At 39.5% G+C, this 69937-nt stretch overlaps 1 protein-coding gene across 2 annotated transcripts; it reads left to right on the plus strand.

Annotated features, from left to right (window-relative positions):
• Positions 1-13762: 13762 nt before the first annotated feature.
• plrg1 (pleiotropic regulator 1) lies at positions 13763-59493 on the plus strand. 2 transcript variants are annotated; one of them, XM_051928168.1, is made up of 15 exons: positions 13763-13861; positions 14462-14568; positions 18150-18289; positions 19625-19678; positions 24011-24104; positions 24503-24593; positions 29447-29548; positions 30749-30841; positions 31339-31488; positions 36058-36159; positions 42614-42716; positions 47539-47647; positions 49902-50041; positions 53764-53957; positions 59231-59493. In XM_051928168.1, exons 1-15 carry the CDS (start codon positions 13853-13855, stop codon positions 59288-59290), a joined length of 1548 nt encoding a protein of 515 aa, XP_051784128.1. In that variant the 5' UTR covers positions 13763-13852; the 3' UTR covers positions 59291-59493. The 2 variants fall into 2 exon arrangements, with proteins under 2 accessions (XP_051784128.1, XP_028647202.2); XM_028791369.2 differs by lacking the exon at positions 13763-13861 and adding an exon at positions 13913-14133.
• The last annotated feature ends 10444 nt before the right edge of the window (positions 59494-69937 follow it).

The following is a 69937-nucleotide window of genomic DNA, read 5'->3' on the forward strand; positions in this document are numbered from 1 at the left end:
TTTTGTCATCATTTAACTCAGTTGGAATCCTCATTAATTTTACTGAATCAGCCCGCAATCTAGGAGTTATCTTTGACTCTAGCTTGTCATTTAAAGCTCATATTACAAAGTTGTCCAAAACAGGTTTCTTCCATCTTAAAAATGTTAGGAAGTAAGGCGTTTTCTAAATAAACAGGATTCTGAGAAATTAATTCATGATTTTATTTCTATTAGGATTGACTACTGCAATGCGGTGTTCACTGGATGTTCAAACTGTTCTCTATACAGCCTCCAGTTAATCCAAAGTTCCAAATATGAACACATAATTCCAGTTCTTAAATCCTTATACTGGCTCCCGGTTAAGTTTAGGGCAGATTTCAAAATCCTCCTTTTAACATATAAAGCATTAAATGGCTAATGTCAAGCTTACTAGTCTGAACTTATCATGACTACCAAACCTGAGCGCACATTAAGATCTCAAGATGCCGGTCTGCTTAGGATTCCAAGGATTAATAAAATAACAATGGGAGGTCAAGCTTTTAGTTACAGGGCCCCTAAACTGTGGACTGGTCTGACTGCTACTATAAGAGATGCCCCTACGGTCTCAGCTTTTAAATCCCGGCTGAAGACTCACTGCTTCAGTTTAGCATATCCTGACTAGAGCTGCTGATTAACTGTACAGACTGCATCTCTGTTGTTAGTCATTAGCACTAAAACATAAGTAACATGATAGTTATAATTTGTTACTAACCCTCACCCATTCTGTTTCTCTTCTCGGTACTCACATGTGGCATGGCCTACCTGCCAAGTTGTTTTGCCTGCCTAAGATAAAGTGATCCCTAATGGAGAATCGCAGGAATCATGGGAAAGAGGGGTCCTTTCGTCGGATTGGCTGGCCCATTGCTGTTTTAGCCATGGAATGGCCAAATGGGGGAGGCAGCTTGATGGATGAGGTTAAACAAATCCAAATCATATTATGTGATATCATCCATTCATTTGCCAACCTGCTGAATCTGAACACAGGGTCACGGGGGTCTGCTGGAGCCAATCCCAGCCAACACTGAGCACACACAAACACACCCACACACCAAGCACACACTAGGGCCAATTTAGAATCGCCAATCCACCTAACCTGCATGTCTTTGGACTGTGGGAGTAAACCGGAGTGCCTATGTGATATCATCTACTGTTAAATTCTGCTATGTACTTCTAAAATTTTTTATTTCTATACTGTATTGAGGATTTGTTCTGTTCTGTGTATTGTATTGTATTGACCCCCTTCTGTTTGACACCCACTGCACACCCATCCTACCTGGAAAGGGGTCTCTCTTTGAACTGCCTTTCCTGAGGTTTCTTCCATTTTTTCCCTACAAGGATTTTTTTTTGGGAGTTTTTCCTCATCTTCTTAGAGAGTCAAGGCTGGGGGGCTGTCAAGAGACAGGGCCTGTTAAAGCCCATTGTGGCACTTCTTGTGTAATATTGGGCTATACAAAAATAAAGTGTATTGTATTGTATTGTATTGTATGCGAGATTGGAGGAGGCAAGAAGATGTTTTAAAAAAAAAATTAGGTGTTGTATTTTCGAATGGGCGTATAAGTCGGTGTCTGATTTTATGATCGATTTTTCTTGTTTAAAGACCCAACTTATACAAGAGTATATACGGTAGTTTCCTTTAGGTGGGTTGGAAGAACACAGATAATAATAATAATGATAATTAATTACATTTATATAGCGCTTTTCTTAGTACTCAAAGTGCTATCCACACAAGGAGGAACTGGGAAGCGAACCCACCAATTTTCCACAGTCTCCTTACTGCAAAGCAGCAGCACTACCACTGCGCCACCTGTGAGTGTGGAGTGTGGATGGAGTGTGCATTGTTGAAAATCTGTATAGATAAGGGGGCCGAAACAGAGAAGAGGAGTCAGGGGAAGAACTTCTTGGTGCAGAAAGAATTCTCTGCAACTTAACATCAGCAACAACCAAGGAACTGCTTATTGACCTTCACCACACCAAAGAGTCACAGTGCATATGGCTTTTAGAAAGGACACATTCCTGCCAGCAGGTTTTAACCTCGTTTTAATGGATGCATTTATTCTAATTCTTACCTCTGCAAACTCACCTTTTTAATTGAATTAATAACCTAAATAATAATAATTAACCTAAACTAATTTAATTGATTTATTTCTTTATTTAGGAACTGTGCACTGCACTTTTTTTTCTTGAATTGCTGTAATAAAAGCACTGAACACTTTGCACCTTCCCCTTCCTTTGTGTAGTGTCCTCATTTGCCGAGCTCATCCCTCGGAAACGTTTTCGGCAGTGACGAGTTGAAGAGGCACCTGGTGGAGTCGACCCGCACCATCACAAGAATACATTTCAATAGACAGTGCGCTGCAAATGTTAACACTGAGTTCTACGTTGATTACTTGGATATCAGTCGATCTTAGATGGGTAGCACAGCTAATATTTTAATAAAATATTTCAGTTAATTATTTAACAATTTTTTTTTTTATTAATGAATTAAAAGCGTATATCCTACCAATCTTCATTGAAATTGTTCCAAGTAAACAGCAAATGACACAAGCCATTGCGCTCTCTCAGTTCTTCTCTGGGATTATAGCACTGCTGTAAGAGAGAAAAAAAAATGAATTAAATAAATATACACAAATATAGAAACTCACACACACTAAACCCATATATCACACAGCAACTCGGTGCAGCACAACCCCAAAATCATCTAAATCACGGCTCCATCTAGAAAAGCACAAGAAAGAATGAAGCCTGATGCAATGCTTGAACCTTTCAAAGACAACAAACAATGGCCTACCGCAGTCAAACTCAATTTGACGGAGGGCCAAAACAACACTCAGTATACAAAGTCAAAGTCAAAAGTCAAAGTGAACTAATGGAATTACCTTTTCACTGCATTGGAGAAATTTGGGTTTGGCCCGAATATTTGTGAATGGATCAAACTACTGTATACCAATCCAGAAGCTTCAGTTTGTATTAATAACATTTTCTCAGACTACTTTAAACTAGAACGTGGTACCAGACAAGGATGTCCCTTGTCGCCACTGTTGTTTGCAATCGCTATTGAACCACTGGCAGTTCACTGCCGAAATTCTTATCAGATAAAGGGGATTGTCAGAGAAGGACTGGAACAGAAAATTTCTCTATATGCAGATGATATGGTCTTATATATATCAGACGCAGAAAACACTGTCCCTGCTGTTTTAACAGCACTAACAGAATTTCAAAAGATATCTGGTCTTAGAATTAATCTGAATAAAAGTATACTCTTTCCAGTGAATTCACAAGCATATAATATTAGATTAGACACCCTACCTTTTACCATAGCAGATCAGTTTAAATACCTAGGGGTAAATATCACAAGTAAACATAAAGCTCTTTATCAACAAAATTTTGGCGTCTGTATGGAAAAAATTAAGCAAGACTTGCATAGATGGTCAACCCTTCATCTCACTCTAGCTGGAAGAATTAACATTGTTAAGATGAATATCCTTCCTAAACTTCTCTTTTTATTTCAAAACATTTCAATATATATCAATAAATCGTTTTTTAAACAGCTAGATTCAATAATATCCTCATTCATTTGGAACTCAAAACACCCACGTATCTGAAGAGCGACCCTACAAAGACCTCAGGCAGAAGGTGGCATGGCTTTACCTAATTTTCAGTTTTATTACTGGGCAGCAAACATACAAGCCATAAAAACCTGGACACAAATAAATGAACATACACAGGCTTGGTCCGCAATAGAAGTAAAATCCTGTAGTACTTCTTTATATTCCCTGCTCTGCTCTCCAATAAATGAAAGTTATCGCAAATATACTAATAACCCAATTGTGCTTTACTCACTCAGAATATGGAACCAAATTAGAAAGCATTTTAAGATGGAAAATCTTTTATCAATGGCACCTCTGCAAGAGAACCACCTCTTTCAACCTTCGCAAGTATATCCAGTTTTTAATACCTGGAAAAGTTTTGGGATTAAAATGCTCAGAGATCTTTATATAGACAACATATTTACATCTTTTGAACAATTACGTTCAAAATTCAACCTCCCAGCTACACATTTCTTTTACTATCTTCAAATTAGAAATTTTGTTAAACAGAAATTGCCCGATTTCCCCCACCTTGCACCCTCCACAATGCTGGAAAAAATACTGCTCAATTTCGAGGAAATAAACACTATTTCCGCAATATATAAAATCTGATTAGAGTCCCTACCTTTCAAAGATCCAAGAGGACATTGGGAAGAAGATCTCTTAATCAATATATCAGGAGTGGAAGGTAGCAAAGCAGAGAATTCACTCGAGTTCCATATGCGCAAAGCATAGAATTATTCAACTAAAAATTATATATCGAGCCCATCTGTCTTGCTTAAAACTGTCCAAAATGTTTCCAGGGCAGGATCCAACCTGCGAACGCTGCAACCAAGCTCCTGCCTCACTGGGTCACATGTTCTGGGCCTGCACCAAACTAACATCATTTTGGACAAAAATTTTTAAGTGCCTTTCAGACAGCCTTGGGGTCACAATCCCTCCTAACCCACTAACAGCTGTGTTTGGTGTTCTTCCAGATGGACTTGAATTGGAGAAGGACAAGCAAACGGTGATTGCATTCACTACACTTTTGGCACGCAGACTTATTTTGTTAAATTGGAAGAATCCTAATTCTCCTTTTATAAGTCAGTGGGAAACCGATGTTTTAAATTATTTGAAATTGGAAAAAATCAAATTCTCAGTTAGAGGATCTGTACAAAATTTTTTCAAAACCTGGCAGGATTTAATCAATATTATTTTAGAATAAGAGAAATAACTATTACCGCATTTAACTCCCTTCTCCATCTCTTATCTACATAGATATTTACTTCTCCCTTTCTTTTGTTTAATGTTGCCTTATGAAAAAGCCTTAAGCAATTTTCCTTTAGCTAAGCTCTCCTTCTCAGGGGTGGGGTTTGATTTGTCTTCAAATTTGTTGGGTTATAAATTGATCTGTTTGTATGGAATGATTACAATGAAAATTAATAAAATAAAAAATACAAAAGTCAAAGTGAACTTTATTGTCATCTCAACCATATACAAGTATACAGATAGACGAAATTGCGAAGCTCAGTGTCCACAGTGTAACAACATGACGTGCAAATAATAATTTAAAAATAGAATTAAAATTTAAATTAAAATTAAAACATAAACAAGGCAAGACATTGTGCAAAGACAAGACAAAGAAGTAGCAGCAATATAGATGTGTAAGATATGTATTATAATAAATAAATAATAAATAATAGATATAGATAATACCCTACGCAGACCAGAATATATCAGTAAGCAACTACTGCCACATTTCTGTTCACAAACAAAACACGCAGGTTAGCTCTCAGCTCATCACAACTGCATGTTCTGCCTCACATCTCTCTGCAGACTGCCTTCCCTATTCCCATAAGACTGTGTGTCTGAACTGAAGACAGGTTTCTGGACCAATGAAAGGAGTGGGAGAGGCAGACTTTCAATTCAAATGCAGAAAAAAATGGACAACCGAATATGCAACACATCTTAAGTAAGAATTCCTTATTTTATTTTTTCCTTGGATGTTTTTCATGTTGTGACCAGAATTGTTCAGTGTTGGGTTCTGTTCAATTTGAATCTTCGTTATGTCTTTTCTCTATGAAAACATGGCCATTACTACACCAGTACAAACTACATATAAAAAATATCATTTTTGGGTGGAGTATTCCTTTTAAAAACTGTCTGTCTTTCTTCTATCTCTGCAGCATATTCTGTATTCATTCATTCCAACATTTTCCAGTGGCAACGTGCAGTTCCTTTCTCAACCACAATATATGGGCTGGCATTCCGACCAGGTTGTGAACCGATTCCTTGTAAGGAAGGGAGGCCAGAATAATAGAAGGACCTGAGGAGTTCATCTTTTCGGAGTATATAGTTTACCCTGACATGCTAGAGGGCAGCACTCCTATGTTGCTGCTCACATATACCTGCCTGCAGTGCATGCTGGGAATCGTAGTCCCATGGAACAACCCTGCTGCATGCTATGGGTGCCGCTAGAGTGAACTACAGGGATGAAACATTCCTATCTTGTAGAATCTTTCTCCTCCTCTGGACTTTGGACTCAAACGCCAGGAGTACTTCCAGGGTCCGTCTTAAAAAGAAGTCCTCTGCCTCACCTCACGGAGTCTGAGTCGGAAGGCATAGGATAACTCTTGCGTGGAGGGAGAGGAGCAGAGGGGAAGAAGAGATAGAGGAAAAATTTACCACCCCTATGTATATTGTGCTGTGGGAAACATTCCTGAAGGTCCTTTAAAGATATCTGGGAGAAATTAAAACCATTGTATTTGAACCTTCTGGGGTTTGGGGTTCAGTGATGCCCCCTGTCTTCGACACGTGACATGACTAAGTTTTATTATAAAGGTGAACAGTTCAGATCAGTTAGCATAGACTTCTCTGACTCCCCTATTAATCCAAACAAAGACATTTGTCTCACTCTAATCTCTGCTCTTTGTTCCCAGTACCGATTCTTGATTATTTTTAAATCATTCCTTGTAGCTTCAAAAGTGCACTTTGTGTCCCACCTTATCACACATTTGGTGAAACTGGTGTGTATAGCCCACTCACAAATCATTCTTAAAGGACAAAGATTGCATTTCTTGCTTCAATGAAGGCGTGGTGCTCATGCACTGTCTCTGCTTTCATGCTTTTCGTGTTCATTTGTAACACGGTTTTAACAACAAAACACATTAAACTGAGTGTTAGAGCGATTTGCTAGCTATTTAAGTTATATTAAATGTTTGCCTATATATTAGTATATAGTCTATGGGAGGTTCTTATAACCCCCACAAGCTGAATTGAATTGGAATTTTCTAACGATTTCTTTGCTCTCTGACTATAGACTATATGGGCGGAGTGGTGGCTCTGAGGTTTGGGATCTGCACTGGCAATTGGAAGGTTGCTGGTTCAAACTCCAGAAGTGATTCCACTCCATTGGAAGACCCTTAACCTTCAATCCTGGTTATGACGTTAACTTGCATCCAGCCCCGCATGTAGGCCCTCCAATCTGTAGGAAACACTTGGGGGTTGGTGGCAGAATTGGCACTCCTGCCACTATGAAAAACCTCACGCCGTTCCATTCCATCTGAACTAGTGTGGTGCTGAGGTGTCGCCCATTGTTGCATGGGTCCTAATCTGGGATCCTGAGTTGGTTTGTCATGTGGTGGGAGCGGCAATGTGCTGTATCAGCGTCAGCTACCTAACCTTATTTATGACCACAGATTAGTCTCAGTTAGTGACCTGCCTTCCTGAGAGTAATGCATGGAGGGCACATGGTTTTAAACCGGGCCTTAACGCGCCCAATAGTATGTAACATAACGAACTCTATTGAACGTGCAGTGCCGTATGTTTGGAGCGTACTGACAGCGACATAAAGCATCTTTAAGTATTGAAACAACTGAAGTTTGACAAGAAAAGTTAAGTTTAGAGAAAACACATTTTTCCAAATTTTTTTGCCCTTTATTCTATGTGTGTAAAAAACTTTTTTCTTTATTCTTGTGTGGACTGTTGGCTTTCAATTTTCACTAAATCTTTTAAAATGAACTTCTGGACTGAGACATTTCTTTCAGCATGCGTTTGACCCGTGCTTGATACCAGGAGCTACACTGAGGGAAAAAATCACAGGACCCAGAAGGAAACCTACAAAGACACACGAAGAGGTAGGTGCCTTGTGAAAGTCTTCATCTTTAGTCCTCTAGTTATTTGTAAACAGGCATCGAGAAGGTGCAGGATTGTCAGCAATAGTATGAAGCTGACAGCGAATATGAATGGGGCACTGTGCAATGGCGGATCCTGTGCTCTGACCGCTAAAGGTCATAAGAATAGATAATTTCAGGGATTAATATAGCATATCAAATCAAATCAGCCATCACTGGTCAGAATCTAGCGAACAGGTGTCCAGGTAAACATTTGATGACATTTAATTCATGTTGTCATGACTATCGCTCCATAAAACTCATCACTATCACTTGTTCTAAAACTGTCTTTATGGCTTTTCACTCGCCATTGTATTTTTGGTTGAAGGCTCCACCCACTCATAAATATTTATGAGTTACCATACAGTTACCATAAAGTGTCAGAACACATAGCAATAGTCCTAATCTATCTACCTAGTCTATTAGGACTCAGGCGCCGCCGAGAGTGGCAGCCTTTTCAGCAGCTCTGTGTACAACTTTATTTTTCTACTTTTATTTTTCTCTTTTTTATTGTGTGAATTTCCCCTTGGGATTAATAAAGTATCTATCTATCTATCTATCTATCTATCTATCTATCTATCTATCTATCTATCTATCTATCTATCTATCTAATTTGTTACAGCGCTGATGTTATTTCATCCACTAGATGGCGGTAGAATTATTCTGTCCAGAGTGCAAGAGAAAATGAGAACGACTGGAAGAAAAGATGTAGAGAAACAATATATATATAGTGGGATACAGGCTGGACACAGACAAGCAGACATCGTTTTGTCACCCAACACACGTTTATTTACAGATATTTACAATGGTCAACACGCACAAACCCAGTGCCGCAGCACCAATCACCCCAAAATCCAGGCCCTTTCACAATGCCTTTCTCTTCTGGTCCGCCTCTACTCCTCTCCTCTGAGCTCTGTCCTCTTCCACCCGACTCCAGCCATCGAATGGAGGGAGGCGACCCCTTTTATGATCACCCGGATGTGCTCCAGGTGTCTTCTGATAAGCTTCCACCGGCACTCCCCAGTGTGGCGGAAGTACCGGCTATGCACCCGGAAGTACTCCGGGTGTCCCTGATCCTCTTCCCCCCCCAGCACTTCTGGGTGTGGCAGAAGTGCTGAGATCCAGGGCTCTGTAAACATCGGGGCACCCCCTGGCGGTGTCCACGGGCCCCTACAGGACTGAGCTTCAAAGCTCTGTGCCCGTGGTCCCCAAAGCCACCAGGGCGGTCGCCCCTTGTGGTCTGGAGGAGGCGTAAGCCCTCCTCCGGTCCTCTTAGGCGTCCCAGCTGAGTACCACCCCCAGCCACATGACACAATATATATATATATATATATATATATATATATATATATAGATATTTTCACAAACCTTTTCATAAATACCACGTGACAAGAACAAGGACAAAAAGGGTTGCAGAGTTCAAAATCAGTAAGTCATCAAACACTAAATCACCAAATTAAAGCACAAGAAATGTTTTAGAATCTGAGTAGTCAGATAAGGAATTGAACCCAGAATGACCTTTTAATCCTGATGAGTAATGACTGATAGGATCACGACCTCTGAAGCCACACCCCTCCCTGGACACACCCTGCAAATTTAGTGCAGCTGAACTAAAAACAAAATGGTTGTGGAAAACGGCCCAAGTGAACTTTAAAATGAAGCATTGAATCAACAACAACAACATTTATTTCTATAGCACGTTTTACAAGTTGAAGAAAGCAAAAAGAAAAATATAAAAATAAGATTAGGTAATGCTAAGTAACAAAGAATTAAGTAAGGTCTGATGGCAAGGAAGACAGAACAAACAAACAAAAAAAACTCCAAAGGGCTGGAGAAAAAAAAACAAATAAACAACAAAATCTGCAGGGGTTCCAAGGCCACGAGACCACCCAGCCCCCCACTGGGCATTGTACCTAACATCAATGATCTCAATCAGTCCTCACAGTGTTCAGGCTTCACGTATAAGAATTAGATGATGAGGGTCATGTGGACTTCTGGCCTTCAATCCATCAGTTTAAGGACTGCATGGTGCTTTGATCAGGTGGTGGGGGCGCAGAGCGGCACCACAGAAAACCAGAACAAGTAAGTTGTATACACAAGTAAGCCCGCGATTCGCTAGCGAATCAGAAATCCAAGAATGGCAATCAGTTTCTGTTCCGTCCGATATTTGGATGGATGACATATCATGGAGGGTGGGTGCGTCTGGGGAAATGTCATTTAATTCAATAAGCATATCTGTACTAAAGTGGTTTCGTTTTGTGGAGACGTGATTCTGTACAACCTGGCGTGCACGCTTTACCTCAGGTTTAGTCCACAGGTCATAGGCATGGTAAAGTTTCCATTTAATTGAATAACCCTATTTGAACTAAAGCGGTTTCTTTGTGTGGGCGCCTTTGTTCATTAAGTCTAGTTTACAGGTGGTGTTGTTTGGGCGCCACCCACTGACTCTGGGAATCCGCTGCGTTTTGGGAAGCCGCTGTGTTTGATCTCTACATGTTGTGTTGTTTGGGCACCATCTACTGACTCTGGGAAGCCGCCGCGTTTTGGGAAGCCGCTGCGTTTGACTCTGGGGCGGGCGCTACGACGCAGTACGCATGCGCCTCGGTGGCAGTATGCATGCGCCTCGGTGCGTCCGCCGTGCGTCCACCATGCATAAATTAACTGTGGTTTAGTAAGATAGATATATGTATTGTGAGAGATGGCCAGGATGCCCTCAATCTGCAAGCACAGGGGGAGACGGCATGAACAGGGCATTATCGCCCCCAGAACACTAGATGGCAGACACCCTGGTTTGCAGTAGTACCACGGATTCCCACAGGGCATCATGGGACTTGGAGTTTGCTGGCTCAGGTACCACAGATTCCCACAGGGCATCATGGGACTTGGAGTTTGCTGGCTCAGGTACCACAGATTCCCACAGGGCATCATGGGACTTGGAGTTTATTGGCTCAGGTACCATGGATTCCCACAGGGCATCATAGGACTTGGAGTTTGTTGGCTCAGCCCTGTTGGGTTCTGTGGGTGTCACCAGGAGGTATTATGAGGACTGGTGGGGGGGGGGGGCCCTACTTTGTGGGGCTCCAGCTTTACCCAGAAGTGCTCCCGGGTCAAGCCTTCAGGACAACAGAAGTACTTTCAAGGAATCACATAAAAGGAGCTGCCTGCTGCTACTCTGGGAGCCACAGTTGGGAGGAAGAGGATGACGCTTGCCTGAGGAGGAGTGGAGGTGAAGACAGAAGGAAAATGAAGAAGAAAAGTGCTGTATTGTGCTTCTGTACTGTGCTTGGTGCTGGTGTGAAACTGGGGGAGTGTTTCTCCCTGAATAAAAGCCTTGTGTGCTGCTGGACTTGTGCCTGTGTCTGTTGTGTCGGGTGGTTGGGGAGCAGGTGCGCCCTGGTAGTCACAGTATATACAGTATATACAGTATTAGGTTTTTAAATGCACTTTTATAACTGCTTCAGAGTCCTGAGTTTCAGTCTGAGCTTAGGCAAGGTCTGTGTGGCCTTAACATGTTCTCCATGTGTTGTAGATTTTCCCCCAACATAACAAAGACATTCTGTTAAGGTAAAAATTGACTTTTAATTGGCCAAGTGACACTCAGGGTGTGTTTGTACATGAGCTGACAGCAGTGCATAGCTAGGGGCAGGTGGAGAGGGCAGTCCGCCCTAGGTGGCACATTTTTGGGGGTGGCATTATTGGCCTAAAGGCTCAGTACAATTCGTGTGTAAGCAGCAGGGTTCGGAAAAATATCACTCGTGAATGAAAAAAGTAAAATTCTCTGATTTTTATCCACAAATGCTTTAAAAATAATTTTCAGACTGTTCTTCTGTGACGGCATCAGACATAGCGGCTGCAATTTATGAGGCAATAACAAAAATAAACATAAACATCACACAGATAATAATTTCTAGTAAGATAAACAACTAAACCTGCCTTGTGGTCTGTGTGGAGTTGAGTCTGTTGATTCTTTTAAAAAAACAACTAAAAACATTTCTTTTTAAACAAGCTTTTAATCCATGCTGAATAGTTCCAGTTTGTTTATTTATTGTTTTTATTGGTTTTGTTTTAACTGTTATATTTGTACTGTATTTGCTGTTCATCGCTCTGTGACCTTTTGTCTGTGAAGGGCGCTATATACAGTAAATAAACTACTACTACTAATTTACAATTTATAAATTTGTTTCATCATCAATCTAAAGGCATTGTTGCTCTGCGCAGAAAACATCCCCACCTATCACTTGTACACTACACCAGTTCTGGTTTTTGCAGCGTAATTATATTAAACTAATAATTAGAACACGTCTAATAAGTGCATCTCTACTATATTCTTGTCTAGTTGATGCTTATGAATAATTATATGTGAAAAATTATTGTTGTTTCCCTATATATGAATAAATCTATGCAAAATGTATCGAAATTTTACTCTATACGAAATTTTAATTTTCTATTTAAATAGGTTAACATATTCAGATATGTTGGAGTGCTTTAAATTGAAGCACCGGCCTGGCCCGAGCGGCACGAACTCGAGCTACGCCACTGGTTGACATAATGATTAGCTGGCACATTCGGCTGTATCAGTTCATGCTTTACAGCCAGTGTTGCCGAGATTGGCACAGGCACCCTTCGACTCTGAACTGGATTAGGTGGGTTTTAAAATGTTATGTTACATTTCAATCTAGACTGCTGAGTTATCTCCATTTCCAAAACTGAACTGAACAATGGCATTAGAAAATCTGTTTAAAAGGCTGGAAAAGAAAACAGAAGGCTTAGGCCTCTGACCAGAGCCATCTTAATGTATGGGCACAGGCTGGGGGCCTCAGGAGCCTAGGGGCCAATGATGTTCCTGATGCTTAAGTATGTTTCTGTTTCACTATAGAAACAGGGGCCCCAGTGCACTGCTTTGCCCTAGGGGGGTGGCATTCTATGATGCTGGTAAGATGGCCTTGCCTCTGGCTGCCTTTGTGGAGACTCTCAGTGCCCCATGCATTTTCGCTGCATTTTGGGAAGATACCTATTAGTACTAAACACCCCTTCCCGTTTCTGGAATTTATTGTAGTACTAGGGTGTTGTACCGTGTTAGCCATTATGAATGTAGAGAGAAGTCAAGCAAAATGGCAACTTTTATTGGCTAACTAAAAAGACTACAGTATGCAAGCTTTCGAGGCAACTCAGGGCTCTTCTTCAGATTAATTGGAATTTACCGGAAACACTACTTTCCTTTTTTTAACCACTTGACAGAAAGCTTGTAAAATGTGCAAAAGGCCTCAAAGATGACTGATGGATGCTCAGGGACCCCTTAGTTACTTTCCTGCAACACTTGGAAAATAAACTTATTTTGGATGCGCCTCTCATGCTTTTGTTGGGCAAGATAGAGGCATCTGATCTCATTGGCTGACCCCGTTATCCAAGGATTTGGTTACATTTCTTTTGTTTGGCAGTTAGAGCACAGGCAGGTGAAGTGACTTGCTCATGGTCTCACAGTGCCAGTACTGGGACTTAAGCCAACAACCTCAGGGTTTGAAGTCCAAAGCCTTAACGAATACGTCACACTACACATAAATAAAGAAGAGCGATTTCTTTCCATAACATGATTTGTACCCTGATCATTATCACAGAACGCCACCTAATAATCGTAGTCCCACCATTTGTCAGTCCTTCAAGTGATTAATCCAATCGCCGTAGCCTATAGCAATAGTATAACAATTAAAGCAGGAACAGCCCGTCGTAAAACGCTCGCACGCCTTGTTAGAAGGAAATCGGAGTACAAAAAGACTAGCAGTTAATTCATTGCATAGTTACGAGGTGCCTAACCATCTAAAATTAAGATCGCTGTGGAATTAACAGTGGACTAGGTTTCAGTACTTTACATATCATACTCACTCACACTAAACGGGCCGAATTGAGAAAACTACAAAGTAGCGCTGTCCCAACCCTCTCCATTGGATCATGGGAAATGAAGTACTAACTCATGCTTCTTTAATGCGCAAGCGCATTTTACGTACAACACAAAGCGACGGAAGTCGAAGTTAAAGTCGCGGCGCTCCACACATTCCGATATTTAGTTTTTGATTGTTGTATGGTTTTGGGTTTGTAATGGTTGAGGTAATGTGTAGCTATGTTTCAGTACTTTGCATATCACACTCGCCCAAGCTAAACAGACTTTGATCGAGTTGAAAAAGCTACAAAGTAGCGCTGTAGCAACCCTCCCCAGTGGATCATGGGAAATGAAGTACTAACCCATGTTTCTTTAATGCGCATGCGCATTTCTACGTCCAACACAAAGCGACGGAAGTGGAAGTTAAAGTCGCGGTGCTCCACACATTGCGATATTTACTTTTTGATTGTTGAATGGTTTTGGGTTTGCAATGGTTGAGGTAATGTGTAGTTTTTATTCTCATTAATATTAATTGATTTTCTGTGTTCAAGATGCCAGTTCTCGATCACGTGCTTCGGATATAAAATATTTTTCGTGCACGGTTGTAAAGTAAAGGAATAACTGTATATATGCAGTACTCGTGATTTAAATCTGTAGTTGCAGAAGATGTTGCAAATATTGTAACACGCAGAAAATTGTGTTTTTAAACGTGTATAATGTTGAATGGCCCATAATACCATAGTTAATAATCGTAACAGTACTTTTTAATTATTACTTTGTATTTAATTGCACTATTGTTTGTTTGCTGCCTTTACACAATTCCATAGGAGGTACAGAAGCATTCTGTGCACACCCTGGTGTTCAGGTCCCTGAAGAGGACTCATGACATGTTTGTGGCGGACCATGCCAAATCTATAGCCATGGACGACAAGAGGTAATATCATTGTTATTTTTTATTCATTTTTTTTTGGTTGTTCAGGAGCTGCTTAAAAGTAATTTAATAGGCAGCATTCCTTTGAAATCTACTAATTTTGGTTGACTGCATTGAGCATTAGTTTTCACCAAAATGACTAACGCAGGCGACTCAAACACTTACATGATCATGGGTGTCTTTTTCAGATTTTTTAACTTGGTAAAAAAAATCTCCCAATACTACTTAACATTAGAAAAATTATAAAATCTACATAACACGCGGCAATTCAGAAGTTGTACATGTCTTTTCTTATTTGTTTCCCTCCGTTAGCATTTGTAATCGCTGAACAAGCTCATCTGCTGTAGCGCGTTTAAACGCTTTCTCTTTTACTACATTACTATTTAATTATGTTCTTTTTCAAGTTTGTTAATTGGGAAAGGAAGACTTCAGCCCCCGAGTTAGATGAAGTACATAATACATTCAGTCATATGAAAAAGTTTGGGAACCCCTCTCAGCCTGCATAATAATTTACTTGCAACAAAAAAGATAACAGTGGTATGTCTTTCATTTCCTAGGAACATCTGAGTACTGGGGTGTTTTCCAAACAAATATTTTTAGTGAAGCAGTATTTAGTTGTATGAAATTAAATTAAATGTGAAAAACTGGCTGTGCATAAATGTGGGTCCCCTTGTCATTTTGCTGATTTGAATGCCTGTCACTGCTCATTGCTGATTACTTGTAACACCAAATTGCTTGGATGAGCTCATTAAGCCTTGAACTTCATAGACAGGTGTGTCCAGTCATGAGATATAAAGGTATTTTAAGGTGGTCAATTGCAGGTTGTGCTTCCCTTTGACTCTCCTCTGAAGAGTGACAGCATGGGATCCTTAAAGCAACTCTCAAAAGATCTGAAAACAAAGATTGTTGAGTCTCCTGGTTTAGGGGAAGGCTACAAAAAGCTATCTCAGAGGTTTAAACTGTCAGTTTCAACTGTAAGGAATGGAATCAGGAAATGTTAGGTCACAGGCACAGTTACTGTTAAACCTGGCAGGCCATGAAAAATACAGAAGTAGCATATGCACAGGATTGTGAGAATGGTTACAGATAACCCACAGATCACCTCCAAAGACCTGCAAGAACATCTTGCTGCAGATGATGTATCTGTACATCGTTCTACAATTCAGAACAATTTGCATAAAGCACATCTGTATGGCAGGTTGATGAGAAAGAAGCCCTTTCTGCACTCACACCACAAACAGTCGCTTTTTGTATGCAAATGCTCATTTAGACAAGCCAGATTCATTTTGAAACAAAGTGCTTTGGACTGATGAGATAAAAATTGAGTTATTTGGTCATAACAAAAAGCACTTTACATGGCGGAAGAAGAACCCCTCATTCCAATAAAAACACCTGCTACCTACTGTCAAATCTGGTGGAGGTTCCATCATGCTGTGTGGCTAGTTCAGGGACTGGGGCCCTTGTTAAAGTCGAGGGTCGGATGAATTCAACCCAATATCAACAAATTCTTCAGGATAATGTTCAAGCATCAGTCACAAAGTTGAAGTTACGCAGGGGTTGGATTTTCCAACAAGACAATGACCCAAAACACAGTTTGAAATCTACAAAGTCATTCATGCAGAGGGAGAAGTACAATGTTCTGGAATGGCCGTCACAGTCCCCTGACTTGAATATCATCGAAAGTCTATGGGATGATTTGAAGCAGGCTGTCCATGCTCGGCAGCCATCAAATTGAACTGAACTGAACTGGAGAGATTTTGTATGGATGAATGGTCAAAAATACCTCCATCCAGAATCGGACACTCCTCAAAGGCTATAGGAGGACAGCGTCTAGAGGCTGTTAGATTTGCAAAAGGAGGCTCAACTAAGTATTGATGTCATATCTCTGTTGGGGTGCCCACATTTATGCACCTGTCTAATTTTGTTATGATGCATGTTGCATATTTTCTGTTAATCCAATAAACTTAATGTCACTGCTGAAATACTACTGTGTCCATAAGGCATGTCATATATTAAAAGGAAGTTCAACCAATGATAAACAAAAATCCAAAGAATTAAGAGGGGTTCCCAAACTTTTTCATATGACTGTAACTGCAGCCATGTTGGTGAATTGTAATGTGTATATTTTAAGATCAATGAAATATTAAAGAAACAAATTGAGTGAGAAGTCAAGCAAAATGACCCCTTTTATTGGCTAACTAAAAATATTACAATATGCAAGCTTTCAAGGGAACTAAGGCCCCTTCTTCAGGTAAGATGTAATGAAGAAGAGGCCTGAGTTGCCTCGAAAGCTTGCATATTGTAATCTTTTTAGTTAGCCAATAAAAGATATCATTTTGCTTGACGTCACACTTCATTTATAAAGCCTAACATGGTACAACACCCTAGTACTAGAAACAAATTAATTAATGGATGGGGTAAAATGAAAATGGTGGGTGCTGATGAGGTTTGGGATGAAACCGTTGCTCTTCCAAAGAATTGTAATTAACCATGCATATAAGTAAACCTTTCTGGTTTACACAAGAAAACGCAGGTCACCTTTCAGGGGGAGGGTGTAGAAGTGGTGCAGAGCTACAAGTACCTGGGGGTCCCACAGGAACAGCATACTGGACTGATGTAACAACACAGTGGCGCTGTACTGAATGTCCCGAGGAGACTCGGGTCTTTTGATGTGTGCAGCGAGCTGCTGTAAATGTTCTGTCAGTCCATAGTAGCCAGTGTGGTGTGGTGTGATGTGCTGTGCTGTGCTGTGCTGCAGTCTCTTAGTGAAGCAGCTTGAGCTGAAAAGATGCACAATGCCTGAACAGACCTCTTAAGAAAGCCAGCTCCATCACAAGGTGAACCCTGAACACACTGGAAGCTATTTTGGAAAAGAAGTTGGTGGCAAAATTAGATGCCATCTTTAAAGCAAAATCTCCTCCAGGATGTGCTGACTTGGAGCACTTTTTAGTCACGGGCTCATTCCACCGAAGTGTGCTATGAAGCGCCTCTGGGGGTCTTTACTGCCCACTGCTATCAGGCAATTCAAAGCTTCTGCCTGACGTACTCGTTAAGTTCATTTTGAACTATCTGCACAATATACATTTATTTATCAATTGAGTAGCTGTATTATTTGTCCTGTGAGCCTGAATCTTTGTATTTTATTTTTTTTGAAAATTCTGTTGTTGTATGCATCTGAATTTCCGCACGGGATTGATAAGGTTGATCGAAAATCCCAGTGTAAAATAATGTGGAAGGAGACTGTCTTTTTCCATATTGATTAAATGTGTGTTTGTTTTTTTTTATGTATGAGATGTAAGCAATGGTGTCTGCTTTTTCTAGTTTATTTCACTCCAGCTGAGCAGTGTTACAATTTAAGAACTATGTGTGGAAAGACTGTTTGACTTTAAACCTGAAAACAAATGCCACTTTGATTTTAACATTTTTTAAATTTTATTTTTTTTTTATTTTTTTCATGTTTTTGTTATGTTCATTTTATTTTTTGACATAATATTCGGGGCTAATTTTAGTAATATGTGTGGTGTCATTGAGCCTGTTGTGACTTTTTACTTTAATAAACATTTGCTGAATATTTTCTATTGCAGCCACAAGCTCAAAATGGATGCAAAGCTCCGAGCTGATTATTTTGCAGTCCTTCATATGCCTGTTATTAAAGAGGGAAAAGATAAAGCTTTGCATAATGCGACCGATCCATACGGACATGACGGTTTCTCAACAAACCCTGGTATGTATTTACTTATTAAATACGAGGAACATTCAAAAAGTTTTCTCACTTTTTTTTAACTCCGTTTATTAGGAATTTCAGAAACAACTGACAACACTTTTCTACATCGCCTTCCTTTGCAATGTAGTTTTCCCAGTCACATGACACTCTCAGACACAACCAATTACTAACTCCTCCTGCCTTCACCGTTTCCAACAAAAATATAAAAGTGCGGAAACTTTTTGAACGTCCCTCGTATTGAAGAAGAGAATTAATGGAGATCAATGCTAATGCTTACAATGGTGATTTAAACATACCTTGAAAGAGTAATACGAAACCAGTCAGACCCAAATAGCTTATGTGCATGTTCAGCTGTTAGATCAGGGCTGCAGTGTTTGATTTTTTTTTTTTTTTTTTTTCCCCCACAAGTTATAAACATTATTAATTTTTCATGTAAAGAGAGGAAAGGATTCAGTGGATCAAGTGTGCTGGATTGAACCCTGCACCTTGTCATCGTCCATGTGGAGTCTGCATGTTCTCCCCAGTTTTAATAGCTTTACTCCAGGTACTTTGGCTGTACTCGGACAAACCCAAAGATATTAAAGTTAGGCTATTTAGCCATTCTAAATTGGCCCTGTTTATGGATGGAACCTGTAATGATGCGGTTCAGTGTGCTGAAACCAGGATCCAGCGATTCGCAGCCCCTGACCTTTTGCAAAGTCAAGGAACATGGGGCCACTTTCACCAAAGTCACCAGACCCATGGGGACTGAGACAATCCTCATAGCCAGCCCTGTCAGTGCCAGTGGCTGCATTGAAGTCACACTTGACCAGAGGTGTGTCACCCCGTGGGCATCCATCAACCACCGAGCGAAGCTGTGAATAAAAAGTCTCCCTCACCGAGACATCACTCACCGCGGTCGGTGTTAGTTACCATCTGTTTGTTAGATTGTCCAAAATAATACCAAGTTGAGATTTGCAGGCCCCTAAAGTCCTACTGTCCACAACATTGCTTAGTAATTTGGTTTTTTTTTATCTCCACCTGCCTGTGGTTCTTTGCTTGAAGAATAACTCTCAGTACGTTTGAGGTAAAGTCTGCCTTGAGCAAATTTCCAAACAGTGTCCCTGTGTTCTGGTTGCAGAATTTATTTTAAAGTAATAGCTGGGATCCATTGTCTTAATTCCTTTCATAATTTTTAACACTTAATCATGTTGTGTCATAATCTCTGTTTGCTTAAATTTAGAGGAACAGTTTGTGCCGTTGTGGTATTTTTAATACTCGTGTAATAAGTTAGCAGTTAAGTTCAATCATTCATACAAATTTTAATGCATTCTGTTGCTTATTTCTTTCTGCTAGGTCAAAACTCTGATTATGTTATAACTGGGACCCACCCCTATCCATCTGGACCAGGTATACCTTTTGCATTTTAAGAATCTATCATTATTTCTTAACAGTAGAGCTTGAATGTAGGCTGAAAAATATTTACATTCATTAAATAGAAGTGTCCCATGTTTTCTCATTTAGATTATTCAGCTCATTGTAAGTGTATTATTTTATGTCTTTTGAAGAGTTACAGAAGTAAGCAGAATGTGATAAATATGTTCAATATAATATAATTAAAGTAAAAAAAATCAAATTATAGAATAGCACACCTACTGTACCAGGAAATCATAATGACGGAAGAAAAAAAATAGGATCTGTTGCTATCTTTACATTTTATTATAATGAATATTATTTGAGTATTGGTGAATCTTTATCTGTGTTGATGGCAGCTTGTGTGCATTTTTGTCTACCTGATATTGATTCCTGACATATCAAAATCTGTTACTAGAGACACAGTTTTCTTTTTCATCAGAAGGCTCTCACTTCAGCATTAATAGGACTTTTAGCCAAAGTTGAAAACTTTACACATTTACACTTTCCTCCTGCATTTAACAACCAGTAAAGGAAATTGCACCAAAGATGCATCATGTGTTTTTTTTTTTTCTTTTTCTTTTTAAATCTGCCATATGAAATGTCTGATTGCAGAGAAGGACAAAAAAAACTTTCATATTCTTTTAATGACCTTATGTTAAGGTTGTCAAAATTCCAGGGGCCTCATGCATAACACCGTGCGTAGAATTTGCACTATAACATGACGTAAGCACAAAAAAATACAGATGCATAAATCTGTGCAAACACCAACTTCCACGTTCTTCCGCTCCATAAATCCCGGTTAGCATGAAAAGTAACGCATGTTCATGCGCCTGCTGTCCCGCCCCAACTCCTCCCAGAATTACGCCTCTTTGAATATGCAAATCAATATAAATAGCCCTTAAGCCCAACCTTCAATGAAAAGACAATGGCAAAAGTAGGAGGGAAAATAGAATTTCAGCGAATACCAAGTGGAGGCAAGGAAAAACTTACTATTTGTTGTTTTAAACAGTGATACAAACAACAAAAGGAAGTTGATCGAGTGACATAGCGCGTTGGAGAAACTCGAAAGCTCAAGTTCACAAAGTTGCACAGTGCCTGAAATAAAAAAAGAAGTGGTCAGATATCAAAGTCACCGTGAAAAGGCGAGTCGTAGCCCACTGTCTGAGTGTCATTTGAAAGCGTATTAGGGTACAGAGGAAAAAAAAAAGGCACACAGTGTGAAAAAAGCATGAAATGTCAACTTTAATGTTGAAATTTCCACTTTAATCACGTAGTTTATTTTGTCATTAAAGTAGAACATCATAAACTTCATCTTAAAATCGTTTAATTTACTAGTTTCTCAAATCCCATCGTAACTAAAGTAGCACGTTAAATGCTTTGTTTTGTATTTGATCTTCTATGTGCTCTACGTGCGTGAATCACTACGTGGTTCCGGGCTTTCATTTCCTCCAACAGGACACAGAATCCATTACATTTGTAATATTACAGCTCTCTGAATAATTAAAATACTGAGATGTATACGTGATATCATTTTCATGATGATAGGAGTTAAAGCATGTTATTAAACATGGGAACACGGTGGCGCAATGATTGTTCCTGTCTCACACAAGATGCTTGCTGCGCTGTACACGACCTTTGATGAAATACTTTATTGCAGCAGTACTGTCTCTTTCAAACGTAGTAACCTCCAATTCCTGTCCTTACTTTTCTTTCTCCAAATACCCAATCGCCACACAATCGGCTCTGTAATAGACGTTAAGCCATCTGTAAGCTTAGAACGCCGATTCTTCAAAACTTTTAAGGAACATTGAAATATCTTCGTAGTACATGTTTGTTTATTCTATCCATCTATCCTTCCAGTGTCGCGCCAGCCCAACAAGAATACAGCACAAGGCAGGAACAATCCCTGAATGGAGCGCCAGCTCCTCGCTAGCACTGCGACACCGTGTAGTTAAAGTTTTTATCTGTATAATGTAATAAACATATTTTGCTGCATTTCATCTCTAAAATGATATCGTCATCATATATAAATACGCGCTTTATAAAATGGCTCAGGTTGTGCAATATTATAACTGTATCGCAAGTTTACAGTGAGGTGATTGTACTTATAAGTACAAACAGTTCTATAAGGAGCACTTGATGGACTGATTGAGTGTATTTAGAGTTCTTGGGATGAAACTGTTTGTGAACGGTCCGTACAGGAAAGACTCTGAACTGCTCTCATTTGACAAATGCTTCAAAGCTGCTGTATACCAATAATTTTCTTTCCAATCAGCTGCTGTACAGCTGTGATTCACACTCAGATACAGTGATATAAATACTCCAAGTGGTGCAGTGAGAGTAATATGGAAAAAGATGATCCGATCCAGAAGGTGCAGTGAGAGTAACAACGCTAAAGCAGTTATGGTATTTGGAATAGTTTGGCCATTCTGTGGACCATTATATTGTTACAGATTAATTACAATCCGATGCATTAAACTAATAAACAATATGTGGTTAATTTCAGTGTATTTATAAAGCTGCGTCAGGGATGTGGATCTAAAAAAGAAAGATAAACCACACAGGAACAGTAGCACTGCTTTGACGCTGGGTGCCGCCAGCCTGAACTTGCGTACGCCAGGGTATGATACTGTGAAAATGTGCGTGGCTTTACGCCAAGTTTAAGTTATATAAATTGCGATTTGAACGTGGAAACGTTCTTGCACATCATTTTTGTGTGTACGCACTGTTTATACATGAGGCCGCAGGTTACTAACTGCTCATTTAGGCAGTGGAGATTATAGATTAACACATGCAGTTATCAATGAATTCCCAAGTGACAGGCTCTTTTTCATATGTACTGTAGGTGATAATTAAAATGTGTTACTTTAAAAAAAGTGCTCATTCATATTGATCACCAGAGGAGGACTATTTATAGACAAACAAGCACGTCTTTTTATTTTATTTTCAAGGCATTAGCAAATTTGTATACTCCTTTTTACTTCTCATATTTCGCCAACCTACAGACATTATGTTCAGAAGATGGGCAGATGTGTGTGTTAGGTTATTAAACTGCAATTTGACACTTTTTTTTATTTGTTTTGCTTTATGCAAGGTCGGTCAACTCTAATTTTTGATTTTTTTTTTTTAAAATGTACCAGTCATATGGGACTTATCATACAAACTATGATGTATAAACACACATTTTGTACAGGCAAAACAAGAGTAATGTTAATTATCAGTGCATACCTTCATTTGCTTCAAGGGGCACCTTCCTAATCTGGTAATTGAAGGATGTATGTAATTAATGTAGTTAATAATTGAACATATAGAATTCACAGCCTCCAAAGGCACCATGTTCAACCTACGACCAGGTCTTTGACAGTTGATAGTGGGGGAAAAAATGATCACCTTTGCCAGTTACCAAAATAACTTTGACCTATTTGTTAAATGCACTTGCATAGCTTACAACTCTGACTGATTTACTGTATCCGATGTAAGTTTTTGAGGTGTAGGAGTATATTGTAATTGTCTTGTCTGTGCTATGTGCATCTGGATGTGTTTGGGACATTCATCAATTAACTACAAATAGCAGTGAGATTGGTGATTTATGTGTTTTTGTTTTCAACTGAAACTTTTCAGCCTGCTTTCTGCCCTTATGCAGTTCATTGAATAAAGTGCTTTCCTTTTCCTATTCCTTTCCTACATATATCTAAGAAAATGCCTCTTTGTGGAGTTAGTTTTTGAATAGTTATATTACATTGTTTTTGTAGAAACCAGGTGGACTGCTTAAGTTAATTTGAAATTAAGCACTAAATTTAATGCTATAAAAATCATAGTCACTGCATTTTTTTTTCCTCAAGCACACAATGAAATGTATTTGTGTAGTTACAGTTGAAAGCCATCTCTGAGTTTCTAATGTAGTTACTTTAAAAGAGATGTGATATACATCAGTGATACCTGGAGTACTGGTAGGTCATAGAAGTTTGTTAAACATTTTTGCTTTTTGACACAGCGTTACAATTGTCGGCTTGTCCATATATGTTATTGACATTGACATTTGGCATAGCCCAACCAAAATTCTTTCCAATCAATCCAAAAGTACATCCTGGCCTCCATATTGCTGAAATAGAAACCTTTCTGATCAGTCTGTAGTTTGTTTTGTATCCAGGAAACTAGGGAGAAAAATCTATAAAGGCTATTTTTGAAGGTTCTGTCTCCAGGCTTTGCTTTAGCTATTTCTGCTTGTATAATTGTACGTGTGTGTGTGTGTGTGTGTTTTTTTTTTTTTGCACTTTTATACATTTGTTTTAAGTTTCTAAAACTGATTTCTGCCTTAATCTATAGGTATAGCGCTAACTGCTGAAACACAAATACAGAAGATGCCAAGTGACATTGGAGTTCAGTCTTTGGCACTTGCCCTTCCTCCTTCACAATCCAGGTATTGACAAAGCCTTATACTATGAAGTGGTGATTTCTTCTTTATCAGAAGTAATCATTATACATTCTGAGAAAAAGGTAATGAATATATTCCTTTTTCCACACAAACTAAAATGTAGGCAATCAAAATGTAAATTTGGATTAACGTGTCAAGTACAAAAATGAACAAAAAATCTGTCCTTGTTAATTTGGGTAAAACTTCGATATTTCCTTGAGTTATACTAACATGCTAAATGTATTAACTGTATTTAATAGTTTTCCTCACTTTTTGCTTCCACACATTTCACAGCACTTGTTGAACAAATAACAAATTTTTTCGGCTTAAATGTTTTAAACATGCAATATTTAAATTTGAAATACTTCTCTTATTTATTTATTTAAATTGTTTTTATATTATAGGCAAGAAGCAAGTCGTGTTGCACCTAGTGTGTCCGACATCCTTAGGCATGCAGGCAATGCAGAAAGATCCCAGCCACCTGGGCTGTCTATGGTAAGTGTTTTTTCCCCTCGTTGAACAGAATATTTTCTCTTGAGGTTTAAAGGGATCTGATCATTGCATCATTATATGCAAGTCAGCTCATCTTCTAATTTTCACTCAGATTCAAGTCAAACAGTTTTAAATGTCTTTTGTACCAGCACCCAAAACCCTAAACACAACTATGCACATGGAGTCTCAAGTTCAAATCGAGTGCATTTATTTACAGTAACGGGTGCCTTTTACAGGCTTCCTTCCCTTCAGGGTTGTAGCGGCTCTCGCACAACACAGTATAGCCTGATAATACAATCGGTCACTCCCTTTGCTCCTTCTGTTCTCCTCCACTTCTCACAGTGGAGTGTTATCTGTCTTCTATCTTGACTTTGATTCCCTGAGAGTGAGTGAAGGGCTCTTTTTTTTAACTCTGGATCTGGGAGTACTTCTGGTGCCTAATCCTATTGACTCCAGGAGGCATTTCTGGGTCAGGCTGGACATCAACGGTCTTTGTAGCATTATTATCTGAGAGCTCTCCCGGCTGCCCCCACTGATCCTGCATAATATTGTGTATATGTTCAATCTTTTGAAAAGTTATGTTAAGTTAGCTTATGTCAATTATTCATTTACCAGTATTATATTCCTTTGGTTTCTGTTCTATTTTTGTTAAAATGAACAAATGCATTACTATATATCTCCATGTCTTCTTCTTCTCCTTTCGGCTGCTTCCGTTAGGGGTCGTCACAGCGGATCATCTTCTTCCATATCTTTCTGTCCTTTGCATCTTGTTCTGTTACACCCAACACCTGCATGTCCTCTCTCACCACATTCATAAACCTTCTCTTAGGCCTTCCTGTTTTCCTCTTCCCTGGCAGCTCTGTCCTTAGCATCCTTCTCCCAGTATACGCAGCATCTCTCCTCTGCACATGTCCAAACCAACACACTCTTGCCTCTCTGACTTTGTCTCCCAACTGTCCAACCTGAGCTGACCCTCTAATGTCCTCATTTCTAATCCTGTCCATCCTCGTCACACCCAGTGCAAATCTTAGCATCTTTAACTCTGCTGCCTCCAGCTCTGTCTCCTGCTTTCTGGTCAGTGCCACCGTCTTCAGCCCATACAACATAGCTGGTCTCACTACCGTCCTGTAGACCTTCCCTTTCACTCTTGCTGATATCCGTCTGTTACAAATCACTCCTGACACTCTTCTCCACCCATTCTACCCTGCCTGCACTCTCTTCTTCACCTCTCTTCCACAATCCCCATTACTCTGTACTGTAGATCCCAAGTATTTAAACTCATCCACCTTCGCCAGCTCTACTTCTTGCATCCTCACCATTCCTCTGACCTCCCTCTCATTTACGCACATGTATTCTGTCTTGTTCCTATTGACCTTCATTCCTCTCCTTTCTAGAGCATATCTCCACCTCTCCAGGGTCTCCTCAACCTGCTCCCTACTCTCGCTACAGATCACAGTGTCATCAGCAAATACATAGTCCACAGGGACTCCTGTCTTATATCATCTGTCAACCTGTCCATCACCATTGCAAATAAGAAAGGGCTCAGAGCTGATCCTTGATGTAATCCCACCTCCAACTTGAATGCATCAATCACTCCTACTGCAGACCTCACCACTGTCACACTTCCCTCGTACATATCCTGTACAACTCTTACTTACTTCTCTGCCACTCCCAACTTCCTCATACAATACCACAACTCCTCTTGAGGGACCCTCTCATATGCTTTCTTCAGGTCCACAAAGACACAATGCAACTCCTTCTGGCCTTCTCTATACTTCTCCATCAACACCCTTAGAGCAAACATCGCATCTGTGGTGCTCTTTCTTGACATGAAACCATACTGCTGCTCACTATTCATCACCTCACTTCTTAACCTAGCTTCCACTACTCTTTCCCATAACTTCATGCTGTGGCTCATCAATTTTATCCCCCTGTAGTTACTACAGTCCTGCACATCCCCCTTATTCTTAAATATCGGCACCAGTACACTTCTTCCCCACTCCTCGGGCATCTTCTCACTTTCCAAGATTCCATTAAACAATCTGGTTAAAAACTCCACTGCCATCTCTCCTAAACACATCCATGCTTCCACAAGTATGTCATCTGGACCAATGGCTTTTCCATTCTTCATCCTCTTCATAGCTGTCCTTACTTCCTTGTTGCTAATCTGTTACACTTCCTGATTCACTATCTCTACATCATCTAACCTCTTCTCTGTCTCGTTCTCTTCATTCATAAGCTTCTCAAAGTACTCTTCTATCTGCTCAACACACTCTCCTCGCTTGTGAGTATGTTTCCATCTTTATCCTTTATTATCCTAACCTGCTGCACATCTTTCCCAGCTCGGTTCCTCTGTCTCGCCCACCAGTCCTTTTTTCCCTCCTTAGTGTCCAACCTCTCATATAACTAATCATATGCTTTTTCTTTAGCTTTCGCCACCTCTCTCTTCACCTTGCGCCTAATCTCCTTGTACTCTTGTCTACTTTCTGTATCTCTCTGACTATCCCACTTCTTCTTTGCCATCCTCTTCCTCTGTATACTCTCCTGTATTTCCTCATTCCACCATCAGGTTTCCTTTTTCTCCTTCCTCTTTCCAGATGTCACGCCATGCACCTTTTTGCTGTCACCCTTACTACATCTGCTGTAGTTTCCTAACTGTCTGGTAATTCTTCACTACCATCCAGTGCCTGTCTCACCTTCTCCCTAAACTCAACCTTGCAGTCTTCCTTTTTCAACTTCCACCATTTGATCCTTGGGTCTGCCCTCACTCTCTTCCTCTTCTTATTCTCCAACGCCACCCTACAGACCACCATCCTATGTTGCTTAACTACACTTTACTCTCCCACCACTTTGCAGTCTTCGATCTCCTTCAGATCAGCTCTTCTGCATAGGATGTAATCTACCTGTGTGCATCTTCCTCCACTCTTGTATGTAACCCTATGTTCCTCCCTCTTCTTAAAATACGTATTTACCACAGCCATGTCCATCCTTTTGGCAAAATCCACTATCCTCTGACCTTCTTCATTCCTCTCCTTGACACCTTACCTACTCATCACCTCCTTGTGTCCTCTGTTCCCTTCACCAACATGCCCATTGAAATCCGTTCCAATCACCACTTTCTGTCCCTTGGGTACACTGTTCATCACTTCATCCAACTCATTCCAGAAATCTTCTTTCTCATCCATTGCACACCCAACTTGCAGGGAATATGCACTAACAACATTCACCATCACACCTCCAATTTCCAGCTTCATAATCATTACTCTGTCTGACACTCTTTTCACTTCCAGAACACTCTTGACATACTGGTCCTTCAGAATAACCCCTACTCTATTTCTCCTCCTATCCACACTATGATAGAACAATTTGAGTCCACCTCCAATCCACCTGGCCTTACTCCCCTTCCATTTAGTCTCTTGCACCCACAATATATCAACCTTCCTTCTCTCCATCATATCGGCTAACTCTCTCCCCTTACCAGTCATACTGCCAACATTCAAAGTTCTTACCCTCAATTCCACTCTCTTTACCTTCCTCCTCTCCTCCTGCCTCCGGATACGTCTCGCCCCTCTTCTTCGGCCAACAGTAGCCCAATATCCACCAGCACCCCGTTGACTAACAGTACTGGTGGCGGCTGTTGTTAACCCGGGGCTCAACTGATCCGGTATGGAAATTTTGTATTGTTGTCTGCATAAATTTTAAACCGGATGCTCTTCCTGACATAACCCTCCCCATTTATCCAGGCTTGGGACCGGTACAAAGAAAGACACTGGTTTGTGCATCCCCTGTGGCTGGGTTACTATATATTTCTATGTAATTTATGATATCTCAAAGTCAAAATTGGTGTAGTGCTGCTTTCTTTTGATTTCTAAAACCAATTTTATCTGTCATTCAGAATGGATAGATAGTACTTTATTTGCCCCCAGAGGAAAATTTTTACTTTTTACAGAACACCTTTAAATAAATAAATTTTTTTTATGTATATACACCAGAATGATTAAAAAGAAAGAAAAATTTTTGACTTGATGGTCATAGTGAGGCATTATGCTGGCATATTGCTGTTGGTATAAAGGAGTATTGGTTAATTTATTAACGTTGTTAAATTCTTTTACTATATCTCTCCAGAAACTGAATACTGAAATGTTTGATTAAAGTATAACTAAGAATCCAGTCTATCCTTTTTAATTGCATCTCCATGTTGCCTGCATTTAGGAAGTGATAGATATACCACCAAAGTCTTAATGAATGAACGAATGTCTCTTTGTCATTCATCGTCTCTCTAAACCTTTATGATCCAAGGTCTTGAAGACCTATATGCTCACAAGGACACGTTAGTTTTGGGCCATATTTGAATGCTGAGGGAACATGTATAAACTTGGAATAAAAGTGAAAACTACACCCCAGCTGAAATTCAAGTTACAGCCCAAACACTGCACAGTGTCAAGACTGTCATATCCTGAACCTGCTATACACTTAATAGTTTCAAATGTCATTCAACTACTGGCCTCCTCTGTGTTTGCGTTCATGTTTATGAATCTTTAATTTTTATAGATTAAGGTAAGCATTCTGTGGCACACCTTGTTTTACAAGTCATATCAGAACTTGCATGATAAATCAATTTTCTTTGTCTTCCAAGTATTTTGCTTTCTAAAATCCACTAGGCTATAGGATAAGAAATAGACTAGTTGTAAGTTAAACTGCGTTATTCTGCCTCATTTATTACTTAATAACAAATTGTTTTCCTGCTTCTACTACTTTCCTTGTAATGCTTTCCCTATTGCAGATTGTTCAGTTGCTGCACTATTCTGTCTTTGTTGACACTTTTCTGATGTAAATTCTTATTTTTAAACCTTCAGTCGCTTTTGGAGGCAGGAGGCACAAAGAGTTCTTCCTTGATAGCTAAGAAGGCACCAACAATGCCAAAACCACAGTGGCATCCACCTTGGAAACTTTACAGGGTAAGTTTTGCTTTAAATTGGTAAGATGAAAGAATAGAAAAATATATATATTTTTTTGTCATCATTTTCTAACCCACTTAGTCCTGAACTGGGTTGCAATCTAGAATATGGCGCAAGGCAGGAACAAACCCTGGATAGGGTGCCAGTCTATCGCCGGTTGAACAGACAGACAGACGCACCAGGGCCCATCCACTTAACCTGCATGTCTTTGGACTGTGGGAGGGAACCCACACAGACACAGGGAGGTCCCGGGACATGAACCCTGGTCTCCTTACTGCGACGCAGCAGTGCCACCACTGCCTGGAATAGAATGCAGTATAAACATTTCAGTTAGCAATTCTGGCTGTTGGTTTTATAGGGTTTAATGTAACACAATATTTAGTAAACCGTGCACTTCTGAAATAGCAGATCAGGAAATTAACAAATTAATTTTAAATACATTTTAGGGGCTTTTGAAACTGTCTTTCGATTTATTTTGAATTCCAAATAAAAACAATAAAATTCTGATTTCCAAAAGTAAAAATGCCCAGGATATGGCAACACGCTATTTTTTAAAATTGTTTTAGCAGCTTGTTAAACGTTTAATTTTGCTACATGTGATTTTGCACTATTTTTTTTTTTTTGTTGTTGTTTCTGTGATTGTTGATGTAGCAAAGTTTAGAAATGTCTAGAAATCCATGTGGGTGTATAAAGTAAGAATCATTATCTTTTAATATTGTTCTGGTTTTATATTTATAATTATTATTAAAATTGAACACTGAGTTTGCCTCTCTAAAGTCCACATCATATCTTGTACTCTGATTATTTGGAAACATTATCTGAAACTATACTTTTTTTTTCTATTTCTTTAAACCATGGGATATTTGTTTGAATACTGATTTTAGGGCGAATGCATTATACCTTTGTTGAATTATAATGGTGATCACCACAGGGATCTGTAATTCACCATTATATTAAATAAAAAAGTGTTAAATTACTGAGAATACACCAGTTTGTTTTTTATTATCTTGTGTGACAGTTTGGCTTATTAGCATATTTTTTTTGTGCTTTTTTGTTTCTTTCTGATCTTTTTAACATTCCATTTGAATGCTTATCATTGCACATTACATTCCTATAAGAAATACTTAATACTAAAAAAATAGAAATTAGTTTCTGTTTAAAGTAATGATGCACAAGATGTCGGTGGTTTTCTTTCTGCAGGTAATTAGTGGCCATTTAGGATGGGTGAGATCGATTGCAGTGGAGCCTGGAAACCAGTGGTTTGTTACTGGGTCGGCTGATAGAACAATCAAGGTAAGTTAACAGTATTCTTAATGGTACTGTAGTTTTTAATGTTATACTTAATGTACAATTGAGTCAAGTCTTTGGCTTTTATTTTATAGGAGATGCTATGTTTATTTTTTGTAACAGAAGCCTTTGCAAAACCACTAAAACACTTCAGAAGGAATTATTTTCAGTCAATCTCAATAATGCCACAAATTATTGTTCATTTTACATTTGCTTTTGGAGACGTATGGAGAGCTCATGCCATATTAACTGTATTGCATTGTGTTTAATCATTTTGGGGGCAGGTAGTTTTTATGAAAAGAGAAAAAAAACCTCAGGGTCTGTAAACACATGATCACAGTTCAGGAAAGCGGATTTTACAATGTATGAAACATTTTAAAACACTTAATTACGTTCTATGACACATTCTAACCTGCCATAGTTAACTACGTAATAATTGTGCACTGTGATGCTGAAACAAAATTAAAAAAAAAAAAATTAATATATGTTTACTTTTTCTACAGATCTGGGACTTGGCAAGTGGCAAATTGAAATTATCTCTTACTGGGCACATTAGCACCGTGAGAGGGGTTGCTGTTAGTTCACGGAGTCCATACCTTTTCTCCTGTGGAGAAGATAAGCAGGTTAAATGCTGGGACCTGGAGTATAACAAGGTATAGATATCTATAATTATTTGTAATTATAACTTTTATTATAAAGATTCTTTCTTTTCAAATGTAATGAGCATATTATAATTTACAAAGAAATGCTTGACAGTGTTGTAACCAGTAGTTCTATCTGACATAACCTGTTTCAGTTACATGTGCATAGTATAGAATGGCAGAATGGGTGACAAGTGTATGTCATTTAAATAAAATAGCAAGGACACAAAATCAATTGAATTAAAATTGCAGTTTCAGTTTAATTGTGTGTTCTGAATCAAGAATATGGTCAATTCTGCAGTATGTGCATTCAGACTCTCAGTACTTTAAACTCTCCATGATATTACTAGAGGCCCTCTGAATAAGCATCTCATTTGCTGTAACCAGTAAAATCTATTGGATGATGATATACTTTATTAATCCCCAAGGGGAAATTGTCTTTTCACATGACCCTATGTGCCACATGACCTAAAGCACACAATGATAAGAGTATGTGAGTGTACGTTGAAGGAAGAGAGGGCAAGTAACTTTGCATGAAATTATAAATAAATGTTAGTCAAATGCCATTTTCTCATGAAGATGAAAGAAAAAAAAAATCTCAATACCAATGTGAACAATTAACTAAGGATACTGAAATAAGGCTTCTCTTCTGTTGTTGTGAAACTTTTTTGGGTTTATAGAAGATGAAAACGACAGGCAACAGCATGTACTGTGCCAGCAATGTTTCAGTAGCAGCACTACAAGGCAATAGCACACATGTATAAAACAACAAAGCTTCACCATAAAATACCATATCAGGAGGCCATGAAGTCTGTTGGAGGACTGAGTATTTTTTCCAAAAATATTCCGTATTCTGAAAAGCACACAATGCACTGGTTTCACACACAAATCAACATAAAACGTCTGTTGCTACGAGCTGTGGCTGTTGTTGGCACCTGTTCGGCATCTCTGGCAGCAGTGGCTGTGCAGGGGCGCCTTGATGGCCAGCAGGAATGCACGGCAGGTGGGCGACGGTGGCAGTCGCAGTGTGACACAATATGGTTTGTACCGCTTGTCATCATAAGTGGTGGTCCTAACCAGGCGAATGCTGCTGTAGGCATATCCGCTACACAAACGAGTTCAGCACCACAATTAGCTGGGGGCCGATAGGCTGATGCTGGTACCTCATTTCCGTTTTCCATCTCCAGATCGCTTGCATCAAACTCGGGAGTCTGAAAAGTCAGAGTCCGATTCAGAGTTAATATGTAAAATGTCCATGGAGTATTTTGCTTTGCACATTTGCTTTAGTCTCGCCTGATGTTGCTGCCATTTTAGAGGCTGTTTGCTCTTCTATACTCCTGCGTGTGCAGGGAATCGAGGTCAAATCAACAAAGCTATGTAACTTTCCTTCAAGCAAAGGGAGTTGAAACTAAAACATAAGGCCGAGTTTTGTCGCAGTTTACAGCCGATTATCTTCCTCTACCCCTGAATTTCGAAAAGATGTCAACAGAAGCCCTGAAAGAACTAAAGTCTCCGTTGCAACATACATGCCTTACAACTCTGCATAAGGGGCAGAATGTTTAATACCTGTTGGAACTTGACGGATACAGTGATGTATCACTCCCGTAAATACTGTATTAAATGAGAGTTTAAGAAATGATTGATGACCTTGGCAAGCATTACACAATAATAATTAATAATAATAATTCTTTGCTTTTATATAGCGCTTTTCTCACTACTCAAAGCGCTCAGCAGTTGCAGGTTAAGGGCCTTGCTGAAGGGCCCAACAGAGCAGAGTCCCTTTTGGCTATCCCATCTTGCAACTATATTTCAAAAGTTGAATTGCTCTGCCTGTTTGTCATGTTAAGCAAAAACTTAGGCAGACTTGAGACACACAGTATGTTGTGGCTATGACCAATTTATGGTGTTGCAGAACCAATGAACATTAACTCTTCAAGCACACAAACAATAATTTTATTAGTTCAGATATTACTCTGAGAAGTCATTGTCTGCTAATTTTAATTTTTCTCTGATAATTACACTTGTTAAATGGAAGCTCTTGCTTTATGGATTTTGCAAGAGGATAAGATGAGCGACATTCACTTTCTCAGTCACAGTTCATGAGAGAGACATGATTGGAGTAGTTTATATTTATTTATTTAGATATATAAAATATATATATATATATATATATATATATATATATATAAATAAACAAAACTTGGTTTTGTCATTAAAATGTTTGCTGTGTGACAATGTTCACAACCATTGAGTATTTTGAGTACAAATGTACACACCCTGTGTTTACCTTCAAATTAAAACATTTATATAAAGCGGTCTACAGGATTATTGTAATAGTTTTGACATGTTATCGTGCACAAATAAAACAGAAAATGTAGTCCATAAGTGTGCATATTGTTCTTTAAAAAAATAAAAAATAAAAAAAAAACTGAGGTGTCAAAGAAACAGAAGTTAGAATCATGATCACGATATTTTGGCTTAGAATGAAGATTCCCATTTAATTAACAGCCATGTACACCTAAAATATAGGGATTGAGTTGCTTCTAAATAAGGAACTCTTTGGGGACCAGCGTTCACATACACTTCAGGTTCACACATGGAGATGCCTGCATGGTTTCTACCAGTGTCAGATGAAGGGCAAATCACTTTAAAGAAAGAAAAATGACTTTGTCAATCAACCTCTTAGTAGTTGTCCACAAGAGTGCCACATTGAGCAACATACAGTTAGGTCCATAAATATTTGGACAGAGACAACTTTTTTCTAATTTTGGTTCTGTACATTACCACAATGAATTTTAAATGAAACAACTCCGATGCAGTTGAAGTGCAGACTTTCAGCTTTAATTCAGTGGGTTGAACAAAACGATTACATAAAAATGTGAGGCAACTAAAGCCTTTTTTTTATCACAATCCCTTCATTTCAGGGGCCCAAAAGTAATTGGACAATTGACTCAAAGGCTTTTTCATGGGCAGGTATGGGCAAGTCCGTCGTTATGTCATTATCAATTAAGCAGATAAAAAGGCCTGGAGTTGATTTGAGGTGTGGTGCTTGCATGTGGAAGATTTTGCTGTGAACAGACAACATGCGGTCAAAGGAGCTCTCCATGCAGGTGAAAGAAGCCATCCTTAAGCTACAAAAACAGAAAAAACCCATCTGAGAAATTGCTACAATATTACGAGTGGCAAAATCTACAGTTTGGTACATCCTGAGAAAGAAAGCAAGCACTGGTGAACTCAGCAACGCAGAAAGACCTGGACGTCCATGGAAGACAACAGTGGTGGATGATCGCAGAATCATTTCCATTGTGAAGAGAAACCCCTTCACAACAGCCAACCAAGTGAACAACACTCTCCAGGGGGTAGGTGTATCGATATCCAAGTCTACATAAAGAGAAGACTGCATGAAAGTAAATACAGAGGGTGCACTGCAAGGTGCAAGCCACTCATAAGCCTCAAGAATAGAAAGGCTAGATTGGACTTTGCTAAAGAACATCTAAAAAAGCCAGCACAGTTCTGGAAAAACATTCCTTGGACAGATGAAACCAAGATCAACCTCTACCAGAATGATGGCAAGAAAAAAGTATGGAGAAGGCGTGGAACCGCTCCTTATCCAAAGCATAGCACATCATCTGTAAAACACGGTGGAGGCGGTGTGATGGCTTGGGCGTGCATGGCTGCCAGTGGCACTGGGACAACTAGTGTTTATTGATGATGTGACACAGGACAGAAGCAGCCGAATGAATTCTGAGGTGTTCAGAGACATACTGTTTGCTCAGATCCACCTAAATGCAGTCAAATTGATTGGGCGGTGTTTCATGATACAGATGGACAATGACCCAAAACATACAGCCAAAGCAACCCAGGAGTTTATTAAAGCAAAGAAGTGGAAAATTCTTGAATGGCCAAGTCAGTCACCTGATCTTAACCCAACTGAGCAGGCATTTCACTTGTTGAAGACTAAACGTCAGACAGACAGGCCCACAAACAAACAGCAACTGAAAGCCGCTGCAGTAAAGGCCTGGCAGAGCATTAAAAAGTGAACATTTTATTTCCAGTTATTTCATTTGTCCAATTACTTTTGAGCCCCTGAAATGAAGGGATTGTGTTCAAAAAATGCTTTAGTTGCCTCACATTTTTATGCAATCGTTTTGTTCACCCCACTGAATTAAAGCTGAAAGTCTGCACTTCAAGTGCATCTGAGTTGTTTCATTTAAAATTCATTGTGGTAATGTACAGAACCAAAATTAGAAAAAAGTTGTCTCTGTCCAAGTATTTATGGACCTAACTGTATGCAGAAATCTATAAATTTGTCAGATAAATGACAATAGAGGTTAGAATAAGACATAATGTGTTTTGAAAGCTGGAGGTACAAAATTCTGCATTAAGGATGGATTCTGTGTTCTACAATGGTGGCAAAATTCATCAGTTGGGTTTGTAATTTAGTAAATAGCTTGGATTAATATAATACTTCTATTGTCTTTACCGAATTGTAAGATGTATGTGCTTGTAAGTTTTGTCACAGCCCTTATTTATAGACATGACTTTATTTGCTTTAAATTTCTATTTTTTTTTTTTTTTTAGGTTATTAGACATTACCACGGTCATCTCAGTGCCGTATATGATATTGATTTGCATCCAACAATTGATGTTTTAGTTACCTGCAGCAGAGACTCTACAGCTAGGGTGAGTTGGAAATTAATTCTTTGTCTAGGGCACTAAAGTTTGTTGTTCTTAGTCTTTAGTTGTTTTTTGTTGGTTTTTATCTTCTTTTTTTTCCTTTGATGTTTACATTTACATGCTTACATTGTTTACAAAAGTTTTGTTAGCATTTTAAAGGAGCCACTGCCACAGCTGACTCCTTTTCTGGCCTGCTGGTACCTTTTGCTTTCCACCGGTGTGTTCACCAGTGGGTCCTAGGATTACTGCTGTCAGAGGCACTAACAACCTTTTAGCCATAACTCCTTGCAAATGCTTCCACTACTAAGGACTCGAACAGGCTTTATTTGCAGTGTTCTCCCTACCGTCGCCTGGCTAATTTAGTTGAGCGCCCGGCTGTCATCTCGCATGACACTGTGAGATGACAGCTGCAGATCTACAGGCACAGGCAGATCTAATGTTCTGCAGAGATGGCAAGAGACGAGTAGGCATGCGGGCAAATATTTTAGAAGCAGGATTGCAAGTGGCAAGGGAGAGGTGCGGGACAGGATGTTGCCATTCACTCAATGCTGAACAAGCTAATAGCGGGGACGAGGCAGAGCGGAGTTCACAAGCAAAGAGTATGGGGAGGTGGGCTTTCAAGAGCGGGGTGTACATGGTAATAGCGGAGGCAGAGCAGCTTAATACAACAGCAAGGAGTATGGAGAGGTGGGCGGGTGAGAGTGGGCTGTACATGCTAATAGCGGGAGATAAGCAGCAGTTCACAAGCAAAGAGGATGTGGAGGTGGGTGGGCAAGAGGAGGACTGATAAAATAAAAAAAAGACTTGTGGAACCAGCCTGTCAGATATCAGAAAAAGGGCGTCAGGAAGTGACGTCTCTGTTCTCAGTGTCCGTGCAGTCTGTTTAGTGCTGCTAAGCGTACAGCTGCTCTCTTCTTGTTTGGTACATAGCAAACATATATATATATATATATATATATATATATATATATATATATATATATATATATATATATATATATATATATATATATATATATATAGGTGCTGGTCATAAAATTAGAATATCATGACAAAGTTGATTTCTTTCAGTAATTCCATTCAAAAAGTGAAACTTGTATATTAGATTGATTCATTACACACAGACTGATGTATTTCAAATGTTTATTTCTTTTAATGTTGATGATTATAACTGACAACTAATGAAAGTCCCAAATTCAGTATCTCGGAAAATTAGAATATTGTGAAAAGGTTCAATATTGAAGACACCTGGTGCCACACTCTAATCAGCTAATTAACTCAAAACACCTGCAAAAGCCTTTAAATGGTCTCTCAGTCGAGTTCTGTAGGCTACACAATCAGGGAAAGACTGCTGACTTGACAGTTGTCCAAAAGACGACCATTGACACCTTGTACAAGGAGGGCAAGACACAAAAGGTCATTGCTAAAGAGGCTGGCTGTTCACAGAGCTCTGTGTCCAAGCACATTAATAGAGAGGCGAAGGGAAGGACAAGATGTACAAGCAAGTGTACAAGCAATAGGGATAACCGCACCCTGGAGAGGATTGTGAAACAAAACCCATTCAAAAATGTGGGGGAGATTCACAAAGAGTGGACTGCAGCTGGAGTCGGTGCTTCAAGAACCACCACACACAGACGTATGCAAGACATGGGTTTCAGCTGTCGCATTCCTTGTGTCAAGCCACTCTTGAACAAGAGACAGCGTCAGAAGCGTCTCGCCTTTGGACTTCTGCTGAGTGGTCCAAAGTTATGTTCTCTGATGAAAAGTAAATTTTGCATTTCCTTTGGAAATCAAGGTCCCAAAGTCTGGAGGAAGAGAGGAGAGGCACAGAATCCATGTTGCGTGAGGTCCAGTGTAAAGTTTCCACAGTCAGTGATGGTTTGGGGTGCCATGTCATCTGCTGGTGTTGGTCCATTGTGTTTTCTGAGGTCCAAGGTCAACGCAGCCGTCTACCAGGAAGTTTTAGAGCACTTCATGCTTCCTGCTGCTGACGAACTTTATGGAGATGCAGATTTCATTTTCCAACAGGACCTGGCACCTGCACACAGTGCCAAAGCTACCAGTACCTGGTTTAAGGACCATGGTATCCCTGTTCTTGATTGGCCAGCAAACTCGCCTGACCTTAACCCCATAGAAAATCTTTGGGGTATTGTGAAGAGGAAAATGCAATACGCCAGACCCAAAAATTCAGAGGAGCTGAAGGCCACTATCAGAGCAACATGGGCTCTCATAACACCTGAGCAGTGTCACAGACTGATCGACTCCATGCCACGCCGTATTGCTGCAGTAATCCAGGCCAAAGGAGCCCCAACTAAATATTAAGTGCTCTACATGCTCATACTTTTCATGTTCATACCTTTCAGTTGGCCAACATTTCTAAAAATCCTTTTTTTGCATTGGTCTTAATTGATATTCTAATTTTCCGAGATACTGAATTTGGGACTTTCATTAGTTGTTAGTTATAATCGTCAACATTAAAAGAAATAAAAATTTGAAATACATCAGTCTGTGTGTAATGAATGAATCTAATATACAAGTTTCACTTTTTGAATGGAATTACTGAAATAAATCAACTTTGTCATGATATTCTAATTTTATGACCAGCACCTGTATATATACACAGTTGTTTATGCATTAGGTGTGTTCTGTGTGCAAAAATCCTTGTAGAACTCACTGTGGTTCCTGTTAAAGTGACCCCATCTGCCATTTTTATATTTGCTCATATTTGGACCTGCATCCATATTGGAAAAAGTGTGCAGAAACCCTTGCAGCACACACTGTGTCCTGAGCAAAAGTTTTGTCCCTGAATTGCTGAGGGTTTTGTTAAAGTGACCCATCTGCCATTCCATTTTTTGTTCATATCTTGCCCTTCCGTAGTGCAAGTGTGCATTGAATATCCAACAGGCTCTCACTTTCCCACTCAAAAGTCTTATTCATACTTATTCATAGGTACTTTTAATTGTTTCCAAACGTTTTACCAACATGAGCAAAAAAAGAGTTCAGAAAACAACACTGCTCAGTTATTTCAGAAAAGAGACGCCACAAACTAATGAAGGTGCGGCGTCAACTCCTGATGTGGCAATTTCAGACAAAGATATTGCAGAGACCTGGGGCCTCATGTATAAACGGTGCATACGCACAAAAATGTTGTGTACACCTGTTTCCACGATCACATTGCAATTTATAAAAACTAAACCTGGCATAAAGCCACGCACATTTTCACGCTAGCTCAATCCCTTGCGTACGCAAGTTTTCCACTTGGTTTTGCAAACTGGCTGCACCCAGCATCAAAGCAGTGTTACTGTTCCTGTGTGGTTTCCCTTTAGTTTTTAGATTCACATCCCTGACGCGGCTTTATCAAATGCACTGAAATTAACCGCATATCGTTTATTAGTTTAAGGCATCTGATTGTAATCAACCCATAACCATATAATGGTGCACTGAATGGCCAAACGTTTCTAAATACCATCACTGCTTTAGTGTTGTTGTTCCCAGTGCACCACTGAGTACTTAACCCACTATATCTGAGTGTGGAATCACAGCTGTACAGCAGCTGATTGGATTATCGGGATACAACATCAAGCAGAAACTGCCTCAGCCATGCGTGCAATCTATTTGAACTGTTCCCAAACGGCAGATGCTTCAGAGCCTTTTCTGTAGGGACCTCACGGTCCAGAAACAGTTTCATCCCAAGTGCTCTAAATGCACTCAATCAGTCCATCAAGTGCTCCTGGTAGAACTGTTTGTATTTATAAGTACAATCACCTCACTGTAAATTTGCACTATAGTTATAATATAAAGCACGTGTCTACATTTGATGATGACTGGCTTCTCGATCTAAAGTCGATTTAGATTTCCAAGCGCTATCTTTTGGAGCTCTTGATATCATTTTTAAGATGAAATGCAATAAAACATGTTTATTACAATATACAGATAAGTTTTAAACTTGTGAGGACACTGTGGCGCAGCATTAGCAGCGATCTGGTGCCCTGTTCATGGATTGTTCCTGCCTTGCGCTGTATGCTTGCTGGGATCGGTGTGACCCTGGATGGATAGATGGATGGAATAATTAAACATGTACTACTAAGATATTTCAATGTTTCATAAAAGTTTTGAAGAATCCACATTCTGAGTGTACAGATGGCTTAATGTCTATAACAGAGCTGATCGTGTGGCGATTGGTTACTTGGAAAAAAAAAAGAAAGGAAGGACAGGAATTGGAGTTCAGTATGTTTGAAAGAGACAGTACAGTGATCCCTCGCTATATCGCGCTTTGCGGCTTCACTGTATCGCGGATTTTATATGTAAGCATATTTAAATATATATCACGGATTTTTTGCTGGTTCACGGATTTCTGCGGACAATGGGTCTTTTAATTTCTGGTACATGCTTCCTCAGTTGGTTTGCCCAGTTGATTTCATACAAGGGATGCTATTGGCAGAGGGCTGAGAAGCTACCCAACTTACTTTTCTCTCTCTCGCGCTGACTTTCTCTGATCCTGACGTAGGGGGTGTGAGCAGGGGGGCTGTTCGCACACCTAGACGATACGGACGCTCGTCTAAAAATGCTGAAAGATTATCTTCACGTTGCTACCTTCTGTGCAGCTGCTTCGTGAAGCGACATGCTGCACGGTGCTTCATATACTTAACAGCTCGAAGGGCACGTATTGATTTTTGACTGTTTGTTTTTCTCTGTCTCTCTCTCTCTCTCTCTCTCTCTCTCTCTCTCTCCCTGCTCCTGACGGAGGGGGTGTGAGCTGCCGCCTTCAACAGCTTTGTGCCGTGCGGTGCTTCGCATACTTAAAAGCCAAACAGCCCTATTGATTTGTTTGCTTTCCTCTCTCTTTCTGACAGTCTGTGCTCCTGATGCGCACTCCTTTGAAGAGGAAGATATGTTTGCATTCTTTTAATTGTGAGACAGAACTGTCATCTCTGTCTTGTCATGGAGCAGAGTTTAAACTTTTGAAAAAGAGACAAATGTTTGTTTGCAGTGTTTGAATAACGTTCCTGTCTCTCTACAACCTCCTGTGTTGCTGCGCAAATCTGTGACCCAAGCATGACAATATAAAAATAACCATATAAACATATGGTTTCTACTTTGCGGATTTTCTTATTTCGCGGGTGGCTCTGGAACGCAACCCCCACGATGGATGAGGGATTACTGTATTGCTGCAGTAAATTATTTCATTGAAGATCACACACAGCACAGCAAGCATCTTGTAGGAGGCAGGAACAATCTCTAGACAGGGCGCCAGCTCATCGCTACCACTGTGCCACCGTGTCCCCATGTTTAATACATGCTTTAATTCCTTTCATTATGAAAATGATATCAAGTATACATCTTAATATTTAAATTGTTCAGGGAGCTGTAATTTCATGAATGTAATGTATTCTGTGTCCTGTCGGCAAAAGAGAAAGCCCGTTTAAGAAGCATGTAGTGATTCACACACACAGAGTACATAAAAGAACACAGAAAGAAGCATTTAATGTGCTACTTTAGTTACGATGGAATCTGAGAAACTAGTAAGTTAAACAATTTTAAGATGAAGTTTATGACTTTCTACTTTGACAAAATGAAGTACATGATTAAAGTGGAAATTTCAAGACTAAAATTGACATTTGGACAATCTTGAGTGTCCCTATTTTGTTTTTCTTTTCTCTGTACCCTAATATGCTTCCATATGACGCTCAGACGGTGGGCTATGACTCGCCTTTTCATGGTGACTTTGATATCTGACCACTGCTTATTTATTTCGGACACTAAGCGACTTTCTGAACTTGAACTTTTGAGTTTCGCTGCCACTCTGTTACTCGATCAACTTCCTTTTGTTGTTTATATCACTGCTTAAACCAACGAATAGTACGTTTTTCTTTGCCTCCACTTGGTATTCGCTGAAATTCTTCTATTTTCCCCCGTGCTTTTGCCATTGTCTTTTCACAGAACGCTGATCTTAAGGGCTATTTATATTGATTTGTATATTCAAAGAGCCGTAATTCTGGGAGGAGTTGGGGAGTGGCAGCAGGCGTGTGCACGTGCGTTACTTTTCATGCTAACCGGGATTTATGTAGTGGAAGAACGTGGAAGTTGGCGTATGCACAGATTTATCCATCTAGTTTTTTTTTTTTTTTTTGTGCATACGCAGATTTCCGCTTTTGTCCATACGCCACGTTTTAGTGTGAATTCTACGCACGCTGTTATGCATGAGGCCCCATGGAGATACAGAGACCACTCTTGAGGTTTAGTTGAGAGGTTTAGTTCCAGAGCCTATGCAGTACTTAGAGGCGTCTCTGCCACATGTCAATCTCATTACCCACAAGACAAGTTACCTTTCCACCTCACAAGAGCATCTTTCCCATGCCAAGATCTAGTATGATTGGTCCATCTCAGTTTGGCCTCTTACTTGACTGTCATATATTTAATTACATAAAAAAAAATGTTCTCTCTTTTGCTCATACTGCAGGTTTGGGATGTCAGAACTAAAGCAAACGTTCATACGCTGTCAGGACATACCAACACAGTGGCAACTGTCAGGTGCCAGTCAGCAGAGCCTCAGATTATTACAGGTAAAGGATTGTGTAATATTGTGAATAGAATTTTCGGCCCTTTTGTGTTAGGTGTTGGGACATTAGTGTTGAGTTTTGTAACTTAATGTAGATATTAAATAATTGTTTACATTACTACAAATCTTATCAGTAGTTAATTTTATGTATTTATGCTAAACTTTAAGAACAGTGTAAAAATTCTTCAAATTATCTGACCTACCTAAATTAAATAATGCACTCTGGTAAATCTGGATCTTTAGGTAAATTCACAATTTTTTAAAAAATGTGCAGTGGCAACAGTTTTTGATTTGAAATGACAAAGTTGCATTTTTTGTGAATAATTTCAAAACAGTTGTGATATCAGCAGCACACTATACAGTATATAATAAAACTCTCTGGAACCGAGCAGTAGAGAATTACAAATCACAAGTTTTTAATTGAGACCTGCTGGCCATGAGATAACACGCTTATCCCACAAAACCGCTTATACTGCAATTCAGGCTTCAGAATTCAGCATTCCCGTGACACACAATTTTCATGAAAGAAATGTACTGTGTGTTTACTGGTACTTATTATTAAACATCTATAAATCAAAATGCTGAAAAGTAAATTCACATCAGTGTGCAAATATATAAGATACATGGTTTTTGTTATTAACATAAAATATTAGTACTGCAGTAATGTAAGATACTGTATGTTGCATATTAGTTAGCACATGCAAGTAAACATTTTGCTGTACATGTGACACTAATGGCCTTGTAATATAAAGTTACTGCAGTGTGAAGCCATCTAAATTTAAATTTGCCTTTCTGACTTAATAGCAAACATTGCTCCTACAAATGTCCATCCTTTTATTTTCTTCTTGACTGCCTTACTGACTCACTAGCTGTGGGTTCTGACTAAATGTTCAAAGAACTTACAATGTTATTTCCTTTTACGAAAAATGAGAATGTCAATGTTGTGCATAAAGCTGAAACCTCTCCACTGTGAGAATATCCCCTGCAGTTGAAGACACTCGCTCATTCAGTGTGTTTACACGCATAAACGTAATTGAGTTAAGGTGAATAACCCAGTTAAGGCAAACACCTGGTTTCTTAATTTGTGTTTTATATGCACGAGTAATGTTCTAGACTTTTCCTTTGTCAAATTGCTCCATTGTCATTAAACTGTGTAAAATAAGAGTTAAATGTCAACATCGTGACATCACCGTGAATTAGAAAATAAGGATGGCGTCTGTGATCATTTTCTTGTGTTTTATGAATATGTTTAGTCAAATTGACTCTTTAATTATTGGTTTCTGTGACCAGATTGCTTGCAGCAAACTCTTTCCTGCTTGACTATGCAAATGAACCCTGTAAAGGACCCCCAGTGTGCTTCTTGGCTTGCATCCCTTTGATTAAGTGTTTGTCACCCATTCTCTTCTGTTTTTTCTTGCTGTTTTTCTCTATTGCCTCATATCCTTTTTTTCTTTAAGACCTCTCTGTGGTTCCATTTACACCCCCTAAATGCAAGTTATCTTGTTGGGGTACCCTTCCAGCCAAATGAATTATTGCCTCCTGCTGGGAGGCCCCTGAGCATGTTACTGTAGACAACTGACTGTTCTTATACAATTCAATACATCAGGAGTTGTCTGTAGGACGGATTAATGGTGCTTCCAGCAGTGCAATTAGTACTTGGTCTACTGCTGCTCATTTGTGTAAATCTTTTGTAACACCTTGATCTTGTTTTTCTGTCAACTATTACTGCTTTTCATTTACTTTTTTCAGTTGTGGTACGATTGTTTAACTTTCCTCTTCAATGGCGGTTGGATTCTCTCAGAATTTTTTACCCCTTGGCACAGACTGGGTTGGAAAGGGTGTGACAGGGAGCTTTGGGTTCCTTTGTTATGTGTGATTAGTTTATATCCTGTTATTTTGTATTTATTTTTGGGATTCATGTATTTTTTATTAAATAAATACACTGAAAAGATGTATATTGTATTTGAGGAAAGCCAGAACATGTTTTCAGTGTTGCCTAAACACTGTTCTCACCAGTTTCTCTATCTCATGTCGACTAAATTGACGGGTGGAGTCACTGCATCCTCAGTCAGCATTAAGCAACAGGGTGGCCAGCCCGGACACTTTTCTTGCATCTTTGACAAGTGAGCACAATGTGCGAAGTCAATCTACCATCTTCTTGATGAGACTGATGCATGTTTGCCTTCATTCTAAAATAGTACATTCTTATATGACAGTGTTAACTGGTCGCCTTCTTTTCACTTATTCTTGTAGGAACAATAGGAGCACCCAGTATCCTACCTAATTTAAACTTAGTAGCTTTGCCCTACAGGTAAATGTGAGCTGACACTGCAGATCCATTTTAATATGATCCAGCTAAATTACAGTATCTCACAAAAGTGAGTACACCCCTCACATTTTTGTAAATATTGTATTATTTTCATGGGACAATACTGAAGATATGACACTTTGATACAATGTAAAGTAGTCCGTGTACAGCTTGTATAACAGTGTAAATTTGCTGTCCTCTCAAAATAACTCAACACACAGCCATTAATGTCTAAACCGCTGGCAACAAAAGTGAGTACACCCCTAAGTGAAAAATGTCCAAATTGTGCCCAAAGTGTCAATATTTTGTGTTGCCACCATTATTTTCCAGCACTGCTTTAACTCTCTTAGGCATGGAGTTCACTAGAGTTTCACAGGTTGCCACTGGAATCCTCTTCCACTCCTCCATGACGACATCACGGAGCTGGTGGATGTTAGAGACCTTGTGCTTCTCCACCTTCCGTTTGAGGATGCCTCACAGATGCTCAATAGGGTTTAGGTTTGGAGACATGCTTGGGCATTCCACCATCTTTACACTCAAGTTTCTTTAGCAAGGCAGTGGTCGTCTTGGAGGTGTGTTTTTGGGGTCGTTATCATGTTGGCCCAGTTTCTGAAGGGAGGGGAGCATGCTCTGCTTCAGTATGTCACAGTACATGTTGGCATTCATGGTTCCCTGAATGAACTGTAGCTCCCCTGTGCCAGCAGCACTCATGCAGCCCCCAACCATGGCACTCCCACCACCAGGCTTGACTGTAGGCAAGACTTTTCTTTGTACTCCAACTGGTTGCCGCCACACACGCTTGAAACAATCTGAACCAAATAAGTTTATCTTGGTCTCATCAGACCACAGGACCTGGTTCCAGTAATCCATGTCCTTAGTCTGCTTGTCTTCAGCAAACTGTTTGCGGGCTTTCTTGTGCATCATCTTTAGAAGAGGCTTCCTTCTGGGACGACAGCCAATTTGATGCAGTGTGCAGCATATGGTCTGAGAACTGATAGGCTGACCCTCCACCGGTTCAACCTCTGCAGCAAAGCTGGCAGCACTCATACATCTATTTTCAAAAGGCAACCTCTGGATATGACGCTGAACACGTGCACTCAACTTCTTTGGTCGACAATGGCGAGGCCTGTTCTGAGTGGAACCTGTCCTGTTAAACCGCTGTATGGTCTTGGCCACCATGCTGCAGCTCAGTTTCACGGTGTTGGCAATCTTCTTATAGCTGAGGCTATCTTTATGTAGAGCAACAATTCTTTTTTTCAGATCCTCAGAGAGTTCTTTGCCATGAGGTGCCATGTTGAACTTCCAGTGACCAGTGTGAGAGCGATAACACCAAATTTAACACACCTGAGACCTTGTAACACTAACGAGTCACATGACAATGGGGAGGGAAAATGGCTAATTGGGCACAATTTGGACATTTTTCACTTAGGGGTGTACTCACTTTTGTTGCCAGCGGTTTAGACATTAATGGCTGTGTGTTGAGTTATTTTGAGGGAACAGCAAATTTACACTGTTATACAAGCTGTACACAGACTACTTTACGTTGTATCAAAGTGTCATATCTTCAGTGTTGTCCCATGACAAGATATAATAAAATATTTACAAAAATGTGAGGGGTGTACTCACTTTTGTGAGATACTGTATATATAGAAGTACATGTTAAGGTTTTGTGGAAACTAACAGTCGACATGGACCTTTTTATGATGTGTGTTGAAGCGGACTTTTGAAGTTGACACTCAATTCTAGTAACATTTCTATGGTGCTAGAATTGTTTTTCTTTTTTGTTTAATTCATCCATCCATCCATCCATCCATTTTCCAACCCGCTGAATCCAAACGCAGGGTCACGGGGGTCTGCTGGAGCCAATCCCAGCCAACACAGGGCACAAGGCAGGGAACCAATCCCGGGCAGGGTGCCAACCCACCGCAGGACACACACAAGCACACCCACACACCAAGCACACACTAGGGCCAATTTAGAATCACCAATCCACCTAACCTGCATGTCTTTGGACTGTGGGAGGAAACCCACGCAGACACGGGGAGAACATGCAAACTCCACGCAGGGTGGACCCGGGAAGTGAACCCGGGTCTCCTAACTGCGAGGCAACAGCGCTACCACTGCGCCTGTTTAATTCATAATCATATTAAGTTTTTAATTTAATGATTCGCAATAAATTTGGATGATAAGAATGGGTTTCATCTTAATGATTTGAACTGTAGAGGAAAAAGATTTGGTAGACAACCAGCTAACCAGAATAAAATTGGAAAATGTTCATTAAACTGGTGATGATAATTTAGTAATATAAATATGTATTACCACCTTCTGAAGTACATTGTAGTACCACTACAGCCAAAATATATCATTTCACAACTAATAGTTGATAATATTTGTAAAAGTGGATAATTGGTAAGAAGTATGAACTAAAATGTTACAGCACATGGTTTCATATTTCAAGTATGTGCTTTGTTAAATATGTTGTTCTTCTTTGTCCACATTCTCTCTTGTTTTACTACAGGAAGCCACGACACTACCATCCGATTATGGGATTTGGTAGCTGGGAAAACCAGGGTAACGTTGACTAACCACAAGAAATCTGTTAGAGCTCTTGCCTTGCATCCTAGGCTGTAAGTATTTGTCAAAGTGCTGTATTTCCTTCCCTTAAAGTCTGATTCCTTTCCGTTTATGAAATAATGAATGGTTTTACTACCACCAATCCACAGAACTGTGTGGACAGATTTGTTGATAGCCTTCCACGATTGTCTCTGAACTGACAAAAATAATTTGTACCCGTTATAGTATCTTACATATTTAACAAAAATCGGACTTTGCTTTAGAGTTTTGATTCAACAGAATATTTCAAAATATAACACAAATGAAAATCACATTGACGGAAAGGATGAGACTTTTAACCTAATATTTTGTCCACAAATTTACAATCCATCACTGCAAACAAGCGATTCCTGGAGCTCTCTCCATGAGTCCTCCACACCTGTCCACAGGTCATTTGACCCACTTGTTCTGAGCAAGCTGCTCTAGCTGTGTCTGGTCTGATAGGGGTCTTCTCCAGACTGCATGTTTCAGATCCTTCCATAGACGTTTGATGAGATTCAAAGCAAGGCTCTGTGCAGGCCCCTTCAGAATAGTCCAATGTTTTTTTCTTGGACAGTCTTGGATGTTTTTAGCTGTGTGTTTTGGCTCATCGTGTTGGAGGATCCATGATCTGTGACTGAGACAGAGCTTAAGGAACCGTGGGTAGTACGTTTTACTCCAGAATGTCTTAGGGGTACCAACAAATGTGTCCAGGCCATTTTGTTGGGGAGTAGGGGGGTCGGGTCGCTATACCACAAGTAAATTATAGTTGTTGTTGTACACCGGTATTGGGAAAAGTGGCAAAAACACTAAGTATAAAAATGGTGTGGTGCCAGCAATTTGGAATTTTTGGTTTCGGAAGTAAACTTCAGTTTTCCTCTCAATCCTCTGCTCACGACACTCACTATTGCAGTTTTGGAAAAACTGTTTTATGGACAAAATGCTTCAAGGGGGACTAATCATACCCCTTCCAGATTCCCTCTACCCCCTTGCTTCGACGCAATTGCAACTTCACAGCTATTAGAAAAAGTGAGAAAGAGGGGTCCTTTCATCGGATTGGTTGACCCAACATTGTTTCAGCCATGGAATGGCCAAATGGGGGAGGCAGCTTGATGGATGAGGTCTCCAAGAGTCTAAAATTACCCAAATCTTATTATGTGATATCATCTACTGTTAAATTCTGCTCCGTACTTCAAAAAAAAATTATTTTTTATTGAGGATTTGTTCTGTTCTGTGTATTGTATTGTATTGTATTAACCCCCTTCTTTTGACACCCACTGTACACCCAACCTACCTGGAAAGGGGTCTCTCTTTGAACTGCCTTTCCTGAGGTTTCTTCCATTTTTTGGGGGAGTTTTTCCTCGTCTTCTTAGAGATTCAAGGCTGGGGGGCTGTCAAGAGGCAGGGCCTGTTAAAGCCCATTGCAGGACTTCCTGTGTGATTTTGGGCTATACAAAAATAAACTGTATTGTATTGTATTACGAGTGAAGCGCGGTGTACTTCTGTGCAGCGTACCAAGAAGGCGAGCAAAAAAAAGGAGTTTTTAGAGTAATTTGTTATTTGGTTCAGAATAATGTCGGTAATGATACTGAGGTCCGAAAGCTGGTATTGATACCAGAGTTAAAATTTTAGTGCTGATCCGTCACTATTTTAGATTTTCAAAGAATTCCAATTCCTGAAATGATGCTTTTCATTTACTGTGCATTTATTGGAAACACATTTACTCAATATATTTAAGTCTTTTTTCACAAATACAGCCTTAAAATGTGGACAAATGAATACGTGAAAGTGGAAATTAGCTGAGAAAAGGGTCAAGGTTTCATTTTTTTGTGTGGTATTGATATTTGGATGTTATGTTTTGATTGTACTATATGTAGTAGTTCATTGATCATGGTAATTTTAACTATTTTTTGTTACTTATTGATCAGTATTACCTTCCTTCCTTGAGACGTTAAGTCAATACATTGAATATGCCAAGATTAGTAGTAGCCTTCTCTCGTTATATCTAATTTTCTTCTGTCGGTCTCTCTCTCTTTATTTTTTTTTTGATCAAACCAGGCTTTAACCTACAATTTCAGTAATTCTTCTGCCTATATTTTCCATAATATTTTATGGTTTGTGTGATCTCATTCCTCTATCAAGAGTGAAATGTGCATGTACACGGCTGCTCAGTGTGTCAGTAAAATCTGAGACAGAAGGCTTTATAATTCGCCAAAAGGTGGCAGCGACAAATGTGTTAGTAGGGCATTTAAACAGCTTGTCCTTACTGTGTTAATCGTTTTATTTCAGGTACACATTTGCTTCTGGTTCACCAGACAACATCAAGCAGTGGAAATTTCCAGACGGAAGTTTTATCCAAAACCTTTCAGGCCACAATGCTATCATCAACACACTTGCTATAAATTCTGATGGAGTTCTTGTTTCAGGAGGTAATTTTTTTTTTTTTTTTTTTTTACACAAATGTATTGTATATTTTGTTTTGTGATCAGAGTTTTTAATCAAATTAAAAAAAAAAAAATCAAACATGCAAATTAATATAAATCAAGTATTGCAATCATAAAAATCAAAAAAGATTCTCCCTATGGCTTTCCCCACCTATCCCACCCAAACCTTCTTGTAAAAGTAGCCCTTAGAGTTTTAAAATCTTTGATGTATATGCAGACTGGGATTAGAGGCATGGTAGAACATTAGAACAATCTAGACGAGCCTATTCTATCCATTTAATTTTTCTAAAATAACATCATGTTTTGAAGGTCCCTAAAGTCCTGATGTCCACCACACTATTTTGTCACTTATTCCACAAATCTGTTTTTTGTGGGAAGAAAAACTTCCTAATAGTTAAGTGAAATTTACCTTTGGCAAGTTTTTGTGTCTCCGTGTTTTTGTTGAGCTCATTTTAAAGTCACCGTCTCGATCCACTGGACTAATTCCCTTCATAATTTTAAACGCTTCAATCATATCTCCTCTGAATCTTTTGCTTAAACTGAAACTGAAAAGGTTTAGTTCTTTTAATTTTTCCTCGTAACTCATCCTCATAGTAGGCTTATGAACCCAAAAAACAATGAAGAAGTGCACTTTGGTTACATCTGTTAAAATACTTTGGTAATATATTTGGCTTGATTATTTTTACGTTTTTTTATGATGCAAATAATGTGTTTGTAGGTATTTGAAATAAGATGTCTAATTTAAAATTGTAATACAGCTTACCATAAAAACTCCAGGATGATGACCTGAAACACCTTTCAATGTGTCATCTCTCTATTATAATAAAAAAATCCTGGGACGAAATGAGACTTTTTATCCGTGACCTTTTCAGAGAGATACTTTCACGTCCTACGAGACAAGGCTTTGTGCCAAGAGATTTCACCACGCTGGGGGATGGAAATAAAAGACAGAGTAGTTGACAATGTAGAATGTCGTAAACAATTCAAAAACATTGGCAAGATACACATATAGAGCAGGTTAGAGATAATGGAAGTAGGAAAATTTGAAAGTCTCAAAAAAAATTATAGTAAAGATTGCATTAGCGCAAACAAATGTAAATTATTACTCCGTGAAATAACGGAACCGTGAAAACAGATCGAATATATTGCTCGGATTTAAACTTTTAAGTCGGAGACTTGTAGATCATCTAATTCGTGTTGACATCAGGGGAAAAAAAAAGTAGTGTTTTTTCTTAATAAAGAGGCGTATCAGCAAGAATTAAAAAGATTTGTTGTTTGGTAAAAGTGAAATCCACAACAGCAGGCAACAGAGATGCAAAGTGGCTGGCGTGTAGCGCAGGCCGGATCAGGGTGAAGCCCCCTAGTATTACAATAAAGTATTAGAAGTACAGACGCTTAGGCCTACTTTTTATAATTAGCATCAGTTGCTAATCAGGTGCCCTCTCATTTGATCTGGTTTCCCGCCTTTATTTTTATCTCCTCCCTCAACCATCACCAGTGAAGATTCTATTAACAGGCTGAATCAAATTTAGACTTCCTCAATACCAACAGCCATCTCTAGCTTGTTCTGGAGAATTCTGAAATGCACATGGGCCAGCTTGCAAGAGTTCTAGTCTCTTCAGTGCATCTTAAGTATGCCATTAGGCTTTCTCCTAGTAGGCCATGACGAAGTACATACAGTCATATGAAAAAGTTTGGGAACCCCTCTCAGCCTGCATAATAATTGACTTTCAAAAATTATGATAACAGTGGTGTGTCTTTCATTTCCTAGAAACATCTGAGTACTTGGGTGTTTTCTGAACAAAGATTTTTAGTGAAGCCGTATTTTGTTGTATGAAATTAAATCAAATGTGAAAAACTGGCTGTGCACAAATGTGGATCCCCTTGTAATGTTGCTGATTTGAATGCCTGTCACTGCTCACACCAAATTGGTTTGATGAGCTCGTTAAACCTTGAACTTCATAGACAGGTGTGTCCAATCATGAGAAAAGGTATTTAAGGTGGTCAATTGCAAGTTGTGCTTCCCTTTGACTCTCCTCTGAAGAGTGACAGCATGGGATCCTCAAAGCAACTCTCAAAAGATCTGAAAACAAAGATTGTTGAGTCTCCTGGTTAGGGGAAGGCTACAAAAAGCAATCTCAGAGGTTTAAACTGTCAGTTTCAACTGTAAGGAATGTAATCAGGAAATGGAAGGCCACAGGCACAGTTGCTGTTAAACCCAGCAAGTCTGGCAGGCTAAGAAAAATACAGGAGCGGCATATGTGCAGGATTGTGAGAATGGTGACAGACAACCCACAGATCACCTCCAAAGACCTGCAAGAACATCTTGCTGCAGATGGTGTATCTGTATATCGTACTACAATTCAGAGCAATTTGCACAAAGAACATCTGTATGGCAGGGTGATGAGAAAGAAGCCCTTTCTGCACTCACACCACAAACAGTTGCTTGTTATATGCCAATGCTTATTTAGACAAGCCAGATTAATTTTGGAACAAAGTTCTTTGGACTGATGAGACAAAAATTGAGTTATTTGGTCAGAACAAAAAGCGTTTTGCATGGCGGAAGAAGAACACCACATTTCAAGTAAAACACCTGCTACCTCCTGTCAAATTTGGTGGAGGTTCCATCATTCTGTGGGGCTGTGTGGCTAGTTCAGGGACTGGGGCTTTTGTTAAAGTCAAGGGTCGGATGAATTCAACCCAATATCAACAAATTCTTCAGGATAATGTTCAAGCATCAGTCACAAAGCTGAAGTTATGCAGGGGTTGGATATTCCAACTAGACAATGACCCAAAACACAGTTTGAAATCTACAAAGGCATCCTGCAGAGGGAGAAGTACAATGTTCTGGAATGGCTGTCACAGTCCCCTGACTTGAATATCATTGACAATCTATGGGATGATCTGAGGCAGGCTGTCCATGCTCGGCAGCCATCAAATTTAACAGAACTGGAGAGATTTTGTATGGAAGAATGGTCAGAAATACCTCCATCCAGAATCAGACACTCATCAAAGGCTATAGGAGGACAGCGTCTAGAGGCTGTTATATTTAAAAAGGAGGCTCAACTAAGTATTGATGTCATATCTCTGTTGGGGTGCCCAAATTTATGCACCTGCCTAATTTTGTTATGATGCATATTACATATTTTCTGTTAATCCAATAAAGCTCAGCCAATGATAAACAAAAATCCAAAGAATTAAGAGGGGTTCCCAAACTTTTTCATATGACTGTATTCCATTGGAAGCACACAGTAGGTATTTTTGCTAGGTAGTCAGACCATTTCACAGGCTCATGGATCCAGAAGAAGAATCCCTCCACTCGGAGGTCCTCCCCAATTGCTAAGGATGTCCATCCCAGCAATTGTGTCCTACTGTCTTGTTGATCAGTACAAGTTCTTACCACTCCCCAGACTTGAGCATCTCATTTTTTCCCTACTGTGCATAGCTGCAAAGCCTGAAAACGTGCAAGGATGCCAACATGAAAGTGAAAAAGATGTTGCAAATAAAATTTCTCAAATACTTGAAATCAAAAAAGTTAAATGCATGAAAGTGGAGAATTGACTGTACTGTTTCAAGTGTTTTTGTTTTGTGTTCAAAGCTGAACAGCTGAATCTAATGTAGATACGAGTAGAGCGCTGATAAGTAGGCCTAGAGGGCGTTTTTTTTTTTTGAGGTGGTTTCAACTTTTTTATTTCTATTTATTTTAGCTGACAATGGCACTATCCACTTGTGGGACTGGAGGACTGGTTACAACTACCAGAAGATTCATGCAGCTGTACAGCCTGGGTCACTGGACAGCGAGTCTGGAATCTTTGCTTGTGTTTTTGATCATTCAGAGTCCAGGCTAATCACTGCTGAGGCCGACAAGACCATCAAAGTGTATAAAGAAGATGACACAGCGGTAAGGTTTAACTTTGTATACATGTGTCGAGTATTAAGAGGTTGCTTTAAATTACTGTTAGAATCATTCATTTGGCAGTTTTATTTTTTTGTCCTTGCAGTATTCTCTTTTTAGGATGGATTCTTCTCAGTTAATTTTACTTAGTTTATTCATTTTTTATTCTTCTTCTACTAGGAATGGTTGAGACAAATTTATTTAAAACGCAATGAATAATATTGTATGCAAGTGTTCTAAGTATATACAGTCATATGAAAAAGTTTGGGAACCCCTCTCAGCCTGCATAATAATTTACTGTACTTGCAACAAAAAAGATTACAGTGGTATGTCTTTCATTTCCTAGGAACATCTGAGTACTGGGGTGTTTTCTGAACAAAGATTTTTAGTGAAGCAGTATTTAGTTGTATAAAATTAAATAAAATGTGAAAAACTGGCTGTGCAAACATGTGGGTCCCCTTGTAATGTTGCTGATTTAAATGCCTGTCACTGCTCAATGCTGAATACTGGCAACACCAAATTGGTTGGATGAGCTCATTAAGCCTTCATAGACAGGTGTGTCCAATCATGAGCTATAAAGGTATTTAAGGTGGTCAATTGCAAGTTGTGCTTCCTTCCCTTTGACTCTCCTCTGAAGAGTGACAGCATGGGATCCTCAAAGCAACTCTCAAAAGATCTGAAAACAAAGATTGTTGAGTCTCATGGTTTAGGGGAAGGCTACAAAAAGACATCTCAGAGGTTTAAACTGTCAGTTTCGACTGTAAGTAATGTCATCAGAAAATGGAAGGCCACAGGCACAGTTGCTGTTAAACCCAGCAGGTCTGGCAGGCCAAGGAAAATACAGGAGCGGCATATGTGCAGGATTGTGAGAATGGTTACAGACAACCCACATATCACCTCCAAAGACCTGCAAGAACATCTTGCTGCAGATGGTGTATCTGTACATCGTTCTACAATTCAGAGCAGTTTGCACAAAGAACATCTGTATGGCAGGGTGATGAGAAAGAAGCCCTTTCTGCACTCACGCCACAAACACAGTCACTTGTTGTATGCAAATGCTCATTTAGACAAGCCAGATTCATTTCGGAACAAAGTGCTTTGGACTGATGAGACAAAAATTGTGTTATTTGGTCAGAACAAAAAGCGCTTTGCATAGCGGAAGAAGAACACCACATTCCATGAAAAACACCTGCTTCCTACTGTCAAATTTGGTGGAGGTTCCATCATGCTGTGGGGCTGTGTGGCTAGTTCAGGGACTGGGGCCCTTGTTAAAGTCGAGGGCTGGATGAATTCAACCCAGTATCAACAAATTCTTCAGGATAATGTTCAAGTATCAGTCACAAAGTTGAAGTTACGCATGGGTTGGATATTCCAACAAGACAATGACCCAAAACACAGTTTGAAATCTACAAAGGCATTCATGCAGAGAGAGAAGTACAATGTTCTGGAATGGCCGTCACAGTCCCCTGATTTAAATATCATCGAAAATCTATGGGATGATTTTGAAGCAGGCTGTCCATGCTTGGCAGCCATCAAATTGAACTGAACTGGAGAGATTTTGTATGTAAGAATGGTCAGAAATACCTCCATCCAGAATCCAGACACTCAAAGGCTATAGGAGGACAGCGTCTAGAGGCTGTTATATTTACAAAAGGAGGCTCAACTAAGTGTTGGGGTGCCCAATTTTATGCACCTGTCTAATTTTGTTATAATGCATATTGCATATTTTCTGTTAATCCAATAAACTTAATGTAACTGCTGAAACTATATTCCATAAAATTTGCTGAATGGAATGAAGCCGTGCTAGCAGTATGTGTGACCGACTTGTCAGGAACCCCTGTATTCACTGAAGAGAATGTAGAAATATATCCTCATTTTATCAAAAAAAGATGGCATTTTGTAGTACTGGGAGGTATACCGGTTCATACCGAAAACCATTTTTTATTTTTGTTATGATATGGATTTTTCTTATACCGCAGCACCGGTTTAAATAGCCTAAAACGTTCGGAACATGGCGCAGTGGGAAACTATTTAAGGGGGGCATCTTTTTCACTGCTACACCTCTAAATAGGCATGTAATGAAGTACATGTGTTAGTGGAGGTATTGAGTGGTGAAAATGGACAGATAACATTCTGAAACTGAAGCCGTAGCAGACGGTAAAGTTGAACAGATAGATGGATAGATGGGATTAATAAAGTATCTAAGGGGAAATTCACAAATGATGACACAGAAGAACTTTTGCCGAAAAAAGGAGCCGTGTCTGTTGTCTGGAGATACTTTGGTTTTAAAAGGTCGGATGTGGACCAAACAACTATTTACTGCTAAAGTTGTCACCAGAGGCGCCAACATGAGCAATTTGCTGCACCACCTTAGCCACAAACGTGCTTTGGAGTAACATGAAGGTATATAACTAAGATTGGCACCCTCCACATCCTCCGGTAAAACTGAAAAAGCTAGAGGACACTCCAGTCAGACGTCACTTGTAGATGCGTTTGCTAGAGGTACTGCCTATGACAAAAAAAGCAAGCAGTGGATCGAGATAACCAACGCCATTACAATCCATATAGCTAACATGTCAGTGGACAGAAATTGTTAACTGTAACAGAAGTGTAGTTGGTTTATGAAAAATATTTACTATTTATTCCTTTTCTAAGACATGTTCAGTGCAATACAACTTTTGACAAGCACCTCTGGATATTTTACTAAGTCTAAATGCCTCGTTGGATGGTTGAAAATATGTTGTCAAAATTATAGTTTAAGTTGTTTGCAAAATTTGTTCAATTAAAATGGTTCTGTATTTTGACTGCAACTGTCATGCAATGTGATTCCTTCTCTTCATTGGTGCCACACCCTTGAAAACTATCACTTTATGGGGCCATGCAGACCTGTATTAATACTTGTGTGCACGTTAAAATGTTTTTTGTACAACGTACAATTCTCATGACAGTGGAGTAGGTTATTCTTAGCCAGTAATTGCAGTGGAAAATGTGGTTAACATCCACTCATGCATGGGGAAAAAAATACTATTGAATACCATGAAACCGGTATAATTTTGAAAGATACCGTGATATAGAACTTTGGTCATACCGCCCAGCACTAGCATTTTGTGTGTTTTAATTAGCAGTGATTCTGCTACCACTCACAGTGAAAGGTCAGTTATATACATCATTAGTCTTTATACATCATTAGTAATAACAGAACAAAATACTTTTGCAGTGAACTGTGGCAGTGTTTCCTAATCTGGACTTGATTCTTGAGTGTAAAAACAACTGGAAAGTGAAAGAACACCCTGAAGGAATCAATTTTGAAACGCTGTAATACATTGTGGTATCGAAGCCCAGAATATTCTGTCGTAACTCCCGTTAGGCTGAAGCAATCTGAACCAAGAAAATACGCTGTATACTTTGACGTATATATAATCGATTGCATTACATGCGATGCTGGAAGTGGTTTCCGTTTTCTGCCACACATTTCAACGCGACGCTCCATGTTCCTGAATGTACCAGCAAGCATCTCTTGCGTGGGGAATAACAGCAATTTCACGTTGGATGTTTTTCTTCAAATCTTCCACAATGTGAGGCTTTTTTCCGATAGACTTTTCCTTTGAGTAGACCCCAAAGGAAGACGTCTTGTGGTGTCAAATCCGGCGACCATGGTGGCCAAAGCCCCTTTGAAATTACCCTGTTGCCAAAGAAGGACCCTGTTTCTGCCATGCTCCTTGCCGATGTGTGACGCATTGCACCATCTTGCTGGAATTATCCTTCCGTTAACTCAAGATCATCCAGTTGATTCTGACATCACTTAAACGAATTGGTGACCCAATAGGTTTGCACCATGAAGACTTGCTGCTCAATACTGTACACCACCATCCTGATGAGAAGTCGAATGACTGAGTGAAGGGGTATGGGCAGTATGCACCCAGAAGTTGCAAATGGAGGTTAAACGTTGCAACAGCTGTCTGGCGCCTGCCTCATCGCTCTGACACAGTGGCATCCCGGCTTGTTCGAAGGTCCATATACTGAGGAGCTTATTGCATGCTGTTTCCTTCAGATTGTTTCGTCCTAGTGAGTGTTATTACAGAATATTTGGGGCCTCTTTTGAGTGAATCTCCATATAGATGTCCTTGTACACCATCAGAAAAGGGAGGCTGTGGCAGACTGTCCAGCCACAGCCGCACACACCATAGCCACTGGTGCACCAGAAGTGTCCATTCGGATCATATGCAATATGCGTTCCCCACGCCCAACTAAAACTTGTTATCGTCACTGCCTTGCCCACCTGCAGTGGTGCTTCAAACAGGTTGTTTGGAAGGAGGAATGACATTCTTAAGTCTTTAGTGATGAGAGACGATTCTGTCTGAGAAGGTGGGATGGCCATGTGCATGTCGGATTGGAGTGTCGTGAGAGGCAATGTCTGTTGTGTGTATATATGCCTGCACAGGGCATCATGGTGTTGTGGGCTATCGCCAATCAGTGATTGTTCATATCTGGTGTTATTGGAGGGGGCAGTGACTAGCACTACCCATATCAGCGGTATCTTCGAGCATGTTCTGAGCCAGCATCTGCATGAAATGAGAGAGATCTTGCTGGATGAACTGTGCAGGCTCTAGAACACGGGTTCTTTAGTTCAGTCCTGGGGGTCCTCTTTTGTATAGTAAGGATTATGTATAGAGAGAAATTTATTGAGTTTGCTAGTTTTTAACATGTTCATGCAACATTGTTCATTTTTGGACAGTCTTGCTAGGAAAGGTATAGAATTATGGACTCTTCATTTTTGCTCTTGAGGGCACACTGTGTTCATTATTAAAAATGTGAAAAGTTTGCCTTGAATCCACCTTAATAAAAGGATAATTGTATTTGTCTGTCTGTCTGTGTGTCTATCCATTTGCTTCTGTATGTCTCTGTCATTACAAGTGGGTTGCTGGTTCGAATCCCGTAAATGCCAATAGGGACTCTGCTCTGTTGGACCCTTGAGCAAGGCCCTTGACCTGCAATTGCTGAGCGCTGTGAGTAGTGAAAAAAGCACTATAGAAATGCAAAGAATTAAAGATGGCACATGACCAATATTTACAGTAATGCATTTTATTACTACAAATGCTTGTGATGTGCCATCTGCTGGAATGACAAATACAATGCATTTTATTCCTATATGCAATACAATATACATTTCAGCAGATGGTGCTCTGTAAACGTTTAACACTGAGGTCTATGTTGATTCAACCCATCTTAGGTGGGTTTTTAATATTAATTAATTTTTTTTTTTTCTTTTTCATTCACAGACTGAGGAAACACATCCAGTAAGCTGGAAGCCAGAGATTATGAAGCGAAAGAGATTTTAAAAGAATTGACATTACTCATTCACCCCAAGGACATCTCAAGAAGTGGTACATTGTTTGTGCAGCAACAAAACACACATTATTTGTTTCGGTCGTCACCCCGTCTCATGTAACAGTCAGTAACAGTGTAAACTTGGCAGATTTTTTTTTTTCTTTTTTCCTTTTGACAGGAGCATGTGCTCCATTAAAATTGGCCATTTTTAACATTTCTTTTGTATTTTCTGATGGTGGTGGTGGTGTTTTCTTTTTTACTTGGCACTCTTTCATATTAACTGTCATGCAAACGGACCAAAAAATGTTGACTGTCAACTACTATTTAAGTATCACTTTGAGTCACTCTACAAATTATCCGTGCTGTATTTGAAGTTCTTAATTTATTTTTAAAAACAATTCCCTTGCCACGTTTCCATTTTATGGTGCTCAAGTCAAATCCTGAAGTGCATCTAGAATGGCTTGCACTGGTGCATTTCTGAAAGACCTCCGTCCTGTAGAGGCCGCAGCCATTCCAAGTTGGGATGAAGGTATCGGTCTTAATTATTGTGTTTATTTTAAAAGAAATCATGGGTTAAAACATCGCGTGGGGCAATAGTTTTAAAATTCACATTAAATGAATTCTGTTGTCTTGAGAATGTATTTTTAATAGCTGTTTTAAACCAAGAATCGATGCAAAAATCTTAAATTGTTTTCAGTATTTTCTATTTATTTCTTGATACTTTTAGTGCCTTTCCAGTTGAGTCTTCATGAATAACGTATGTAATAAGTGCCAACATATCTTTATACATTGCCATTTATTATTTCACTCCCTATATGTTAAGGATTTGAACAGATGATAATGCAGTGTTATACAATAACTTGGAAGGTTGTTGGCTCAACTACTTTTGTACAGTTGTACGTTTTTATTACATCTGCAGTCTTAATAAACCATTAGATTCATGCATTGTTGCAAGGAACTTTACAGTAACTTAATTCAAAACAAAATACTAGGGTTATTTTTTTCGCTTACTTTTTGTAATAATTCACCGTGAATTACATTTTACAAACGTAACACTGATTCACAAAGTATTCAGACCCCTTCACTCTTTACCCATTTTATGCGGCTGCCTTCAATTTAAATTCAATTTTTCCCCACATTATGCAACACTCAATACCTTAGAATAACAAACAGGATTTTAAAAATGTTTCCACATTTATTAAATCTGAGATTTTTTTTTCTGCCTAATATTGTCACCCAGTGTGAGGAGTGGGTATGTGCTTAGTGGGCCTGGCATCTGCCTTGAGCTGTTTACTGCCTTGTGCCCATAGTTTCTGGCATAGATTCTGGTTCCTCCAGCCCAGTCATGGATTAAGTGGGTCTGACTGGCAAACAGAAGTCACTTATGACAGATGTAAATGCGCCCTAATTGGTCTCACATCAGTAAAGGAGTTAATGTGAGGCAAGTGCTGCTCATTAAATGCACTTGATTAGCTGATGAATGGAATTTACTAGTGGCAGTATGGTTTGCCTGCATCTGCCATTACGTCCGTAACCCCAGGATTGTCAATAGCCATGACCAAGATGAGTTGCATAATGGGGACACCTAACACAGCAAGTATTTTTCAAATAGTGTCCAAGTGCAGTTCTGAATATCCTATCAATAAATAATTACTCTCATAAAACCGTGCCTTCCAGTAATTCCATGTATAACCTCAGTAAATAAAATCCATAAAACCAACAGTCCCATCCATAGAAAACAATCTTTATTTGTGACCCAGTACTTCATCCATTGACCGAGCTCCATTGCCTACCTTGCCCCTTTACCAACAAGGCATTCTAGTGACTCCAAGTTCACTGTGCCAACTCTGTATCTGCATTCATTCTTACACGTGACTCTGATGAGCACCGCATCCATGCTGCTCCCTGTCAGCAGACACGGCTGTCATCATGAAACTCTTTCTTATACCTCTCATCTGTACCTGCAGAACGAATCTAAGTCCGTAATGTTTCCTAGCTGCAGCAGGATGAAATCAACCGTGCTTTCTGCGAGTACTCTCTTCTTCGAACAAGAGACCACTGCACTCTGCGTAACCCCTTTCCTTTCTGAGGCTCACTTCTCTTCATTTTATAAAATATTTTATTTTTATTTATCGCTTCTTGATCATAATAACCTTCTCCTGTTCTTCTGATCTTTCCACCCCGTCTAATCGCCTCTGGCTTCTTTTAACCTATTGTGGTTGCAGGTGCCTTAATTACACCCCAAGGAGTATAACAGTGGAAATAACATATTGACAGCATCAGCACGTGAATTGGAATTAGCCAATTTCCTCATTAAACACCGAAGGGTGTAGAGCTATGCTACCGCACATGCCCACCCACAGCCACTGAGCCTGAGTGTATTGTCTATTTTAAAAATGAACTCTGCCTTGGAACCCTGTGAGTCTCATTACAGTGCTACCGTCTCGATATACTCCTCAGTCTGGGAACAGTTATAAGGCCATTTTATAACAATGTAAAATCCATAAGTCTTCACTAAAGTAGGATTGCCCTCAAATGCAGAACATACCAAGACAGTTGCTAGTCTTCCTAGGAATGAGTGTCCCTTTAACTTCACTTACAATCAGACCACATGATGTGCCATAAAGAACCCTGATGCTGCATCTTATGATCTGCAGGGCTCTGCCATGATGGTGAATGTTAACAGTTCATGACTGTTATGGAGTGAAGGAGGAAAATGAACACTATTCACTGTACTGAAAAATTAAAAAATATAAAACATCAATCAGTCAATCTACAAACAAAAAATATATATAATTACACTAGTCATGCAGTATATATACATTGACACATCTCACTATTATATAAAAAAATTTTGTGACGAGACTTTTAGGAAGATTTTTTTCAAGTCCCGCGGATCAAGACTTTGGCCATGAGATGTTTTCAAGTCACGCCCTCCTCTCAACCATAGAAAACCACGCACACTGTAATCTTGCCTCTCATTCGTGTGAATGCTTTTGACAGACACTGTTCTTGCTCAGTCAGTTCTTATAAATTTTAACGTTTTCCTCATTTTAAGTTCCCAATTAAAGAAGACGTGTTATGTCCAAATCTTATTGAAGAGTTTCATCACGAAGGGTTATCAACAGTAAAAATTAGTACATGGGCAATCCTAGCACCAAGAAACGATGAAGTCAAATGCCAAAAATGTCGATCGGTTAAACTGCAAATTGGTTAAATGCGTATCAATAGACTATGCTGAAACAGTTGGTGGTGATGGTGCGGAAGATGAAAACATCAACTTACAATATCACAAAGAATATCTAAAGCCATTAACACCGTCCAGTCTTCCTCCGCATGAATTACTGTAGAAAGAAGGATCTATCCAAGAAAGATAATGTACATCTTCAGGGGATTACATGAGACACCAAAGGAGATCTTGATATGCCATTCGTATTAAAACGTTTACAGTTTCCCGTTAGAATAGCATTTGTAAATGTCAGAGCCGAACATTCGAAAAAGTCATTTTATTTAATAGAGAGAAAGAAACGAAATTCAATCACGGCAGTTATACGTTGCGTTTTCACGATGAAAGTCCAAACACAGAATCAAAATTCAATGCAATATTGACCAAAATTTAATTTAAAAAAAATAGTTTTTCCTGAAGTTTTACAGTAAAAGTGCAAGTTTAAAAAGTTTTTGCGTGTTAATTTCAAAGCCAAAGAGAACGAAATTGTATTACGCAACAAATAACTGTAACGCAACACGAAAGATAATTTACTTTCCAATTATTACATTTTACTATTTTTTAATTTGGTTAATTACTTGCGGTAATGTAAAATAGTTAGTAAATTGTACATCCGCATCCCCATACGCGAGTGGCAGAACCGCAAAGAGGCTAGCGCATAGCGCAAGCACAGGGGGTTGGCGAGCAAAGAGGCAAAGCCCCCTAGTATATATAAATACAAAAGAGAAACCAGTTTTACATAAGAACAAAGAAACCCACAAAAAAAACCAAAAGCAGATCAACTCAAATTGAATTAAAATGAGAAACACAGTCGATCCACAATTAACAATCTGTTTATACAACTGATCAATTTTAATCCACTAATAATCCCACGAGTTTACAACAAAAATAACTGGACTCTGTGTTTGATGGTTAATATTTTTTAATTGTTCACTTAATTGTGTTAATTTCCTTGTTTACTCAATATTGTGAATGGACTATCAATAAGAAGGTGAATTTGTATTTTTTGCGAACTTCACAGAACTTTTATTTCATACAAGGGTAGCCAGAAAAAAAAGCCCCTTCTCTCCAAAGACAAATGTGGCAGCACAACCGATGATTACAAAGTTATACGTGAATGAAACAAAAGACCATTTGGTCTCACCTGTCCAGAGGACATGGTCCTCAGTGGCACTCTTTTTGCCTTTACCCAAAATGACATGTCTAACTGAAACTTGTCCCAGCACAGATCACCTCAAGAACTTCATACCAACTGTAAACTACAGTCGTGGAGGGCTGATGGTTAACTTGCAGCCAGAAGACTCGAGTCCATATCAGCCTCAAATGTTGCCATTCTGTACTTGCTCCTACTTTGTAATTTTTCAGTATTGTTTGTTTGAGTTAATTATTTTAGTCTCCGTTATTAACTTATTAATTATTTTAATTATTTTAGTTTTCATAGATAAGCCCTAGTGACAGACGTTTCAGTCTAAGGCTATCCTTACTCACTAATCAGTGCCAGATCACGGCAACGTGTCCCATACTAATGAGCACAAGCAAGTATGTGCATGTGACAATAATGGCCTGATAAGCTCCACTTTATATCATAGCACACTATTGGAAAATGTGGGGCCACTGGTGTGAAAGGTAATGCCAGGCTTGAAATTTTATCAAGTGACAACATTTAATCCTTATAAGTACACAAGCATACAACTGAATGGCCGAAAGGAAAAGAATCATGGTGAGAGAATGCCCAAGTCAAAGTTCAGACCCTTACCCCCCTTTGGACAGGCTAGTGTGAGACTTGAGTGATTTGTGCGTAAATGAATGGCCTCAAAAATCGAAGCACGGAAACAGCAGACCAAAAGTGAATCCACTGTTAAGCCTGGACCTAACACCATTAAGTTAAGTTGTTGCTGGTGCTGGTGGTCTGAAAAGCTAATGAATTTTGGAATGTACTTTCTTTTTCTCACTTGCCTTCTGCAGTATGGCCATTTTTAAGTTAATACTGTATTAACAATGGCAAAGTACATTCTGTTGTGGTAGAGCAATCTAATTTTAGGATTGTGTGAACACTACATGGTCAGACGGAGCCAAAAGTTTCCATCTGTTGCTCCATTCAACTTGGATGAGCCATTGATTGTAAGATTGAAGACTTTGGCCCGTGCTACTGATTAGAGTTTACTTGAGATATCACTACACACCAACTCTGCCTTATGGTATCTTTTAAGGGGTCTCAATAATTTTGCCCGTGTAATTTTAATTTTTTTTTCAGCTCTATGAAGTAATTAGAATATTCTGAATAGCAACCTTAAAGTCTTTCTGGTAATTTTCAATTGGAATTAGGTCAGGACTTTGATTTGACCACTACAGAACACCCACCTTCTTCTTTGCCAGCTGCTCTATGTCACTATCCAGTTGTAATATGAATTTCTGACCAATCTATAGTCTTTTTGCAAATGTCACCAGGTTCTCCTCCATAAGCTCCCTGTACTCTGCTCTATCAATCCACCCTATCCACACATTACGCCACCCCCACCATACTTCACAGTCAGGGTGGTGTTTTACTGATGGGGCTCTGTTGGGTTTTTCAGACATAATGTTTGGGGTTTATGTCAAAAAATTCTGTGGTACTTGTGTACTAAACGGACGGCTACTACGCTTTTCTATTATCATGACGCAAATCAGATTTTTGTTTTTAACATTAGGCACCCAAAGGGGACATTAACATTAGGGACCTATAGGCAACTATGCTCCACCCCCACTAACTTTAAGGTTAGTATTTGTGGTTGGGGTAGGTCAGTCTAATAATTTAAACTCCAAAAGTTAAGCAACCAGGGTGCCTCCCCCACGTAGCCCAACACTAGAATGGGTAGGAGCTGCTGTCTGTTTAGTACACAAGTACCGATTCTGTATTTTGTCGTCTTCTCAAAAACTTTTTTTTTTTTTTGAAAACTTCAGTCAGGACTCCAGATGGACCTTTTTCTAAAGCGGCTTTCTTCTTGCCCTCTTCTATTGGCCAGCTGCATGTAATATCTTTTGATATTGTTGTATGATGCACATCTTATCCTTTGGCCATTGGACTCTATAGATCAGGAGTCCTCAATCACAGTCCTGGAGGGCCGCAGTGGCTGCAGGTTTTTATTCCAACTAGTTTCCTAATTAGAAAGCAGTCCATGCTGATAATGAAACTTGGTATTGAACTGTTTTGCTTGTTAATGCTTGCATTCATCCAAGAGCAATTTTAATTACACTGTAGAGATTCCTTCTGTGAGAACATTATCCATGTATGTTGTGGACCAGAATAGATTTAAACTTAATGGTCCTTCCAATTCCTCTCTCATTCATTTGTAAACATTTTTTATCACAGATACTTCATGGTAAGCACGTTAGCTGGAGAGCTGCTGGTTTATTGGTTATCTGCATCTCATTAACAAATGTCTGGTTAAGAAAACCGGCAACAATTAAAACTTAAATGCAGCTGCTAAAATCTAAAATAGGCAATTAAGGGTTCTGAATGGTAACAGGCAAGAGAACTAAAATTAAGACCAAGACATCTAGAGTAGTAAATAAAAGGGTTCTAATTAAGAAATTGGTTAAAGTGAAAACCTGCAGCCATAGCAGACCTCCAGGACTGTAATTGAGGACCTCTGATCTACAAAGTAACTAAAATTAATCTTTGGTGTATAAAGGCACTAACAAGGCATAGAGTTATACACCAACTATCATTATCAGCAAGGACGGAGTGGCTGGGATGAAAACCCATAGCCACTGCGGCCCTCCAGGACCGTGATTGAGGACCACTGCTATAGATCTTTCAGAGTTGCCACTGGATTCTTGGTTGCCACTCTTTTACCAATTGTCTCCTCTTCCCGGTCACTTGGCTTTGAAGGTTGCCCTGTTTTTGACAGACCGTGGGTGGTGCCTTGCACTTTCTATTTCTTGATGTTTGTAGTTTTCAGGGATCTTCAAAGCCTTGAAAATCTCATGTTCCTCACCTTACATGTACCTTTCCTGCCACAGATTTGTTTTGGAAGGTCTCTGGAGCCCATGCTGCCTTCTGTGTGTGTGACTGCACTTGCAAACTGGACGAGCGCAGCAAACATCTTATTAAGTTAATTGTGGTGATCCCACACAGGGTGTTAATGTGATCATAAAGGCAGTTGGTTATTTCCGTGATGAGTTTAAATGATGATGTATTAAAGGGGGTGCAAACTTATTAAACATTGATATTGCAGTTGTTTGGGTTTAGTCAAACCATTTATCCACCATATTATAGCCTACAGTGCCATGAAATGACGTACCCCAGGACCTCTGTAAACACAAGCATGGGGCAAGTTTAAGACGGGTGAAGAATTATACTATACAATAAATAAATAATAGGTAAATGAATAGTTAGTAACAATATGAAAGGGGTAGTAATAAATAACAAAAACTAAAAATGGCATTTGTAAAAATGTACTGCATACTGTGGGAACCAGCCTCGACACGGACAGACACCAAGACAGCTTATGTCCAAAACACACACGTTTTTAGTATCTTTAACAAATACAGTACACTACTCACTCACAGTCTTTCCTTCTCTTAGTCTTTTATGGCTGCCTCCACTCCTCTCTCGTAAGCTTCATCACACTCCCTCCCAACTCCGGCTCCTCCACTGGAGTGAGGCGACCCCTTTTATGCAGTACCCAGATGTACTCCAGGTGCTTCTTGATGATCTTCCTGAGTGCTGCCTGAGCACCCGGAAGAACACAGGGCGTTTTGCCTCCTGGCCTAGCAGCACTCCCTGTTGTGGTTGAAGTGCCGCAGATCATATCTCCTGGAACTTCTGAGCAGACCCTGGTGGTGGCCATGTGCCCCAACTGGGTGGCGCTTCCCAGCTCCGGACATGTGGCCCACATGTGACCCAGGGCGGTTGCCTCCTTGTGTCTCTGGGGAGGTATTCATCCTCTCCTGGTCCTTCCACCTTCCAGGCATCCCAGCAGAATACTCAGAGCCGATATGCCAAATAGAGTTCAGAGTTTGGACGTTCAAGGGATAGAAGCTGTTGCAGGACCTGGCAGAACTGGTTTGGGTGCTACACTACATTCTGCCAGGTGAAAGTGGGACAAAGGGCGCTTTCCCATCAATGACTTTTTCGAAACTCGGGATGTTTTTTATAGCATTCCCACCACAGGAACTGGTACTTTTCTTTTCCTTTAGCTTCTACTCCAGGGTAATTTTTGTTCAATCAGGAACACTTGTGGGTGAGACTTGGGTGATAAATTGTGCTGATTGGTTGACCACAAGCAGTGGCGTCATCTTACATATTTGTTAGTAGTTCAGACTTTGGAGAGTTATCAGTAAAGGTGGAGCGCCGCTCTTTGTACCACATTACTTTTCATAGGTGCCTCCCTGGTGTGCTGTGACATGCACTGTATTGAAGAGCAATAATCTCCCCTATGAAGTTTTGATTGGTTCACAGCAGTGGCCTATAAAAAAAATATTCATCTCCTTAAAAGTTTGCACATTTTATTGTTATATGCATGTTGTGGGGTACAAAACCTGTAAATTTTGTTCTGTATTCTTGTTATATTTTGCTCAAAACGACAACAGATGAACTTAAATTCAGGACACGTCAAAGTATATCCTCTTCCTAGTTCTACCTCACTTTTAAAACAACAAAGAAAGGAAGATATGCTGGTGTCTAAGGCTATTGATTAGTTTATAACCTGGGCATCTGGGACAACAAGTACCTAAATTATTTTACAGCCTGGTTTCTCAGGAAGACATGCCGATACCTCAGGCAACAACAAATAAGTTTTATTGTTTGGGAAAATGGAAAGTGAATTCATTCATCATATTGACAGCCAGCCAATCCGAATATCTAACAATCACTTCTTGCAAAACCCCCCGGTAAAATTTTATAATAAATATGCCTTGTTTGAAGAGCGACACGGGAGGGAGGTAGAAGGGCAAAGACATCAGGAGAAGAGAACAGTGCGACGTCAGAAGAGGGCGCTGGCAATGTGTGACCATTTCCATCTAATTGTCAACAAAGCATCTCATGAACAACTACGAGTGCGCTCGATCACAAGCCGCCTGCGACATTCGTCCTTGTCATCTTTAATTTTTCATAAACTTTTTCTAAAGACTATATATATCCAGACTTTACTATCAGTCCTATTTTCTATTCTTTGTTCCAGTGGTACTATTTATTATTCCTGTAATAAATACCATGCAGCTTTTAACTTTCTATGCTTTGTCTTAATGTTTAGAGTGATTGAAGTAATAAGGTAGATTTGTTTGAGCACCTGGTGCAGCCGGAGGTTTGCCATACTCTCTGTGCTGCAAGGTTTATAAGGCTAAGGGTGAGAGCTCCACCCAAAAGTAGGGAACAGGATGTAAAGTAAGGCATTATTGGCTGGTCAATCGCTGATAGTCAAGGATGCTGAGACTTTGTATGTTTAAATGTATTCTTGGAGACCAAAAGTAATATTTGGGTTTGAGATATCATTAAAACATTATATGTTGTTAGTGCCGAAATAAGTAAGTCTCGTGAAGTGCTGAGCGAGTGACAGGCTATGTTATTCCTAAGGCACTTGTGTGGTTTAAAGTGCTAGAGGTTAACCAGCTGTGTGTGTGTCTTTCATGGAGCACTGTTGAGTTTAGGGTCTGTGCATATGCGGATAGCTATGTATGTGTGTGCTAATCTTAAGGTGCAACAGTAGACCGACCCTGTAACGAATCTGGTGAGTACACTTCCCACTAGGTAAAGGGTAAGTAGAAGGGAAATATCACGATAATACAATGCAACATCGAATCACAGAGAGTTTAAAATTTGCCTTACTTGACACAGATCAACATAAAAAGACTCTTTAATGTCAAAGTGAAAATAGAAATCTGCAAAGTGGTCTCGATTAATTACAAATATAAAACACAAAATAATTGACCTCAAAAGTATCTCCCCAAACCCCCCCTCCCCCCCCCACCCCTTGTTTGATGTGACACCCCTAAAAACATCACTGGTGTAGCCAATTGGCTTTAGAAGCCACAGAGTGAGTTCAGTAGAAGTCACCTGTCTGGAAGTTCAGTTGAGTGTAATCTAAATGTACAGTACATGAATATGGAAGGGCCAGTTTGAGGTGAGTCAGCATGGTGGGCTAACCTACACAATGAAGACCAACAAAAAATGCTCAAAGTGACTCTAGGAACGGGAGATTGAAAACCACAAGTCATGGGATGGAGACATGGAAATAAATCTGTCTCTGAATATCCCATGGAGTGCAGTGAAAACAGTCATTAAGAAAATGGAAAGAGGACAGGACAGCTGGAGATCTATGAGAGCAGGGCCTCCACCAAAACTGAAAAAAGCTACTAGTGAGGGAGGCCAGCAAAAGATGTGTGAAAACTGAAGGCATTAAAGTTTGGTGGGACTGTGCAGACAGGCATAGCTTTATGGGAGAGTGGCAAA

This window comes from Erpetoichthys calabaricus, chromosome 5 (genome assembly GCF_900747795.2).
Source record: "Erpetoichthys calabaricus chromosome 5, fErpCal1.3, whole genome shotgun sequence".
Classification (NCBI taxonomy): Eukaryota; Metazoa; Chordata; class Cladistia; order Polypteriformes; family Polypteridae; genus Erpetoichthys; species Erpetoichthys calabaricus.

Excerpts from the sequence above, each read along its gene's own strand:
- plrg1 (XM_051928168.1), top strand. Across the intron at positions 19,679-24,010 it reads CCCCTATCCATCTGGACCAG|GTATAGCGCTAACTGCTGAA; the intron begins GTATACCTTTTG and ends CTTAATCTATAG. Across the intron at positions 24,105-24,502 it reads CTTCCTCCTTCACAATCCAG|GCAAGAAGCAAGTCGTGTTG; the intron begins GTATTGACAAAG and ends TTTATATTATAG.